Raw genomic sequence first — 63,215 nt, 5'->3', positions numbered from 1 at the left:
ACAACAAACTGTTAACATCCCAATCATCACCTGTTCTGCGAGTTATATGGCTTGCTTATTGCCATTTCAACTTCCATAAGGTACTTACTTGGGCATACAATTGATACGATTTTGAAGGTGTCTTTTTATACTCATATACAGTTCCACGAGATATCTTGGACCTTCTGTATCTTGGTTTTAAAATCATATAATCATATAGCATTAAAGAGTTTTACATTAACTGTTAAGTTTCTTGCCGGCTCTCAGAAGATCAGCATTTAGATCCAATGGTTTCACACTATAAAGATATCTGAATCAATAAAACCATTTGAACAATTTTGGTCGACAGTGGTTGATCGATTGCGTTCTAAAATTAAAATCAGTTCTGAAGTCTTTAATAGACGGAGATATATAAAAAAAGTAGATGGTGTTACATAAACTCGATAAGAAAGGAAAGTAGGTCTGCAAGCGAAGCCGCGTGGTGTTGCTAGTCGAAAATAAAAACAATCGCCAAAGGTTCATGTCAATTCGATTTCATAACTCCCGAGAACGTGAGTTCGTAAGGCTCCAAATCTCTCTTAGCGGAACAACCGAAGCCTCCGCTTCCGTTACATAACGCCCTAACTCTATATCCAACTAACTCAAAAACTATCTTTGCTCCCCACACTTAAGTTTTAAATTCCTTTACATTATACTTAGAAGTTATTTCATTTTAAATAACAAACGCTTAATGCGACACAGTTTCAACTACCAAAAGCAGTTCAAATGAAACTAGACCTTAAAACATGGGATTAAAACAGTTTATGCTATGATAGCGAAGTAGTTTTAGATACCGTATCGAAAAGAACAGTTTGCCCTACAATGAAAAGTGAAAGTACAGGCAACTCGTCGTACAGTGGGGGGGCTAACCTGCGCGCAGGCAGTGTAGAATGTAAATGCGGATTTGGGCGTTTTGATGACCCACCGCACGTAAATACAACGTACCTTATAACTGGATGGAAGATTTTTTTTTTCAAATGTCGCATGCGATATTTTCGAAACAACGGAATAGGGTTCCATCATGACATTTGTAAACGAAAAGGTGCATAGATCTTTCTGGATTTATGTAAAAATGATAATTTCTATAAGAACAATAATAAAAGGTTATAAATAGACAAACTTATTATGTTATATAGCTAGTCAGAAACATTTATTTAGCTAGTAGGTAATAAAATCAATAAATCTAATATATAAAATTCTCGTGTCACGGTGTTCGAACTTGAACTCCTCCGAAACGGCTTGACTGATTTTTACCAAATTTTATATTCGGTAAAAATCAGTCAAGCAGTATTCAGTAGGTCTGAGAATCGGCTACTATCTATTTTCCATACCCCTAAGTGTTGTTCACCCGAAAAAATTTTTTTTTAATTTTTTGACAAAATTTTTTGTTTTTATTTTTTTATGATATGGCATACAAAAATACATACAAATCTAAATTTTCACCTCTCTACAATCAACCCTTATTTTTTATTTGTATATTAAAATTTTTTTTTGCAAACTATGTTTGCGGGATCAGCTAGTGTAAATATAGAATCCAAGAAGGGAGAAGATAAAAGTGAAGTATATGTATGGAAAAGAATGAGAAGGAATGAATGATGAACGAACAAATAAATGAAGTGAAGAAAGGAGAATGAATGGTAGATTTTTAAAAGGATGTAAGATGAGAATAAAAATAAATCTTGAATCAACTTTGAATTGTAAACTTGTGATCTCCGACTTCTGTAATAAAACTCTTAGCCTGATATTCAAAGACTGTCAAGATATCACTGCAAATAATCACTATAATTTTCAAATATATACGATAATATATATAAATCTAGCCCATTCAACTCTGGCTTTTAAAACGATCGTGAGAATCCGCTATTTGCATCTAAACGCGTGCTTATATGATATCAATGCGTGTTATAACTATGTTCAAATATTTGTGTATATATCAAACTAGTATATAGGGTGAAGATGTATTAACAAATTATCATATATCTGTTTATTCTTGGTAATCAGGAAGATGAAAGCTTCTTTATTATTAATTCTAATTTATACAGCTAGTGCTTTTTTTACTAAACTTTTTTTTCGCTTTTACTAAACAGTTGGGAGAGGGTTGCCGCTATTTGATACGTATCTTTCTTCTCCCAGCTGCATGGCACGACAGTGTTTTATCATTATTTACAATATTTCTTATATAATTTTATCTTATCGGTAAATACAGTTAAAATTTATAAATATTAACAATACAATTTGAAAGTGTTACTCAATTACAGATTATTCGGTACATTATTATATTTCAAGTCGCTGCCCAAGCGCTATAGACCGTTAAATGCCTTGAGTATCTAATACATTCAGGCATTACTTTGCGGAAGTCCATCCTGAGTAAGAAAAGGACTAATATATAGCTACTTCTGCTATGTAGCAGTAGTCGTGCAATAAAGTGCACCGCCCGCCAGCCAGCTTATAAATGCGCATGCGGCAAACAGTGCGAATTACACAAATTATATTATAATTGCGTTATTTATTATTTCTGAAGCCATTGATTTTTAAACGGTTGTATTTAGTTCGACCCGTACGGACTTTGTTTATTTATTTGGGTCAAAATTATAAATTGAAATTTAAGAACCTTCCCGTTGTCAGATTGATCTGAAATTTGGTACACACATTTAATTTAGATTACAATACAATATCAATAACATTATAAATCTAAGATGGCCGCCGATACAAAATGGCTGATTACATGTTTTTCCTTAACCCCCTCAATATGGGTATCAAATGAAAGGGCTACACTAGTAAAACATGATGATTATGCCAAAATTTAAAATTCAAGATGGACGCCGTTCCAATATGGCGGACTAGGTACATATTTTTCCTCAACCACCACAATTTGGTTATCAAAAAACCGTTTAACTCAAAAGTTTTTTTAAATGTATTTATTGTATAAGATGTAGGAAACATTATTAAAAGCAAGTTAACTATACTAGGCTATCAAAACTTGAAAGCTTTTAGACCTGTTACCAGTCACCCTGTGTATAAAAATGAATACCTTTTTTCCTTTGACCACGTCATAACTTGAAATCGACATTACCCACTCTATTTATGTTTTTTAAAGATTTCTAACATTTTGTAGAAGGTTCTTAAGGAAAAATAAATTGCAAGGGATCTTGAAAAGTTTCTTAAATAGTATGAATATTGAAACTTAAAAGATGGTAGACTTACCTTGACGTCAATAAGTAGACTTATCTGGACATTAATAGGTAGACTCATTTTGACATCAATAGGTAGATGTATCTTGACGTCATCAGGTAGACTCATCTTGACGCCAATAGATAGACGCATTTTAACGTGAATAGGTAGACTCATCTTGACGTTAATAGGTAAACTCATCTTAACATCAATTGATAGACATATTTGGACATTAATAGTAACTCGGCTTAACGTCAATAGGTAAACTCAAGTTGAAGTCAATAGGTAGAATCATCTTGACGTCAATAGGTATACTAATCTTTACGTAAATAGGTCGACGTATCTTGACGTCATTAGGTAGACTTATCTTAACGTCAATTTTTATAAAACAGAAATGCAATCTGTTCTACAATTAATAAAATATTTTTGTTTTATAGACTATGTATTGCCATCATATTTCATATTATATTAAAGCGAATATAAAATCCAATAATAATTGATTGATTACAATTTAATTCTCTATGCAAATACATTTAAATGAACCGTATTCGATTCGATGAAAGTGAAACCGTCTTACCGCTCCGTCATTTCCCTAAGGATTAAACAACCCGTGCATAATATATCAACACACCCAATTAATCACAGTAAAATGTTTTAAACAAGGAGTAGTAAACATAGAGAAAGAAAACTGGGAAATATATATTCTGTTCTAATTTCATCACCATGACACACACTTGAAATACCAAATATAATAATACGGAACGCTATACCACCCTTCAGATATGTTTACAGCGAGAAGGAAGTGGAGGTATCGGCCACTCCGTTCTGTTAGTCCAGAGGATTCTCAACATGGGAAGAGGGAGAGTATTGTCTCCTCCGATACGGAACTGGTGGTAGAGTCCTCAAGGTTCTGGTAAGCAGTGATGACGGAGGAACATCGCAGGAGTTTTATTTGATACAAATCTGATGTGAGACATTTTTGGTGTTAACAACTTTAGGATTTATATATAGATATATCTATATATCTCTCGGCTTTTATAGAGTCTAGAAACTATGTCAATAATTCACTGTATATATAAGCAGATTTTAATTTTAATTGTGTATTTTGACCTCCTTTGGTGTTTAAAGTAAACCAGATTTTAACATGCGATCACTTTTCATTTAATTTTTTTTTATGTTTGATTTAGTCTGATCTTTCTGGAGAGTCGCGAGACCTTTGTAGAGTTCTATAGAAGGGTCATAATAGAGAATTTTAAAAGGAACAAGCAGTCACTAAAAAGTGTATAAGCTAGTCAAAACAAATACTTTAATTTGTGACAAATTTGAAAAAATAGTAGAGTAATGATTAAATTACAAAGGAATGTAAATGTAAGAAAAATAAATAATGAAATGTAAATAAAACAAAATGTAAATTTATAGTGTTTTGGATGAAAGGAATGAAAGAATTTGTGAAGAATGAAGGATGAATGAATGAATGACATTGAAAAGGAAGGAAGATGCGAACTCGAATGATAAAATAGAACCTGTGTACCCAAGAAAGGGAAGAACAAGAGATCTCCAAGAATGGGTACCATATAAAAAATGTATATAGTATTTGTTTAATATTGTATCACCTATAAAGGAACACATAACAAAACCATTATTCATATGTTAACTTTTAACACAATTTTAAGTTAAATGAACTGCTGGTTTACCTAAATAAATAAATAAAAATGTTTAAAGATTGGTTCCAACAGATTCTTTTGGATATCTAGGGTAATGTCTAATCTAAGAAGGTCTAATTACTTAATAGTAAGGTAAAAGTAACTTAGTTTATTAAGTTTCAGTTTTTTAAAATCAAATGTAACTCTTAGATATTTTAGTAATATGCAAAGGTTATTTATTTATCCGTCTCTATCAACAGCTTCACCTGATTTAAAGTGATAGAGTGCTGAAGGCTTTGCGTACATTTATTTCAAGAACCTTTGCTCTAGGCTAGCTCTTGTGTGCTCCCTCAGAAGCCTTCTTACATTACGTATTTAACTAAATTGGGAGGTCGTACAGTTATTATATTGATTTAGATTCCATTTAAGATCATTTATACACGTATCGAGAAGAATGAAAAAAGTATATATTTTTACATGAGTCAAATTCAAATTGATTCTCCCTATGGATATATATACGAGTATATATGTCACAGCAAAAGACGCTGTATGCAAGCCTCTTTGAAATGGTGCTATTGAAACATAGTGGTAGAGATATGTCCACTAGTGGACATCGGCTGAAACGATGGTTACGTGCTTCAATATAAATATAATCTGAAATGGGCCCACAACAAAGTGAACGTTTTTTTTATGTTAATTTACTCTGAAGGTTTATACGTAGAGATTTACAAATTGATACAAATTTTATTTATAACGCCTCAAAGATGATGTTTTGAAAATTATTGTTGTTTTATGTGAAACCAATTGGACAATAGAAGTCCAGTGGTAGAAGATTGAGACTTGCGTTCATAGGTCGCGGGTTCAATTTTACAATCTTAAATAATTATTAATACTTTGTGCATTAAATATATAGGATTATCACTGTACACAATAAGGTTCCAGAGGATGTTCCAACGCGCCTGCTAAGTGTGACGAGTATATGTGTGTGTATATATATATATAGATATATATATATATATATATATATATACACACACAATATATAAATATATATATATATATATATTAGTAATAGGACGTCAACAAATATGAATCAATTTTTTTTAAAATACCAGGCGAGCAGAAATGCAAAGGAGTTCTTGTTAATCGTTGGGAATTGTCTCACGAGACCACCCGTTCACGAGATAATTGCAGGCGATATATATCAATTTAAAATGAACTTTAACAGTCAACGTTTAAAGTTGCTTTTTGAATAACGAACATAGTTAATAAGTTCTTAAGTAATAAGTTACATAAGCTAGGTCAAAACTGTGTTGAAATTTACGATTATTGTTAAATATATGGCATTGGTGCAGGTCAAATAAGTCGTATTGAATTCTGAAGTCCTAGTACTTTTTATATTGTATATGTAACAATTGTTCTTTTGGTGGGAGTAATAAAAATAAATAATATTTATTATACATTTGCGACTGTACCACACAAGTTCGATTCCCGACATACAACCTTATTTAATTCACACTTTGTGCATAATTATATAAGAATGCTATTGCAAATAAAAAAGCTTCCAGAGGATGGGTAGCATTCTCTGGGTACTATAACATCATACTGCAATCACTAACCTTCCAAGCTTAGCTATTATGGTATATATCTTTTGGAACAGACCTATGCCTTGAAGTAGGCATCTATTGTAACAAAATTCGCTACTTCAACCTCTTACGAATATAAATTCATAAAACCCATTCTTAGCTGATCTAAACTTGGTTGAAACAATATGTATATCAATTTTAAAGTCCCCATACCTTATGGTTGCAGAGATATCTTGATGAGTATATATATAAGTGTTAAAGAAAATTTTTAAAAAATATCTAAACATTATTAAAACTAAAAAAAGTGTAATAATTTGAAAATATGTTTTAGTAGTTTTACGAAAATTTTAAATATTTATTTAACAAACCTTAAAATTATCTAATATAGATAAATCTTAAATATAGAAAACAATCAGTTATGATTTACTTCAAATTTTTATATACACACAGTGGTAAGAGATAGAAGGAGGTAAAAATAAACTTGCAACTTAAAAGAATTGACGTATATCTAAAAATAGGTGACATATGAGGCCTAAGTTATTGGTTATAGATGAAAAGGCTTTATATATAGCTTATTTGTACACCTATTTCCGATCAATATAAAGTGATTACCTTGAAATATCTCACATATTTTTTTATTTTAGAATTCAACATGACTTTTACTTCTGGCAGTACATTTGTAAAGTATATAACTTTTAAATATATACCATACTTGAGGTATTAATACGTAGGTTTCACGTATGTTTAATCATCCTGTATGTTCAAAAAACTTTCGATAGCCCGGTCCTTGACACCGGTGTGCGCTCCAAAATTCGGCTGCAGATAAGTGCATTAGCCTCCGGAGCAGGGCCAAGGGCCTCCAACAGCAAGGGCCTTAACCCCGGGGAAAGTATTACTCGAAAACCATCTCGCCTATTTTGTTCATTCACTCCTATCCAGAACACAGTCATCTATGGAATCGCTATTCTATAACAATTAAATAAAAAATGGTTTCAGATGTAAAAGCTTTAAAACGAACTTTAAACTGTCAATTAATGTATAGTACGACCAATTCAAAAATCGAATATTTCATAAATAATAAATAACAATGATTATATAGTAAAAAAAACTTTTTCTAAATTTTTCATTTGTTTTGTTTTATAACTGGCCTGTAACATTCAGATAATATAAAATAATATATATCACACATTTCAGAATGATCACCTAATACAGGGTGATTGAAAATAGGTGTAGAAGCTTATAGCTGACAAATGCGCTGTGTATATATTGGATAGCAATATGCCAGTCATCGTTTCATTCCATAGACACCCACTGCAAGGCATATGGCTCCCCAATATATCTATGACAGGAGATACCATAATCGCCACGCTTGGCAGGGGGATTGGCGATCGCAGTGTCATATTATAGAACTCAAAGAACGCTGCTACCCATCCTCTGGAAACTTGATTGTGAGCAGTGGTAATCCTATATAATTAATGCACAAAGTGTGAATTATATATAAGAAGAGAACCCGCGACCTTCAATCGCAAGTCACAGTCCTAACCACTGAGCTACCACAGCTCAAATAAGCTAAACTTTCCAGCAGTAAAAATTCTGCAAGAACAAACTGCAAACAATAACTCATTTTAATTTGTATTCGAATAATAAATGTTTTTTTTTTCTATTAAATTATCATTACGTTATCTATTACTTCTGAAATCATTGAATTTTGGATAACGCGTACCATATATACCTTTAAAGTATTTACGTTTATAATCTATTACCTTGTATTGTTATTATAGGATATGATATTTGTTGAATAAAAAAAAATAGTTGTATACCTACTCCTTGCATCCCCTGTGCCAAAACTACAAGACAGCTAGAGGCGGAAGAAAGCTCGAAAAGCGATAGTGGAATTCAACGTCTCTTACGCATCCCCCCGCACCCCGCCGCCTCTCCCATCCCCTCCAGCCCAGTGCAATGCCTTCGGGGCATTTCTTTTAGGAAAATAAAACAGTGCAGTGAACTTACAGATAAACTAAATTTTCACGTCACGTTCCAAATTCAAAAAGAAACAAGACATTTGTCGAATCTGTGCAAATGAATCGATTTTTAAAACCAACTTTTTAAAAATAAACGCACTTTGGATATAAAGGGTATTCCCCGGATATCTAGATTTCTGGGATTCCCCGTTAAAGCATTAAATCACAGAGTGCTTGGTTATATGTGTAAAAGGGGCGAAGATATAGCCCATTTTATCAATTAATATATGGTACAACCTTTCCAAATTTCAAAGCCTTCACAAATAATAAATAACGTAATGTTAAATATGTTTTATCTGGTTCCTGCAGACATTGTACCGCCACAAGTTATTGACTTAACCCAATGTCATAGATGTTTCATATTACAGAGTAATCAATACAGGATGTTTAGAAATGAGTATAAATGCTTTTTAATATCAAATAGGTTTCTCATTCCCCCTTTTATCTTTTACACATGTTACTAATCATCCTGTATAAGTTAGTTTTTAATAGTTAGATAATAACAACACTGTAATATTTCTTTTATTCACATTGTACACCCTCGAACTGTAATGCGTGTTGAATGAAAGCCTTAATATAGGTTACCTTTTAGGAGGTCCTTGCTATTCTTCAAATTATTTTTTGCTAATTCTGCTTTACTTTGGCTACTTCCTAATCCTTCTATATATGTATCTCATGTGTTATTCTACGAGCTATGAAGGATAGTAGAAGTAGGAATGAGGAGATTCGTGGAAGAATGAAACTGATACAGTGGACTGACAGCGTAGAACACTTGTGGTTGAACACAAGCCGGTCTTCGTTCGTCGGAAGACACTGGATCCAGGACGCTTCAAGCCGCTCCTGATGGAAGTATATAGAAGAGGCTTGTGCCCAGCTCTGGGCATCCTGGGCAGAAATGGTGATGATCCTAGGTCTAAATCTTCGAACGCAGGTAATCTAAAAATGTCTTGATTAACACTAATCATACCAACAATTACCAGGTACCTATTTCTACCATAGCGTGTCAAATGGCCCGACTTTGTTTACTGCTTGAATGTATAAAATATGGTTATTAAGAAAGAAATGAAAATTAAATTTATTATAATTAAACAAAATAGTATATTTCCAGATTAGACCATTTCGTTTACAAACGCAAAAACTAATAATTTTTGATCCATGGGTCATTTGACCCCTTGTGGTATGTTTAGTGTTAAACATACATAACGTCTCATTGTCAAACACAAAGCTCATGTCAATGGAACAATGTTAGTCAATTAAAAACAGAAAATTATTCTTGTTTACTTTTTCTTTCGTTTAGTATTAAATTATTATAAATATATCAATGCGTATCTTCCGTGTAAGCATTATTAATGTGTTTATTTGTGTTCAAAATAAAGAAGTTTTAATAATATTTTTTGTTCACTATAAATAGCACAATGTAATATATAATACCCGTCAACGTAGGGCATCTGATTACCGAAAACTGCATAGGCGAGTGACAAGCTATAGGTCGATGTACGGGCGGGTACAGGCAGACGAAATATTGGATTCCAGTGCAGCGGATTATATTTATATTATAAAATTACTGTATCAAATTGATCATTAGATAATGTAATGTCGTTTCTGTCGATATATTTTTACAGAAAAACCGATTGATTTTGACCGCTCCGGCATTGATTTGTATTCTAGATGGCAAAAGGTTGTTGATAACGAAGGTGAATATATCGTTGATTAGAAATAAAAACTTGTTAAAAATATAGTCTTGTGAATTTAACTTAAGTAAGCAACATTACTTTCCAGTCCCCCTAATATGTAATTATATAAGTGAAAAATTAAAAAATATTTAAGTCAAAAATTTTCATAGACTTTAGATGGAATTTCGATCAGCTTTGATCATCAAAAGAATCACCAGGTCAAATTTCTAATTAAATACATTATTTATCTTTCCAATAAAATATAATTTACTCAATAAAGAGTATAAGAGATAAAACAATTTCTGTTTTTACCATTTCATATTTTAATTCTTCCGTTAAATGGGGGATAAAGGGGTTCCGGGATTCTAAATACCGGAATCCCGGACGATATTTGTCCGGTATTAAAAACCGGTATTGATGTAATAATACCGGTATTTCGGTATTACATTAGTCGATGAAAATTGAATTTATGCACAATATAAATCTAATTTAAAATAATATTAGTACAAGATTTTTTTTTTGGAGACATACAAACAATTTATCCTAAGACCACCAGGTTTATCAAATATTTCTAGTAAAGAATTCCGAGCTCCCATGCAATATATGGCCAACACTGTTTTTTGTATTACAGATAGTTCATACAATCCATTACTTGAAAATAATTATTAAAGCGTTGATATACATCTGCATGCAGGTATTCCTCCATTGCTGCTCTATTAGAAGTATCTAGAAGTGGCTTATATCCAGCAGTATGCGTCTTACTGTTGAAATAACTTAAATAAAACGAGTTATGAAGTAAAAACTTACATATATTACATTAATAGATAGTTTTAAGGTTAGTGTCAATATGTCGTCTGCCTGTACAGTCGCACGTGCAAGGACGGCAGGTCGGCGACCGACGCCTGCGCAGCCTCCACGCTCGGGAAGCTCGCTCTAACATCCCCGCCACTCTACGGTTACCTTTACGTACTCTACCTTATTAACGTGAGTATATACTGACTCTATGACTAGGAAACTTCTGAAAGTCGCTGCATCAGAAAGAGGTCCGGTTCTTTGACTTGAATGGTGAACATTAAGATATGAGAACAAGAAATATCCTGACATTTCTCTTTTAATATGTACATCTAGATTGCAGGCAAAGAATTAAAAAGGCAGGTACAGAGAAAAAATATTGATGTACACAACTACATAAATATGAAATCATATTCCACATAAAGCGATAAACTGTGAAAGCAATAAAATAACTTATAACAATCATTATTATATCAGACGATAGGTGCCCACTGCAAGGAATACGACTCCCCATAACTGAAAAAAAACTCGACTAATCTCTTAACAATACTGACCTCTAAAATGTATTTCTAGCAACGATTAACAAAAACTCCTTTGCATTTCTGCTCGCCTGGTATTAAAAAAAAATTGAGACATATTTGTTGACGTCCTATTACTGATATAAAGTTGAAGATCATATAACTAAGAAGGTTTTGGAAATCTCCGCACCAGTAAAAGGTTCGATCCAAGGATCTGAACAGCGACTTTCACAGAAGACTTAGAATTAGATAGACCCTAATGTAGACCCCAAAATATGCTCAGGATTTCTCTAAGAGATCAGCCGTTGGAAGTCCAATAATGGACATAGCAAATAAATCGTGATACTGTAGTAATCTGTAATCGAGGAAATAAATGAAAACAAGAGAAGGAAGGAGATGCGCGAAAGAAGATATAGATGAAAAGATACAGAAAAGAGATTGTGAAGGAAGAAAAGAGTATGATATCTAAAATTAAAATACTGAAAATAATATTTCTCCGATAATGTAAAGTGCAGGGACTACAATCAAGGGTCCAGACAATTTCAGCATTTGTTTTAATGGCGCCCAAAAAACGGAGGTCATGAAAATAAGGCTTTAGCCATAGATTTTCATTAGGATCGGATTTAACATCATTGCATACAAAACCTTCCGATCTTAAGTCGTATGTTCATTTTGAAAGTGGACGTACCATGCTACATACATTTTTAATAATATATCATCTATTCGCCATCATATAACATCTAATATCAACAACAGTGACAACAACAGTGAGTATAAATATACACATGTAAATAAAATTTGATTGTCTCTTTGTAGTATAAAAATAACCGGTTTTACATGCATATAATATATACATTGAACATACCAAAATGTTTTCTTTTCTTAATTTTTCTCTGTCTGTTTGTTCCAACTAAATTTAGAAATGACTAGACCGATTTTGACGGGATTTACACTGGTAGGTAGCTGAAGTAATAAGGAGTAACTAAGGCTACATCTATTTAAGAAAATTCTAAAAAGGAATTTAAAAACTTAATATTTTTTGGTTAAATTCCACTCGATCGAAGAATATATATATATATATATTCGTTGATCGATGATGAAAATTCCTTAAAAGATATCTTAGACATTTCGTTTCTTAGTCATAAAATCTAAAATTAAAAGTATATTATAAATAAATCTAATTATAGCATTCAAGAGTTTAACTTAGTTATTAGAGAAATTTAGTTCGTTGTCACATTTACATGATAATATAATGTGCATATTAAAAAAGTTAAATTTCATTTTAAAGAGCAAGTGTTGATTGCCAAAACCACAGATCAGTATTACTCGGTGGTAGGTCACTGCTTATGTTAAAATAATCGACAATTCAAAAGCACATGTGATTTCCTACTTGAATAAAGATATTTTGAGTTCGTTTTTTAACCAACTTCTGAAAATTAAGGTTTTTTGTTGTTTGCTATGTGGTCACCAATGTGACTTCATTTCACCAATCTACTAGACATCTATATGTTACATTAGTTCGTCAATGTATCACCTCATTTTCGATACATTTATATTAATATAAAATATTTTAATTGTAGGCACTTTGTCAAGTTGTACGTACGTCATTGTTTTATATTGATTAGTTAGCGAAATTCCATTATATGTCCGTCGACAATGCGACGGCTTCACGGAACTCTTCGCTTACGAAATAAACACAATTGGAAGTCATTACACTTTTTTTTTTTCTTCGTAAATTAGTCACAGACCACCAGCTGCTAAAGAAATTCTAAAATAAAATTCTCAGGTGCTACATATTCATATATCTGTACGTTTTATATGTAGAAGATATATAATATTTGCCTACATGTAATAATATTTTTAATCAGGATACATATTTCTAAGACATATTTTTTGCACATGGGTTTACTAAGTTATTCTAGCCAAAGGTTATAGACCAAGGTTTAATGGAATCAGGCGTTACTTTGCGGAAGTCTAAGTAAGAAAAGGATCAATTTATAGTCACTTCCGCACATGCAGTGGTAGTCGTGCAACAAAGTGCACCGCCCGCCAGCCCGCTGATAAATGCGTATGCGGCAAACAATGCGAATTACACTACTGCCACCGTCAAATCACTCAACACGTGTTTCACCTCTCCACGGGGCATCTTCAGGAGTTATGTTACACCGATTAGTGCCAAACACAGAGACTCCGTGTTTGGCACTAAGACTGCATATACGGAAGTGGCTGTATATTGGTCCTTTTCTCACTTACAGACCAAGGATCCAAACGCACCAAGATTCTATTAATTCCTAAGGTTTTTACAAATTTTCGGTTTCAGGTATAAACTCTCTTAAATAACGTACTCTTCATTTCAGTCAACAGACGCTTACAGCCATACGCCTCCTTAAATATATCTATGGATGAGATATACCATAATCGCCTGGCGAACGGGTAGGCGATTGCAGTGTGGTATGCAGTGTATGCAGATGACACTGCTGCTATTCCTCTGGAAACTTGTTTTGTGTATACTGTTGTGATCAAAAAGTAAGATGTAATTATCATTTGAAACTCCTTACCATTAGGAAGGTAATTATTTTTTTACTAAGTTGGTAAGACTGTCTATAACATTTATCAAGCTTCTGTTTTAAAGTTGGAATATCATTTGGCTTAGCCCAAACTATTTTAAAAGATGTTTTGTATCTCAAACGCGTCATCGCGATTGGTCGATGGCATACCGCATTGTTTCTTTACGATATTCGCCTGATATAGCTTCATGCGATTCAGCAAACTCAAAAGGATAATGCGGTGACACTTTAACACGATTGAGGATATAAAAACCGATAGAAGATCTTTTATTTATTATTTTTTTTAATGGCCCCCGCTATTGGGGGCCTCTCGTACCCCCTATCTTTTGTGGGACAGGAACTTTACGGGCAAATTTAATTATTCACATAATTTTTTATTATTTAATTTCTTTTCTTTCATACCTCACATTGTCTTTCGGTCTATTCTTTCATGCCACAATTCTACTGTCTTTCCCTTTTGCTCTGTATCACCTTTCATTCATTCCTCTTTTCTTTTTACATTTTCATAATTACATTGTTATTTTATATCACATTTTTATTACTTAAATTCTATAATTATTTTATATCACAGTACAGTATATTATTTTGCTGTTATTTTGTCTTCATTATCTATTTATTATGATTTTTCTGCAGAGGGTGATGAATGACTGTTTGGTGTTTTTTTCGCTTATCAGGGAGGCTATTGACTCCTCCCCGATTTTAACGACAGACCGGCACTCGAAGTCGAGCCGGAGAAGAATGTCTAGAAGGCTATACCAAAAAAAAGACTATTCGGACTATTTCGAGGACTAAAAAGGAATGGCAAAAGTGTATTTTATCAGACCGGGATAACAAAGAAGGGGATGACAATGATTTGTAAGAGTAAATGAAATATTTACATTTTACCAACAAATTCACCTTACCTTTTTTTAAATTGTAAATTATATAAGACTGTATCCCGGGAATCGAATCTGCAACGAAGTCTCAATCCTATACCACTGTACAAACACTACCTAAATTTATTAAATTTATTATTAGATAATTGCACTAGACAGAGACATTACCTGATAGTATGTTTCAATACCGTACACTGTTAATAATTGACATTATAATCATGGCTCACAATTTTCATAATCATCATCTTTATATCAGCCTATATATTTTTTTTATTTATTTACGTACCCCTTATCTAGTTTGGAACAGGGACTTTATTTACACATAATTTTTTCAGAGTTTTATATTTATTCGACACTCACTTACATACTTCACAATTTCTTTCATTCTTTTCTTTTATCCTTCATAGTTACTTGCAATTTTTGTTCTTTCATTCCTTCTTGCTTTCATCGCCTTCCTTTCCTCATCTTTTTTACTCTTAGGTGGCTAGGTACATTTTTATTTTCCAATCTTTATCTTTATTTTTTGATATCACAGATTTGTTTCGATTTGAACTTTTTAATACATTGTTAGACTTGTCTTATATTCTATTATTATTTTATAAGTTCAGTTACATGTGCATTTATTTAATTTTTGGTTCAAGTTTTTCTATAGATTATCACTACAAGGATTAGGTCTCTCCCAAAAATGGCCACGATGACCTGTCTTGTCCAGATTTACTACGATCCAGTAGGGCGACGCCAAGAGGTGTCAATCGTCTCTGGGCGCCATTCAAGAACCTTTCAGCCCTTCTCATTTTAAGATACATGAGCTCCTTTATTGTCTTTTTTAACTCAGTTATAGTTGTGAAGTATTAGCCCAGCTAGTAGGCAGAGGATTGATTTTCGATCGTACATCGCGGATTCGATTTCAGAGATTATCTTATATAATTCACACTTTGTGCATTAATTATATGGAACTACCACTGCTCACAGACAAGTTTCCTGATGATGGGCAGCATTCTCTGCGTATCAAAATACACTGCCATCGCCAGCCCACCTATCAAGTGTGGCGATTATAGTAAATCCCCCATAGATATCTTACTACACCTATGTCTCCTAGTGGCTCTATTGCATGAGAAACTAAACATAACTAATATCTAGACAGTTGAGCGATAACAATCAACTACATAAAGTAGACGACAGTAAGTAAAACACCTTACATAACTAACTTATATAAACTTAACACGTTCACTGCGGGTCCAATTTTGAAGAACTTTCAGCTGGTGCGGCTGAGGTCGAATCAGCCTCAAGCTGAACCTCCTAGTAGTGCGGTTGAGGCCTTTTCTGCCTCATGTTCATCAATATTTTTTTACAATATTGAGTCAATGTTTCGCAGACATAAAGAAAGCTATATTTGTCTTTGTCATACCTCATACGGTTGAGTGTAAACAGCCGCCGCACTAGAGAGAAAACACGAGTTTTACGCGCCGCACCAGTGCAAAGTCTACCATGAGGCTGAATCGACCTCAAGCCGCAGTGAACGTGTTAAATAACTTATAGATACATTTAAACAGAGTGCCATTCAAAATGGCCGTGACAAAGAAATCGACTTGTACAATACTGGGGGAGGGGAGGCGCAAGGAAGTCGACACGTAATACGGTAATCGATGGAGATTGAATAGAAACAGTTGCTACAGGGTGTTACATAAGTGACCACAATTGTCGAGCAACTACAACAACTAGACCGGAACGTTACTTATACAGGCTGTTCGGATAACGCGCATTATTAATATTATATAGATATATGTATATATATATATATATATATAAATGTTTATATATATATATATATATATATATATGTCTGAAGATACCCTACAAGGTCTTAGATTCCCTGAAAGGAGACAGCTAAAGATTAAGTCGGAGAACGTGGCGATCTTTGATATTTACGTATATAAATATTTATTATATATATATGTACAGTCCTATGATATATATGATATAGATATATAAATATATTTTATTGCTTATTAGCAACTAATTCTCAAAAGCACAGTGAGTTATGGCGCCATTTGTAAAAATTTAGGCGCTTTCACATTATGACATTACTTATGCGCCACATAATTTGTACAAAGTGTCTATAATAAGTAAACAACAGAGAATGTAAAATTTGGAGTTTCATAAAAATTACATTTTAATATATTCTTAAAGAAATATAGTTATTTAACATGTTACACCTTCACCTTCCTAATTTTAAATAAATATATATTATAATACATAAATAAATTTTGAGCTTAAAAATATTAGTTAATAAGATTTTTATTCAAATTGAAACACGCTGTAGATGCGATCGCAAGACCGCTGCTTTACGCAAGCCGTGCAAAATGAGAAGAATCAAGCTCCCATCTACATCTCGCCGCGATACAGTTTTGGTTTCTTTTGCACGATTTATAATTATTTTCGGCACACTCTATATAACATTATTAACAATCACTGACATGTTAATTACATATTCTACAGGATGATTGTTTATAAGTACAAAAGCTTTATAGAGGTGAATATATATAGTTTTTTTATCATCAATAAACTTAAATGCCGTGACGTATATTTCAGATCATCCTGTATAAAATGATCACTCTGAAATTTGATTTATCTGATTTACATTAAAAAGATAATAAAAGATATAATATTAATTTATTCAACATTGAAACTTTTAACAGAACCGTTATCGATCGTCAACTTATTATTTATTTTTTAATGTATTTCATTTTTGACTCTGCTATTCTTCGCAAGGTGTTATAGTTGTGCAGAAGAAGCAAGAAGAAACTTCACAACAACAAATCTTTTAATAAAGTATAACAATACAGATTTATATATACATTTTATCTTATATAGCCTAAATGAAATCAAATTGATCAAGCGACATCACTGACAAGGATTCTTGTCATTTAAATATTAATATAACAAGCCTTTTCCTTCGATTCACTTTTAAGATGCCATGATAAACTTTGGTACATTCAGTATTTCACAGTGCCTTGTATATTCACTATGGACGTCAACTATTTTTTAAAATGTATTATAATTATTGTAAACATACACAACGTTGTAATTAAAATCAGTTTAAAAACTAGTAAATTTATTATGATATATATATATATATATATATATATATATATATGTTTATAATTAAACATTAATTAATAAATAAAGAAAATACATTGAATAATGTTACATCAATTTATTGTTTCCTAGTGTATAGACGAAGAAATATAAGCAGGTAAAGCAAATCGTGTATTCAGCCAGCTATATTTGACTTTGGCTTTGTAAAAAGTCCCTACTTCTTTGTGACATATTGCAACATGTTATATCACAGATGATTAATAAGAATTATATACAAAAAGCAATCACAGTCAATGGCATATGAGTTTCTGATAATAGAGCATCGCACGGTGAACAACGTGAGTGGTTGGCCGCATATCAGTCATCAAGAAAATCTGGTATCCTCGTAATAAAATGGCCGAAGAAGATCAAAAGAAGATAGGCTAGTTAATGCCAAGGGATCATAGCTCTGAAAAACTGTATATATATAAATAAAATAGCCTCATTATTTCGTATATTTAAAAAACACAGAGTTGACATACACCAGGCCTGTTTATACCATCTTCAAGTGGACCTCAAAACAAAAAAGTTATTGAGGAAGACCCAGGAAGTAGTGGCTGGAATTTGTAAAGGAAGATCTCGGGTGTATTGGAAAAGTAAGTAAGGTACAGAGTGAGTGAGCCAAAATCCATAAAGAGTTTAGAGCCAGAGGAAGAAAGAGAAGAATAAGTTAGCTCACTTCTTTATATAAAGATAAATAAAGATATATGGAAATAGTGGATGTATATCTTTATATACATAATATCCTGAAAACCAGAGGACTTCACTACTGGATGATATAAGAGAATAAGAGTACTAAGAAAAAAGGCGAAAAGAGTTACGACAAGACTCTTACCTCAATATATATATATATATATATATATATATATATATATATATATATATATATATATATATATATATTACCATGAGAACCTGATGTCCTTAGTAAAAGGTCTTAACAGAGAGGATATTCAATACCAGATAAGGCTGTCTCCACCACAGGAGACAAAGGAGGAACAAAATACAATACAGCTTGCTCCAGGATGTAACGTGAGAATAGTATCTCTTTGTCTTTCTTTACGTTCAGAAACAAGAGAATAATTACTCCTTTAACCTGTATATGTTACTCCATACGACGCAATAAAGCCGGAGGTTAGTTAAATTTTAATATGTTGCGTCTCTCAACAGTTCAGTCCAGGGGCGGATCTAGCTCGTGTAGCGCCCGTGTGCAATGAAACCCTGACGCCACCTAGGCCTGACCCCTCCCCCCGCGCGGCAATAACTATTAACTTTGTCGTAGTAACAAGAAAGTTTTTTCATATTCCAACAAGCTATTTTATAAGTAGGTATAGCTTACAGTATGATATTAGTTACGACCATGATGGTCCAAAACGATGCTTTTAGATGTCTCAGGAAATGCCGCGGCGCCCGTGTGAATTGCACGCCCTGCACTATAGATTTTATGGCCCCCGCTATTGAGAGCCTCTCGTACCCCCTATCTAGTTTGGGACAGGGACTTTATTTACACATAATTTTTTCAGAGTTTTTTCTTTATTCGACACTGACTTTGATACTTCTCAATTTTTTTTTGTTCGGTGGGGGAAATCTTCCGGTATTCAAGATGCCCTGCCTCTGGGGGGAGGACAGGGGTATGTGGGATTCCTACCCACTAAAACCCCCCTCCCCCGATGGTCGCCCTCTGCGCTAAACGGGGGACCGCGGTATCTCCCGGTCAGGGATCGACTTCTCAATTTCTTTTATTCTTTCCTTTTATCCTTCACATTATCTTACAATGTTTGTTCTTTCATTTCTTCTTACTTTCATCGCCTTCCTTTCCTGATCTTTTTACTCTTAGGTGGCTAGGCATTATAGGTTAAGCCGCCCCTGGTTCAGTCATCTCAACAGAGTCAGCCGAGCTTTTGGTTGTTTAGGTAGAAGCTTCATGAGATTACCAGGAACCAGAACTTCGAATCTTGACTACAATTGTAACTTTGTAACCATTTAGTATCCTTACACGAAGCTTTCTGGATCTTTCGTTTCTTTTCAGCCGATAGACGCCCAATGCTAGGTATAGGCCTCCCTCAAATATCGCCATGATCACCGGTCCTGCGCTGCTTGCATCCAGTGACTTTTCGCAACTTTAACTATGTCACCGGTCTACCGAGTAAAGTGCCACTTACTGCCACTTACTACCACTTACTGCCACTTACTGCCACGTACTGCCACTTACTGCCACTTACTGCCACTTACTGCCACTTACTGCCACTTCAGACTAACAATTCTTCAAACTACGTCAGTGATCTTGATTCTTCTCCGGATCTACACATAGAGCATAGCTCTCTCCATTCCTATGCGACCCGGCATGAGTCAACCACCTGAACCTATGGACTAATCATTCCTTCACTTTCAATTGTTGTGAAATTGTCCGTCTTTTTGCTAATTAGTTTGTTCGTGAGGGAAGCCCTCACTTCCTTCTATGATTGATAGCAATATATTATATCACAAATGAATGGTTATCTTTAAAAGAAATGGCGCAGTTAATGGCACATGATTGCCTGATAAGGGAGGGTCCCCACGTGCGAGTGGACGACCTCGTATCGGTCACGACGAGGTCTAGGACCTTCGCGATATCGATGTCGTGAACCTATACTGAATATAATATATCAGAGTTCCCCAAACTTTTTTGTGTCGTAGACCCCTTGCCATGTTTTTCCGTGTTGGGTAAACACCCTACTTACCTGATTGATTACCTGTAAATTCCTAACTGTATTTATAGAGTAACGAATTGAACAAGTCAGTGCAAGGTAGCGAAGCTCTGAGACTGCGACTCAGGTTTTACTAGTTTAAAATGTATTGCGAACACAAAGCGAATACCAACATCCTATAAATTACACAATTTTATAAACATATATACTCGTAATAATTTTTTACTTCATAGGTACTTTTATAAATAATGTAAATGTTTTGATATTATAAGATAGTATGATGTAAGTAAATAGGTACTATCAGTGTATGTGTTGAGATACACTATCGTGGACCCCCATTTTCATTTCATGGACCCTCAAATTTTTTTTCGCTGACGTTGACCCCGTGCAGGTTGTAATAGACCCCAAGGGGTCGATATAGACCACTTTGGGAATCACTGTAATAGAATAAAATAATTAACTTGAACTACCTGTGGTAAATATCTGCATTTTTTGTCTACAAAACAGGAAAATCTGACAATACATTTCATAATCATGATCATTTAAGTCATTGAACGTCCACGGCTGGACAAAGACTGAAACACTGCATCTAACGCCTTACAATGCCGTGAACTTTTACTGAATATAATAGAATAAAATAATTAACTTGAACTACCGGTGGTGAATGTCTGAAATTCTTGTCTACGAAACCGGAAAATCTGACAATACGTTTCATAATCATGATCGTTTAAGTCATTGAACGTCCACGGCTGGACAAAGACTGAAACATTGCATCCAACGCCTTACAATGCCGTGCTTGTTGGTCTATCTCCATTACAGAACCGTAACTCATTTCTTCAACAGATATCTATTCTGAATACTTGGGTGAGGGTTTTCCGATGGCAGTGTTGTATTATGGTATCCAGAAGACTCTGCTTTCCATTCTCTGGAAACTTATGCAGAGTGGCAATCCTATATAATTAACAAATACAGTGTGAATTATATGGGAGAGATTATTCTGGAAATCGCGACCTACGATCGCAAGTTTCAGACCTCTAATATAAATAAAATAATTGTAGATTTGAAGGCGACATTACCGACTTTCCCTTTACTATTGTGTTTGTGAAGGGAAGGTATTACAAATAAGTATGCATTTAAAGTATCTAATATACAACCTTCAATCAAAATTTTCCTATTCTTATCCTAGATAGGACCTCTACTAGCAAATTCCTCTTTAATTAATCTAATAACTGTAAACAATTACCAGATGTGATGATCCAGCGGTTCAGGATGAAGACTTGCTAATGTAAGTCACAGATTCGATTCTCAGAACACAGCCTTATATATATAATTCAGTCTTCAGATGATGGGCAGCAGCGCTGGCCAATTGTGATGATTATAGATACCTTAAAGAGTGATCTAGGCTTTGCAGTGGAGTTTTTTTTGGTAACCTTCAATTTAAGACTGAGGTTTCACAGGGCGTTAAAATGCGGGAATAGTCCGCGTTAGTTGGTGTTTTTGTGGCAACTTTTTCGAATGTTTTTAATACACAAAGAAAGTAGCAATAGAAGAATGATAGATTTATGTAATAAGATCTACCAATGCTCGCTATAAATGATCTTATATTACTATAAAAATATATAATATACATTACTTTAAAAACAGTTTAAAAATATATTTTTTTATTGTCATTTAACGTACCGCGTATTTTGGTAAATAGTATAAATACTTATTTCATTGGACGAAAGGTTAAATGCCTTTGATACTATTTAAAAAAAAAAACGAATGCATATTGTCGGCTGCGTTGCATTTTTATCAGTCGTTGCATTGCGCTATCGTGCGCTGATCTCGTCGTGTTATTTTTTTTTCCTGGACTTGCATTGATAACGGCTGTTTGCACTGCGAACGAGATAAAAACACGATTAAATATTTGCCGAAAGGATTGGTTATATTTGACGGGATTATATTGTCGCAGATGCAACGCTCTGTTCAAGAAAAACTTCGAGAACTCTAAGACGATATACAAATTTTGGCATAAAATTCACACGTCTAATACACACCCACTAAACTTGTAATTGTTTTTAAGTGGATCGGAAGAGATAAAAGGAAGTAAAGCAAATCGTGTATTCAACCAGCTATATTTGTCTCTGGCTTTGTAAAAATCTCCTACTTCTTTGTGACATATTGCAACATGTTATATCACAGATGATTAATAAGAATTATATACAAAAAACAATCACAGTCAATGGCATATGAGTTTCTGATAATAGAGCATTGCACGGTAAACAACGTGAGTGGTTGGCCGCATATCAGTCATCAAGAAAATCTGGTATCCTCGTAATAAAAAGGCCGAAGAAGATCAAAAGAAGATAGGCTAGTTAATGCCAAGGGATCATAGCTCTGAAGGGAATATAGGTTGAAGGGATCATATATACATATATAAAACACACACCAGGCCTGTTAATACCATCTCCAAGTGGACCTCAAAACAAAAAAGACATTGAGTCAATGCCGAGGAATCACAGCTCTTTAAACCCGAGGACCACGTGTATTTATATATATCTTCTGCTTCTTCTTTTCACTCGATAAATTCCCGCTGCAAGCTATAGGCTCCTCCCAAATATCGTTATGATGACCGGACCTGCGTTGCCTGAATCCAGCGCCGCTACCTTAACTATGTTGACGGTCTACCCAGTGAAAAGCCTACCCACGCCGTGTCATCACATACATATATGTATATATATTTATGTATGTACATATATGTATCCTATAACATCACATTGAATTTAGACAGCCAAATTTAATTTATTATGGTTAAGTGTGTGGGTGTGTGTATATATATATCACCTTTAAACATCATTGTTTGACAATAAATCATTAAATGTTCTCAGTGAGATAGTTATAAGGTAACAATTGTAACTAATTTAATATTTCTAAGTTCCTAATTTTGTACTTTCTTACTGCCTTTTGTTACTGTTTATCTCCAATAAAGTAAATAAAATAAAATTAACTCTATTGGAATGGAACAGAAAAATAGTTTCTCGCAATAGCAGACAATAAATAATAAAATTTGATAGAGTAATTATACTTAGTCTGGTCATAAATACTATTATAATTAAAAACAAACTATTACTTTTGAATTTGGAATCTGTCATTTTAATATGACTGTTCATTGTGTTCACATATTTTCGCGCAAATATATTGCAAAATATTTTGCGATATTAAAACGTAATGGGGTGATAAAGAAAACCGAATCGCTGCGATTGCATTACATAAAGTAGGTATGGCGCCAAATACAATGTTTAATATCCTCCATACGCTTGGTATTAGTCCTATGTTTGTATGTCGCACTATTGATAGATACAATGAAACCTCCTCTGTTTGTGACAGAAAAATATCTGGTCGTCTCATCGAAGCAGAATGGATAAGAATTCAAAGAAATTCTGATCAAAATTGAAATATTTTATATCGGAATAAGGTAGCACCACGAACTAAAAGACACACTGGTCATTTCTTAACCAATTATTTAAAAAACTGTATGATGGTAAAATCAAAACAAATACTGAAGCGATACGCAAAGAGAAGTCACAGAAAATTTTTTGTTGACGAATCTGAAACTTTTTTACTATTGAACATTATTTTAATAAACAATATCACCGTATTTATGGTGAAAGCTCTAAAAAAGGCTTCCCAATTAGTCAACAGAGTACAACGTGAGCAGTTTCCGACTTATGTCATGGTTTGGTAAGGTGTCAGCTATGAAGGAAACACTAAGACTTTTGTGAAAAAGTTATCTAAACATTGGCACAAGTGTATTAAGATACCTTTATTGAGAAGGTAGTAAAACCACCTAACGACACCATGTTCAATAACCAAGCATAGTTCTTTAAGCAAGACGGCGCCGGGTCATAAAACTCGATCCACCTAATCTTGAGTATAAATGAACATTTCAGACTTCATCAGAGATGAATACTGGCCATCATCTTGTCCCAATTTTAATCCTTCTTGCTTTAGACCAGTGATTCCAAAAGTGGTCTATATCGACCCCTAGGGGTCTATGACAACCTGCAAGGGGTCTACGTAAGCGAAAAAAAATTTAGGGGTCCATGAAATGAAAATGGAGGTCCACGATAGTGGATCTCATCGCATACACTGATAGTACCTATTTACTTACATCATATTATCTTAATATCAAAACATTTACATTATTTATAAAAGTACCTATAAAGTAAAAAAATATTAATATGTTACGTATATTTTACATAACAGATACAAAATTTTATTTAAATTAAATTAATAAATGTATAAATTAACATGTGTATTTACTTTAAGTTTTTAACACTAAACTTCACTACAGTTAGAAATTTTCAGGAAATCAATATCAGGTAAGTAGGGGGTCTACCCAACACGGAAAAACATGGCAAGGGGTCTACGACACAAAAAAGTTTGGGGAACTCTGCTTTAGACACCATAATAATTTGGTGCTCCTAACACAATCCATACGATTGCCAGTCAAGAATTTTCTCATAGGAGTGCATGCTGCTATAGATAACTGGCTTTGACGTTTAAAGTTCTGTATTGCAGCCAATGGAGGCACTTGAATAAACTTTATATGTTTTTAATGGTTTTATATTAATGTATTAAACTAATACACTGTAATATTAATAAATGATACGTATAAAAAAGGTTCTTTACACCAATATTTATGGTAAGATTAATTCAGAAAATGCTTTAAAAATTAGTAAGGTAAGAAAGAAAACAAATGAACACACACTAGGTGTTCATACCTGTAGTAATAGTTAAAAAAATATATATTAAAATTTATAAAACGCTTTTTCTTAAGTAATTTATTATTTCTAAAACCATTGATTATTAGGTAGTGTTTACCATGCATTTATTCCTTTAAAATTTATATTACACATAATTATATATGCCCTGTATAATACGTAAATAGACAGATGCAATTCAAGCATGAATTATATACTGATGTCAAAAATAGGTTCCGATTCGAACCCAAGATCCCAGCGGGCGGGTGCTCCGCGCGGCGGCTAAGCCAACAGTGGCAGTGACTAATTATTACGTAAACATTCACCGCACTCGCTCTGATCGTATTTAAATAAATGTAAATAGCGCATGTTTTCACTTCCACGCAGTTAAATGCAAGCAAGATCTAATTTCGCTAATTTATGTTTACGTGAAATGAAGACGCTATGGACATAATGTTTATTAATTATTTTTTGCAAATGCGTACATTCCACAATGTCACGTCGAATAAGGCATATTTATTTTAAACGTAGCGCTATCTAGTGTACAATAGCTAAACCACAATAGCATTTACATGTTTCTATAAATTTTGTTATAGCGCCCTCTAGCGTGCAATAGCTAAACTAACAACTGTCTGACACTTTTTAGTGACACGAAATTGCTCTTATAGGAAATTTTTAATATTTATTTGTATGTAGATATAAATAAATATTGGAAATTTCCTATTTATTTTATTTATATAAATAGCGTTAACATTTTTACAAATATAGCTTTTTGAAACAACTCTTTTTCATTTTTTCCGATTCTTGTAATAGATGTCACTTCAGCAATAATTAAGTTAAGAATGAAGAAAACTATGTTTTAGATTTTTTTTAAAAAAAGTTAATGCACTGAAATGAAAATATAATTCTTTTGACTTATATTTTTAAGTAAATAAATAAAATGTGTGTATATGTTTGATCAACCATTAGGATAATAAGAATTTATAATTGAGAAATTTACAACCTCTAATGTACTGTTATAAATCGTAATTAGAATTGATTATTTATCAGCCATTAAGAAGGGCACTATTTATTTTAAAAAAGTAACATAATTTACGCCCACAGACGCAATCATAATAAGATTAGCTCCGTGCATAAAGAAACTATACTAGCATAGTGTCAGATAATGACAGTTACTCAGTGCAGTTAGTAAGGGATTAAAAAAATCTTGTGCAACATCTCGATAGATGGCGCAAGAAAACTGATTTGAATGGTTAAATATCACTCGTTATGCTGAAATTATAATTACAAGGTGAACTTTTATGTCTAAATGCATATACTTCTTGTAAAAGAAGTGAAAAAAATATTTCATTTCCTAAAATGGGGTAAGTAGTGCAATCTGTCGCAATTCATACGTCGTTAAAAATAGAATGTATGAAGCTAACTCGGCATGGTTCCGCGTTTTAAGACAAAAATGTTCATATTTTTATTTTTCAAGAAGATTGAATGGAATATTAAGAAAACGTTGATATGAACGAAGTATGTTTTATTATAATCAAATATACATAATTATAAAAACTGGTAATTTAAATAAATTACATATATCGATGAACAGTTTTATTTCATATTTAATCTCTGAAAAGAAGTCTACGCTTTGTTAAAATAATGTTTTTTTTATTTATAATCATACTATATAAACTGCATTGAATTACATATATAATTATATGATATTTACGTACATTCAAACCTGTTTTTGTGCGATGGGTAATACAAAACGCATATAAATAGATAAAAAAAACTTTCGTAGTAAATAATAATTATGTGATAATTGCTATCATAGCACCTGTGACTTCTCTAAGTGTTACGTTCTTGTATAAAGCCTCGTTTTCTTTCTTCTCTGCCATGATTTCTTGCAACGCCATCATCCGTAGGAGAGCTTCCGCTTCATTATCTTCTCCGTCACCGAGGATCTTCTCGTTGATCTGGTTGGCCAGGTTCACGTCATCGATGGTGCGGTCGTCCATCGCGTGGTGACCTTCCAACATCCGACGGTACTGCCGTCGTAGGTTGAAGCCGGCCTCCTTGAGTTTCCTCTTCGCTAGCTCCAGGAACGTAGGCGAGCTGAGGGTCTCCCGTAGCCAGGTCTTGATTTTATTCTTCTTGTCCTCCACTTGGCTTTTGAATCTGATGATGATATTTGAAATTATTTACTAATCATCATTTATGGCAGCGGTAGGATGGGCAACGGCATCCTCTGCATACCATAAAACAACAATACTATTGCCAACCCGACTGCCAAGCGTGGCAATATTCTCTAATGATCATAAGTTTATTTAGGCATACACAGTAGGCAGGATACAATAAATCAATGAATATGATTTATCCCTATCAAATAGTATTAGGGAAAGTGAAATAAATATATATATATATATATATATATATATATATATATATATTAGCGAAGCATTTCACCTCTTTCTCGCCTGATGACGAGGTCTACGATACTACCAGGTTGCCTAGAAGAAACCTATTCACTCTTGACTTGAAGACTCCCAAGTTATAAATTAAGTTGGATACAATGATATATATTTGTTGTTCCACTCCTTGTCTGTTTGCACTATAAATGTATTAGCAAAACGATTTCCGAACAAAATTGTGTCCGTGTATATGTGTTGTGGTGTATCTCAATCTCTTACTTCTGTAATTCCCTCTCCCTCTGTCTCGCCTTGATGATGTTGGGCCTCAGTTCCGGAACGTTGCTAGCCTCGTTGGCGTTGATAGTGAGTGTGACCCAGGCCGTGACCTCGGAGACCCGGCTGTAGACGCCTGGTGACTGAGGGTCCCCACACTTCTTCCCTCCGAAGGAAACGATGCCGAGGAGTATGCCATCTCTTACCGCTGGACCTCCGGAGTCGTGCTATTATAAACCGTAGTATTTTAATATTAAAGTTAGTTTTTGATTGATACTACTGTTTAATACACTCTATAGGAAATATGTATGTATATATCTTTTTATTAAAGATAATTTTCTTATATAGCAAAACAACACAATTCGCGAGAAATTGTACATAGACCACGTTGACCGTGAACGTAGACCATGGATGCACAGACCGCGGCCCTCCGGTCGAATACTGGTGGCCCGCCGACAGCAAAAAAAATACTCTCGTACATTCGAAAAATATTGAATTGTATTCCAGAATAAAACCAAAAAAAAAATAATTACCTATACTTCTGGCGGCCGACCCGCCATCAGTTCATGATTCGCCCGAGTGGCCCCTAGTCTTAATAAGTCTGCAACCATGACGTAGACCAATACATGTATTTATTGCGACGGTTGTATAAGTCATTATTTCTTTACTAAATAGCTTGACTTAAGCAAGGAAAAGCTCCCCCCCCACCAAAGCTCCCCACTTAGTCCGGTCATGCGCTGCTCGCATCAAGTGACTTTTCGTGACATATATGTCGTCCGTACATCTAGAGGGAACGTATCGAGTCGTGTTCGAAACTTGAAAACAATTCGACACCAACGGAGGTTGAACAAGCAATGTGTATCTATTATATATATGTATAAAAATTAATATTTGTCTGTATGTCCTTCATAGAATCGTAAACTATGCATTTGATCATGTGATCATCTTTGCCAAAGTTATTGTGAATAAACTCACAAAGGTTTCTAAGTCAGTATGACCAACTTTCGATAGATGGCACCACTATCGTTCCAACGAATATCATATAATGCCGTGACAGTTCACGATGATTTGAATTAAAACGAAAATAGTGAACGAACATTGACGTTTCGTGTTGAGGGTGACAATTGTTAATTCCTTGTAGATGATGAAGGAACATTTGATTAATTATTAGAAAATAAAAATAAACAAAAAAGAGTTGAGTTTTGGAATTAAAACCGCAATCGAGTTCACATCATAATCGCCACTCTTGGCAGATGGGTTGGCGATTAAAATGTGGTATTACTGTACGCAGAAGTTGCTGCTGCCCATCCTCTGGAACCACATTTGTGAGCAGTGGCAATCCTATATAATAAATTCACGAAATGTGAATTAAATAAAATCGAATCTACGACCTACGAATGGAATACGTATATTAGAACAAATATATAGTTTACTTACATTGCATGCATCTTTTCCTCCAGTTGCATAACCAGCGCACATCATCCTCGGGGTGATGTAGAACCGGTACGCGTTCTGACAGTCCTCAGCCGTCATCACAGGAACGGGTACGAAGCGAAGCCTATCTGGGATGTTTCCGAAACCGGATTGCTAAAAAAATATTGTTGATATACACCTTTATGTTACGTAGATTTTCTAGTCACATACCCTCGATGATCTTTAGTACAGTAGGAGATTATTTCGATCTCCTATAGGACCAGCAGATGAGAAATAAAGAGCTGTGCGTGCCATGCATGGATTCTCTGCGAGAAATTTTTAATAAAGCTGGTATTCATATGGATGCGTCATAATATATCTTAAATAATGTTATGTTTGTCATACATTCAAATGTATACTCCTAGATTTTGTCTTCAAAAATTAAATAAATCATTTATGGCACAAAATGTATGTATGTGCAAAAAAATGCCACAAACAATTTCAGATCTGCCACTGGAGATATTTAAAACTAAAATTAAAAAAAAATGTTATTGAACAAAGTAAATTATTATGTACTATGTTTGTCGACTCTTACTCAGGAAGCTAATTAATGTCGCACACTCTTTATAAAACTATATTTATTTATATTATTTGTAAAGAGCAACTATTGAGTTTCTCGTCGGCTTTCGGCAGCACTGCCATCCGAGTCGATGGTGTTTTTTTAATGTTTATGTTTCATGTTTATTAGTTATATTCCGCATTTCTTCTACCTTCACAGTTTCTTTTGAATCATCATTTTGTACTTCACAAAATCTACTTTTCCTTACTTACATATCTTCTTAAAAGCTTCGCCTTTCTTCCTCCATCTACATTCCCAGATCACAGTTTTTATTGGCCATCAAAATTACATTATCACAGCTATAAACTCATTTGTTTAAATTATTCACATTCACATATTTAACTTATAATGTAATAGAAATACCTTATACAGTTTTTATTGCTTACAATTTATTTTGTTTCTAGAGGCTTCTTAACTTACTTATTTTTTATTTTATTTTTACTCGTTCAGGAAACTTAAAAATTAGTTATATTTTAACAGGCGACTTATAAATCAAGGGATCTTTACATGTTGTCGCCTTTAGCATTATTTACATTGTGAGGACGTGCAAAAGGATCACAATTCTGCATAGAAGAAAGTTACTCAATAAACTATATACTACATACATATAAGCCTATACTCATATACACTACTACTACCAATTTCTTGGGAGTCTGAACCGACTATCCCATTTTTATTTACTTTATCCTAATCCTAAATCCTATTACTGTTTATTATAGACTGCAGCACTAAGTAAGAAAAGGACCAATATTTAGCCACTTCCGCACATGCAGTGGTAGTCGTGCAACAAAGTGCACCGCCCGCTGATAAATGCGTATGCGCCAAACAATGCGAATCACACATCCGTCACCGCCAAATTACTCAACACCTGTTTCACCCCTCCACGGGGCATCTTCAGGAGTTATGTTACACCGATTAGTGCCAAACACAGAGTCCTCGACTTCGAGTGCCGGTCTGGCGTTAAAATCAGGGAGGAGTCAATAGCCTCCCTGATAAGCGGAAAAGACACCAAAAAAGACTTCCTCGCATATTGCAAAAAAATCATTATAAGAGTAATAGACAAAAGTAAAAGTTAAGGAAAATTTAGAAATGTAGATAGATAATAAGAAATAAATGTGATAAAATGTAATATACAAAAAGTGATACAAAATGTGATAATAATGTAAACAAATAGAAATAAAGATAAAATGTAATGTGTAACAAGGAAGGAATGAAAGGTCACAGAGCGAAAGGGAATGAAAGGAGAAATATGTAAGAAAACTGAACGAAAGAACTTAAGAAGTATACATGAAGGGAAAGAAAATAAAATAATATGTGAAAAACTAAATAAATTATAACAAAAGTCCCTGTCCCACACCTGATAGGGGTACGAGAGGCCCCCAATAGCGGGGCCCATATAAAAAAAAAACAGAGTCCATAGTGGTCCTTTTCTTTCTTAGGATGGACTTCCGCAAGGTAACGCCTGATTCCATTAATTAGACTGCAGCACTTTATTGCAGAACTAACGAAGTAAGAACTTCAAGGTATTGTAACAGGTATACCTACATCAGTACTTCCCCAGCCGGTGACAATGAGGATGTCATCGGGTTTGATGCCGTAGTCTCTGGAAGGAAGGTTTAGGACAGCGATGTTGCGTCCTATTGGCAACGGACGATCCAGGCGCGCGAGAGAGAAGTCGTAGTCAGCATTCCCAGGAGTGTAAAGAGGCGGGAAGAATACCTGGTAAGAATAGACCGAAAAAACTTAACTGAGATTGTTTTGAACTGTTCTCAGATGAGTTTGTACCTCTCCTAACTACATATATTTAATTGAGTACGCAATTATAGGTGAAATATATTTTTTTCCAGTTTATATTAGTACGCGTTAGGAAGCAGTCGTTTTGTTTTGAGTGATGTAATTAGAATAACTTAATTTATTTCTAACTTGACATAAAGTAACATATTAAGTAAGTAGATGAGTATTATAAGTATATTAACTCTACCTTATTGATTCGTGCTTGATATCCGCCTTTGTTGTGAAAGGAACTGCCCGCCCTGACGATGTAAGGCAGTAACTTCTGCTCATCTCCGTCGTATGCCCTGACAAAACAATACTATTTTACAAACCCAATGTTAAAAATGAATGAACATACAATCTAACCTTTTTTTATGGCCGCCGCTATGGGGATCCCTATCTATATTCTTTAGCAATTGTGGACATAATATTCCATGGTACATATATTAAATGGTACCTTTGATCACACTATTTTCTTTTCATCATAATCATTATCATATCAGCCCAGACTAGACTAGATTATACTTAGATTAGACTAGAGTTGACTCTGTGTTTGGCACTAATCTGTGTAACATAACTCCTGAAGATGACCCGTGGAGGGGTGAAACACGTGTTGAGTGATTTAACGGTGGCAGTTGTGTAATTCGCATTGTTTACCGCATACGCATTTATCAGCGGGCTGCACTTTGTTGCACGACTACCACTGCATGTGCGGAAGTGGCTAAATATTGGCCCTTTTTCTTACTTAGAGTAGACTAGACTAGACTTCCATTGTAAGACATAGATCTCCCCTAATAATCACGAGAGTGATCGTTTTTGAACTGCTCGCTTTCAGTAGCCTCATATATCTAAAAAAGTATTACATTCTTCTTTATGTATGATGTTACTCACGACTCCAAACAATGTCCAGCAGTGAAGACCCACTGCTCGTCGATGACGGAGCCGCCGCACCAATGCTTGCCGCTCCTGGATATAGCCACGTTGTACGGATACATGCTGATGCTGGTTTCCATGCCGCCTACTATACGACGCGCTGCGTACGACCGAAACACCCAGGCGAGCTTCTTCTCGTCATGCGACCCTGGTAGAATTTTTATTTTGGTTTAGACCAGTGATTCCCAAAGTGGTCCATATCGACCCCTAGTAGTCTATGACAACCTGCAAGGGGTCTACGTCAGCGAAAAAAGATTTGGGGGTCCATGAAATGAAAATGGGAGTCCACGATAGTGGATCTCAACACATACACCGATAGTACCTATTTACTTACATCATACTATCTTATAATATCAAAACATTTACATTATAATTATTAATATGTTACTGTTGTTGTTATATTTTACATAACAGATACAAAATTATATTTTGAGTAGTTTTAATTTAAATTCAATTAATAAATGTATAAATTAACATGTGTTTTTACTTTAAGTTTTTAACACTAAACTTCACTACAGTTAGAAATTTACAGGATATCAATATCAGGTAAGTACGGGGTCTACTCAACACGGAAAAACATGGCAAGGGGTCTACGACACAAAAAAGTTTGGGGAACTCTGGTTTAGACTTACTTTTTCATCTCCTGAGAAATTCGTAAATGGAATACGACATGACAAGCCCGATTTAAAGTATATTAAACAATTTCCCAAAAGATATTGATACGTACTGTGGGTTCTGACTCGAAATGAAACACCACTAGTTGACAAGGTGTCCTTTATTCACAAATCAGATGGTCACCCTACTTTAACATAAGCTATACTTTCGCTTAGTCCAAACTTAGCTTCCAAATCGCTCAAGAAATCACTGTCTTACTTACCAAATCGTCACTTTATATCACTGAACGTAGATCTTAATCTTATAACTCGAAAAACAACACTGAACTGTCGTCATAGGGAATACACCTATTTATACTACGGAGAAGGTTCTAGTAAGTTCTAGATAGTACTCGGTTAGAATTTCCGAGAACCGTACACAAAAATTTATAAATAACTTGAAGGTAACGCGTGTTCTTGATCCTAGGGTTCCGTGTTTAATTTTTAGAGAGTTCTGAGGTACATAAAAGACGTAACTCGTGCTTTGTGACAATATATTAAACCTTACTTTTCATAGTTTTAAATTTAAAAGTTTTTTCTTAAATGAATCATGGTATTTAAAAAGTTTTTAATAGATGAAGAAAAATCTGGAAAATTGACTCATTTATCATTTCTCGATCCACAATGTGTAATTATTTATTTTTTAAAATACTTAGAATAACATATATGCATAACGGCGAATTTAATGCTGAAGGTATTCTCTACCAGTTAATAGTTAGATGATCATTTATCACCATATGAAGATAGGTAAAGCAACTAAATATCATAAGAGACAAAACATAAAATCACTAAGATTAAAAACATCTTATATATATATACTAATGACTACTGCATATTATGATTATATAAATATACCGTAATATATGTTTAAATATCTACATATAATATTCATATAATTATAGTAAATAATAAAATCCAGTTATCGTGATGATTCCGTCTGCTTGTCAAGCGACAGCTGTCGAGTCTTCGATTTGAAAGTGCAACGATTCCTGATCATACTAACATCGAGGGGGAGAGAAGAAAAGAGCGAAAAGAGAGAGAAAAGAGCGTTCCCGAGAAGAATATATTGTATTGTGGAGGAGTGAGTAAAGTCGGTACTTTACAGGAGACAAATAGATGATTGTGTAACTATAATTGAAATGTAGGCAGATGAAGTGGGAGAAAAGTGTAGATAGGCAGTCATTTTAGCAGAGAACGGTAGAATGATGTATGGTTGTGGAGATTGAAAATATATAGAATGCACTCTGTGTTTGGCACTAATCGGTGTAACATAACTCTTGAAGATGCCCTATAGAGGGGTGAAACACGTGTTGAGTGATTTGACGGTGGCAGTTGTGTAATTCGCATTGTTTGCCGCATACGCATTTATCAGCGGGCTGGCGGGCGGTGCACTTTGTTGCACAACTACCACTGAATGGGCGGAAGTGGCTATATATTGGTCTTTTTCTTACTTAAGATGGACTTCCGCAAGGTAACGCCTGATTTCATTAAATATAGAATGCAGTCATTTTGTAACATCTTTTTGTTAAGGTTTTGTAAGACTTTATAGTAGAGTTATATTGGAAATAAATTTGATAATTGGTCTGGAAATGTCAGTATTTCACGTGGTTGACGGGTCGTTTTGAACTTATCGACTTTAACCTTGTTCAACAGCTGCATCGGTCAGTATTTATGCATCAAAAATTATTGAATTTATTTCACATATATAGGTATCACGATAATAACAGGTGGACACAAAGTGTTTCAAAATGGACGGGACCACGAGGTACCATCTATTGTTTCTGAAGATGTTAATGCTATTAGCCCTAAGGCTTTTACAGCTTCATCGGTACTGAGTTCACGGAGCGAAAGGGTCCGTGAACTAGATTTAAACTAGAAACTAAAAGCTGGGGAGGCGACTACCAGTTGCACGGGGACTCACACGTTGTTACGGCTCTTCGCGGTAGAGCTTTGACAGGGTGTGTTGCTGGAGTGTGCTTGCGGGTTGGGACGGCAGCGTGGACCACAGGCGAACCGAAGAGGGATCCGGATCCAACCACGGTTTGTCCACGCTGTTCGCGGTTAGGAAGCGGACGGCCGCTCACTAAAAACGGGAGTTGTGGCGTAGTGGGTGATGTTTCGTTTTGTTATTTAGAACGCGACGACCTGTGTAAAGTGTTGCAGGTGCAGTGATTGCTGAAGATGCTGAGTGGTTTGCGCTTGCAGTGTTGCGAGTGTCTGCAGGGGGTGCGGTGTGGCGAGTGTTCTGTGGGAACCCTCTGATGGGCGTGAGGAGAACGTCTTTAGGACGTCTCTTGGTCTTCACTGAGGTGCGGGGGGACGAGGTACCAAAACGAGAAGCAGAACTAATGCCAGATGGGTTGACGAGATGTTGGATACGTCAGCTCACGGGGGGTTCCAAGTTGCCAGATAGAGTAAAATTGAAAGCTTTGGAGGAGGCTTTTACCCTGAGGGGGTCCATACAAATTTAATACAAAATTATCAAACTACTATTTAAAATTACTAATGCTTAAGTCATTTGTATGGAATGAAATAAAGCTTTATTATATAGTAAGGTAATAGTATATAGTTATAATTATATTTTACATTGGAATACGGTAGGCAACTAAATTCTGGCAGTGCAATATCTGTCGCGACAGCCATGCTGTAAATTAAAATTTTACTAACAAAAACTAGTGAACAGTTTTAAACTGACGTCATAGTTTGGGAATAAATTGCATTATTTACTGGAGAACATTTAGTCGCACCCACTGAATAAACTCATAATTGCGAAAATAAAATTTTATATGAGAAACAAAAACCTTATTTATCTAATAACTGCTATTATATAAATCATACCTACAATTGTTATTTACATACCAAAATAAGGTCATTTTTTTCTGCATTTTTGTATTAAGGTTACCGGAAAGTAATATTGCTTTCTTAAGTTAAATTCACACGACAACATTTTTAACAAGTTTTTATTTCTAATCAACAATATACTCACCTTCGTTATCGATCTTTTGCCATCTAGTATACAAATCAAAAAGCGGTAAAAATCAATAGGTTTTTCTGTAAAATATGTGGACAGAAACGATATTACTTTCTGGTCTAACTAATATTTAATTTATGTTCATATATTCTGGAAATTATCAGAGTTATTACTGAAAATATTTTTTACAGGAATTACATTTAAACCTTTTTGAGAGTAATGCGTTCACTATATTATTTATATAAATATTTCTGCCAACTTCGTCGCAATAGTTTTTTTATATTTTTTTTCGAGTCACATTGTCTTAGTTTGTGATCGATTCTTTAGAACAGATTATATGAATAAGACGTTACATTAAATATATTCTTAAAAAAGTACAAAAGTCGCCAACAATATCCAGTATTGGAAACTTCTAGAACATTTTTTCCGCGAATAATCTCGTATTCGCTCTTACGATTTTACTTGAGAGAATTTCGTTCCCGAAATATATCGTGATAGTCGTTTATCGTTTGGACTTCATTAAACTATTTTAGTGAACGACTATTACTGCTTTTTTTTTATGGAAAACATAACGGAATAAAAAAACCTCCTTCATTTTACATTAGAAAAAACATAAGGTACTATACTACCTGTAGATGTCGAATTTGACAGAAAGGAAATAACTATGCAATAGCATAATACAAGTTTTTTCGGTACGGCGACGATTTGAGATAATGATAATGAAAATAAAAAAAACGATTAAGTTTGTTGCAAGCTTCCAAGGCATTTATGATCTGAATATATATGCATATAATATTTCAGCTGTAAGAGGTGCTGTTCGATTTATAGATGATAATGAGTTAGCATCTAAGAAACTTCTCAAACTTGAACACCGTCAAAGAGTAGCGATTCTGTCAATTTTAGACCTTGTCCTTCAATCTCCGATTCTCTGTAGGACTAGTAGGACATCGTCCCACAGATTTAGAGGAAAAATGATACCATTTCGAAGAATCATTCCGTGGCTTTTCCCCGGAGCCAATACCTCAAGCTGAATTGTTGTGAGGGTACCTCAAGAGCCGCCTTAACGCCAATGAAAGACTTGTGACAACGTGTTTTTACGAATCGGTCTATACACGTTAGCGGTGTTATTTTAAAAAAAAATGTAGTTCCAGGTGTTCACTACATTATAAATGTAAATTTAAATCCGCTAAACTTAATTAAGAAAAGGACCAATATTTACCCACTTCCGCACATGCAGTGGTAGTCATGCGATGAAAAAAAATGCACCGCCCGCCAGCCCGCTGATAAATGCGTATGCGGCAAACAATGTGAATCACACAACCGCCACCGCCAAATTACTCAACACGTGTTTCACCCCTCCACGGGGCATCTTCAGGAGTTATGTTACACCGATTAGTGCCAAACACAGAATGACTCTGTGTTTGGCACTAATCGGTGTGTGCGGAAGTGGCTAAATATTGGTCCTTTTCTTACTTAGGATAGACTTCCGCGAGGTAACGCCTGATTCCATTAAATATCCGCTAAACTTAATAACACACCCTGTATGTAACCTTCCCTTACCTTCATATTCTCTATCATCTCTTGTTATACGATATCTAGTTGATGTTTCATCATTTCTAAACTTGTATTTAGCTTCGAGCAACGCTTTAATTTCTTCTCCACTGTCAACTTCTTCTCTATTTGTGTCAGAGTACACTTCTACTTCTCCATTCCTGAGCGCCGGTTTGTGATGAGCGAACACAACATTACTATCCAGTTCCAAAACCTCATAGCACACTATGTTATTGAATAGTAAAATGAGATAATATATATGTTTACATTGGATTTCTATCCGTTTTTTAGTTTTCATTTTAATCTCGGTTCGTTCATTTTAGAGAACAGTCGCACGCGTCTGTTTTCTAGATAAACTTCGATATCAAATGTTTACGATGTTTTTTAACGACCAAAAGGATCATAAACCGGAATGGGTTTTTGTTGTACTATATTACACTCACTCGGACTTCAGATTATGGTTATGTATTCCTAAAAAAATATTACGGTAAAATGTTAAAACCGTGTTGCTATATAAATGCGAGACGTGGAAGGTCACCACAGATATCTCGCGTCGGCTCTAAGTCTTCGTTAACAACTGTCTTCGACGTATTCTCGGTATATACTGGCCCGAGAAAGTCTCTAACGAAGATCTCTGGAAACGCTGCGGTAAGATGCCGATCGACCAGCAAATCAAACGCTGCAAGTGCAACTGGGTAGGCTACACATTCAGAATGGACCCTGATCACATACAGAAGCAAGCTCTAGAATGGAATCCTCAAGGAAAGCGAAGACGTGGCCGCCCAAAGCAAACATGGCGGCGGACGATCACTGCAGAAGTGAAGGCAGTTGGAATGACGTGGAGCGAAGTAAAGCGCGAGGCTCAAGACCGCTCGGGATGGCGACGTACTGTGGACGCCCTCTGCGCCAACTTGGAGACATAGGAATAAATGATGATTATATTATAAATTTTGAATGTAATTTATTACTGCATATATTTGAGATTATAAAAACCTATACAAGGTAGATATATATCCTTATTAAGGTCGTCGAAAGCGCTGGGTACTTGCATTCGGTCTTATTGGTAATCTGTGTGGTCTACCTCAGTTTATATATGTTGAAGATAAAGACGAGAGGTCATCACCAATTCACCTTAGACCAATTCCATAGCTTTTAAGTAGAATTTGTTGGAAGCGGTCCTATTTTGTGCCTACTCTTCGCCTACCAGTTCATGGTCTCTGCTCCAGAACATCAAGTTCCAAGAAAGCCTTTTAAATGGAAAAATCGATATTTCTTTATTTACCTTTAACGTATCATTGGAAGAATCATTTCTTAACCTCTAAACGTAAATTCTAACACAAGAACGTTTTCCTTTCATGACGTCCAAACAACGTAATGAGTAAGTGGATCAGTTCGCCAAGAACGTGGTACTGAAGATAGCACAGGGTGAACAGAATACCCGAGATGCCGTTTCCATGACAACTTAGGATGGACACGCTTGACAAATGGTATAGAATGTACACGGAAGGTACAATGGCATCTAAGGAAGAAATTCTTCTCTGATGCCTTATCAGCCTTACACATACATCTGAAAGTCCAACTGGGTTAATGTTTGGTTCAGATGCTCATGGGCAATCCCCCATCTGAGTACCTGTAAAGGTTCAAGCTCGCGAAGAGTTCCTTGTGCATGTGTAATTCGGAGGTGGACTAGACCCTGATGCACGTAATTACCTGCCGTACCTTATTCAATATATATACGAACAGAGATTGAGATCAAGCTAGGAGGGTAGAGAGTAGCAGCGTGGACCTGAATGTGCGGTTCTTACAATACTGCAAGGTCCTAAAGAAAGTTAAAACTATAAATAAAACTAAATTCGGGTAAGATTGATAACTGGCTGTGATACATATAAGCCTGTTTTGTATAAAAAAATTCAGCAATGGAAAATGAATAACGAATATTATAAAAAGCGAAAAATAAAATCTAAATGTAAAATTGCAGCACGTGTGAAGGATGAAAAATAAAGCATGAATGCAATGTGAAAATATGCGAGAGTGAGACATATTGTAAAGAAAAAAAGAGAAAATAATTAAAAAAAATTGTGAAGGATGAGAGAGAGAAAAAAGTTAATGAAAAATATTATCGAAAAACAGATACCTGTCCAAAAAATAAGAAAGGGAAACGAGAGGTCACCAATAACAGGGATCAGGTAAAAGAAGACTTTCTTTGATTTGGTTTTTATCTCCTAAATCGTATCAAAACGGCGTCGTAGAGCCAAAACAGGCGAATACGAGTGTAAATACAGTTGCGGATTTATAGGTCGAGTTTTCGGTAAAAAAAAATCGCGAAGAACCAATGCAGTATGACATCGATCAACGTAGACGCATTTTAGACACAAAACATCCTTCAAAATTGTTTTGGGCTGAGACAAATGATATTCCAACTTTTGAAAAACAGTCGCTTGGCATTTGTTTTTTTTTTTAAATAGTCTTACAAAATTTCCTCTAACATAGTCAGAACCTATATATTTCTGTTTACAATTTCTAGACATAGGGGGGAAATCCTACATAGGACGCCTGGGAATGGAGGGCCTAGACAGTGTCAGACACTTTGCTTGCCATATGTTATAGACAGTACTACCGACTTAGGAAAACAAATTTACCTGCCTTCCTTATGCTTGGGAGTTTCAAGTCTTTATATGTCCATTGCTAAACAAAAACCTTCTCCAAATATTTCCTAGAGGTCTTACGCTTAGTTTACTAGTTCGGGGTCTTCAATTCGGAATCATAAGGTCCCAGTTACCATCTTCAAACACAAAAGCATTTACGATAATTACGTCAATTATTTCTGACTTAATTCTGACTCTCTGTTTGGCACTAATTGGTGTAACATAACTCCTGAAGCTGCCCCGTGGAGGGGTGAAACACGTGTTGAGTGATTTGACAGTGGCGGTTGTGTAATTCGTATTGCTTACCGCATACGCATTTATCAGCGGGCTGGCGGGTGGTGCACTTTGTTGCACGACTACCACTGCATGTGCGGAAGTGGATAAATATTGGTCCTTTTCTTACTTCGGATGGACTTCCGTAAGGTAACGCCTGATTCCATTAAATAGTCAATTATTTCGCCAATCAGTCTCGAACCTTCTATTTTTAATGGCTTCGTCGTTTCCGACCGTAAACACCCTCTGAAAGGCATAGGTCTCCCTCAAAGATATCTATGGGAGATATACCATAATCGCCACACTTAACAGGCGGTTTGGCTATCGCAGTGTATTATGGTACGCAGAGGATGCTGTTTCCCATCCTCTGGAGTCTTATTTGTGAGCAGTGACAATCCTATATAATTAAAACACAAAGTGTGAATTATATAAGACTGTATAATCGAACCCGCGATCTATGAACGCAAGTCTGTCTTCTACCGCCGGGCTACCACAGCTCAATACAAAACACAACAAATACATCATCCTGAAAGTTTCAATTAAAATATAATAGTAATAATGTATCTGAATTGGTTCTATCAGGCAAAATAATAGCTACATTTTATTTCATTCATTTAAAAGTATTGTTGACATAGTGGCCAGAAATAAGGAACGTGACCATTACATATTCTATCTGATAAAGTCAATAAAGCTGTTTTTAAAAATAATTAATTATCGTTTTGACATTACTGGCAGAATAATCAGAACCTTTGTCCAAACAGAATCATCCTCTGTCAAACGTCAGCCATGTTTATTTCATATTTTAATAGTTTCGATTGAAATGTTTATTTTTATATATTCAAACGTATCAAAACGGTAAATTGACATATACAAAATGGCTACCACACCAGCTATATTTCTGGCACTATCATTATTAATCAATAACATAACATTTCTATATAAATGTAAGTTTGAATTAGTTCATCTATTTTCTTATTGTATATTTCTATTATTTGTACGATGTTATAGGAATTAAAATAGTCTATTAGTATCTAAAGATGAAAGTTTACAATCAGTAATGACTTATGGTGCTGAAAGATGGTCTCTCTGGACCTCATTGCCAAACTCCTAGATACTTAACAAGACATGGAGAGATCTATAAGGATTTTTCGAGATTGAAACAGGAATGAGTTTCGTAGAGTAAAGAAATCAACACAACTCAGCTAATTAGCAAATTGTAGTGATAGCGAGCAGGATACATAGCGTCCAGGACTTGCCGCTGGGGTCTCAAAATTCTGGAGTCCTGACCATGGAAAAGCACGGCTTATATCGTCCACCTACAACTCTTGATGACCTTGTCAGGTCAACATATAGGCTCCATACTAGTGATATTAGAAGTCTGTGGTAGAAGCCCTGTCCACCAGTGGGTATATCAGCTGAAATGATGATAAAAGGAATCTAAATATAACATACCATACATATATTGAAAAAGCAATGTGACTTATTGTTAAAGATATACAGTAAAATCTACTATGCCATGTGAAAAGGGTCGATACCTGTACTAATATGTATGATGACCATATTCTTTGTATTGAAATGTTTCATACATGTGTCTATTACACCGTCAATAACAGACTATAGAATTTATATCCTAGGAATCGTAAAAAAAATTGAGCAATTTTTTTTCGACATCGACATTTTCAATGAAGGATTACTCCTTTTCTCCAATTAAATTAATTTTTGAGAAGTAAACAATGGACTTTAAAATCTACAGTTTTTTTGACATAGCAACACATATGATATACTTGTCGACCTTGTTTCCATCGAGGCGGGACAGCTGTGAGATGTAACTGTTGCATATGTAATAGATTTTACCAAGAAAATATCTGATATTATATATTAATATTTTAATATCTCTATTGTTACAGCATCAGTACTGGACGACGGGCATTTCGTGACAAAAATCGTTTACGTTCTCAGCATCTGTTTGTTAGTACGAGAGATGCCCACATTCCCTAAGATCTTCTGGAGAAAATACGCACCAGTCTGCTTCTTTACAGAGGTATTATTAGCTCTTACTTCTAGCAAAATTTCAAAAGGATCCATAACACTGGCAAGATATAAAAAATGTTGTGATAAAAAAAATCAAGCGAAATTAAAAAAAATTCCGACGATATAGGGTCGAAGGAAGAGTAGATGCAGACAGGGCAAGAATGGTCATCGTAGCTATCTTTATGGGAGGCTTTTGGGAGGCTTTTCGGGGGCTTTGCCTTGCAGTAGCATTTATCGGCTGAAAAGAAGAATTATGAAAACTTTTAAAAATTAACGGTTTTTAAATAAAATTGTAAAACTAGAAATCAAATGTATTACATAAAAATAAGTGATAAAAATATGTGATATGTAATGCAAAATTGTGATCAGAGAATATAGATGAAGGAAGAAAGATAGAACACGTGAAAGACAAAAGGAAGGTATAAAAGATATTGCGAAGGAAGGAAGGAGAATGTAAAAAAAAAATCTGAAAATTCAATCACCAGAAATATATAGTCGCTGCCTAACACGTGGCAGGAGGAACGAAGCATCCCAAAAAACAAGGAACGCTATGAAGAAAAAAACCTCAATTTGATTTTCCAATTTTCGTAGTCACCTTGGTGTTTTATGATTTTATTTTTATACATATTTCTACTTCATTGTACACAGAAATAACTATAGACATACATCTCAAAGAAAATTCAACCATAAAAACTAGATAATATCTAGAATTAAACAATTTGTATAGAGGTACAAGAGGCGGTCTTATCGCTCAAGGCGATCTCTACCAGACAACCTTCGGATGGAGATAAGGGACTTGAAGGAGAGGGCAGTTTATGGTTTACACAAAAAAATTTAAAACTTTGACACATACTACACATTTCAGAGTATATTATGCACATATATATACATTATACGCATATGTATATATATGAATATGTGCAAGTGTATATATAAGAGTACATATAAATATATATATATATATATATATATATATATATACAAACATTCGTTACATTCGTACATTTTAAAATGATATGATCATGAAAAATTAAGTATCCTGTTCACAGATGGCGATAACCCTAGCAATTCTGGAATGTTCCTTGTTACACGGTTGGACTTATTTGGAGGAATATGTCCGCGTGAACTCCGACGACCTCCTGGTACAGTTGACCTCCGTACCCAACCTGGAATGGCTGGTCTGTCACATTTGTTGCGGCAAGAGCGAATGCACGGAGATATTCGCGCAGTTGCTTCTTAAAATGTTGAGTTTCATATTCCTATTGTGCACGTGTTTATTTACTGTTAAATAAATACATGATTATTGTAACGCAGTAAGTTTTTATACAATATAATTTCAACAATAAAACGCGTAAATGAAACAATTGTTTTACTAGTTCTATTCACTTGTTCTTTCCAGCTGATGAACGCCTTTTGCAAGGCATATGTCTTCCCCAAAAATCGACATGATGTCAGGTCCTGCGCTGCCCGAATCCAGCTACTTCTCACGGCGTTAATTATGCAGTCAGTCCAGTGGGGGCACCCACGCCGAATCTACGGGTTTGTGATCGCCACTTGGAAACCTTACGGCACCAACAGCTATAGGTTGTGTCTGGCCTACTGCCATTTCAAACGAGCAATTCTTGGAGCTACTTCGGTGACTTAGGTTCTTCTGCATATCTCCTCTTGAAGGCCAGTCATAAGTGGCCACGTCTCGAATCCATATGTCATCACCGGCAACACACATTGGTTAAAGACGTTCGTGTTCAAATAGTGCGAGAGCAATAAAGAGGTCCGTTACTCTCTGGGCGACCATTAGCCTTCTCGTGAGGCCCGTCGTAAGTGACCACGTCTCGGATCCGTATGTCATCACCGGCAACACACACTGGTTAAAGAAGTTCGTATTCAAATAATGCGAGAGCAATGAAGAGGTCAGTTGCTCTCTAGGTGACCATTAGCCTCCTCATGAGGCCCGTCGTAAGTGACCACGTTTCGCATCCGTATGTCATCACCGGCAACACACATTGGTTAAAGACGTTCGTATTCAAATAATGCGAGAGCAATGAAGAGGTCCATTGCTCTCTGGGCGACCATTAGCCTTCTTATGAGGCCCGTCATAAATGACCACAACTTGGTTCCGTACGTCATCACAAAAAGAAGTTTTATATTAAATACAACTAATAACGAACAAGCAAATTTGTTGTAATTTAATAAAAATATTAAATATAATTATCTAATTACGGGTGATTTCTTATATTATTCAAGCTATATGTTTAGCTCATTTGCTGTCAATTAAACCAAGGTACACACTTTTCAAAATCGTTTCAGAAATAAATAACTATTTTTATCGACAAAGCGTTTGACCTTTATCAGTAAGAATAGGACCAATATTTAGCCACTTCCGCACATGCAGTGGTAGTCGTGCAACAAAGTGCACCGCCCGCCAGCCCGCTGATAAATACGTATGCGGCAAGCAATGCGAATCACACAACTGCCACCGTCAAATCACTCAACATGTGTTTCACCCCTCCACGGGGCATCTTCAAGAGTTATGTTACAGCGATTAGTGCCTGTGTGATTAGGACTCTGTGTTTGGCACTGCTTGCAAAAATCTATTGTTATTTACCATCTGTTTTTGCAGAAATTATACCGCCAGAAGCAATTTGCTTGTCGCATTCCAAACGAAAAAAAGGATTCATTTGACATATTTTAATTTGATCACTTTATAAAGGATGATCAGAAAATAAAATAATATTTTTATTATTCATCACCATTATTTCTTTGTTGTTCTACGAAGCAGGGGGGGGGGTTTACCCTCGATGCGTTCACTGTCTAGTACATAATAAGACATTGGGGATGTTCTATCCCTTGAAGGGGGTGTCAATCAACTTAAAATTAATAAATTATCATTTTAGACGTACCACACCCACAGCTGAACATAGGACTCCATAGATTTCTATTAAATCGTTTGCAAGCGTTATATAGTATTTTCTGATGATCTTAACAAAGTCGTCTGTCTACCTTACGTGGGCGTACCCACGCTGAGTCTACCTTCTAGTGGTCGCCGCTCACGAACCTTTCTACCCTTATGACCATCGGTTGATATTGCTAATTCAGACAAGCTGATTGGTTCCTCTGCAGATCTCTTCATTAATGTTTCGATCTCACAGCGAAACTCCAAGCATAGCTCTCTCCGTTGCTCTCTAACTTTGAGCCTTTTTGCGAATGTTCAAATAATTTATTTACATACAAATAAATAAATTGTACACTGTGATATATTTTTTACAGGAATACGACAGATAACAAACGGTACAAAATCTGACATTACAAGTATGTGGTATACTAGTAAAGATATAAGATATAGTAGATATAAATTGTAGATATAATCAATTGTTAATAAAGCATCTAAAACACTAGGCTTCATTATAAGAAATTGTTCCAACTTCCACTCACTGAAACCCATAAGTGCTCTACTGTTCCTTCGCGCGCAACCTTGACTTCGCTTCTCAGGTATGGAATCCTCAGTGCGAGGTTAACAAATCTCGTATTGAGTCTGTACAGAGTAAATTCATACGGTACTTGAATTTTAAAGCAAAACAATTTTCAATTCATTACGATTAACGTTGTAAACGATACCATCATTTGCTATTGGAAACAAGACGTAACATTAGTGATATTTGTTTTCTAGTGAACATCGCAAATGGTTCAATTGACTGTCCCAATTTAATTTCAAAAATATTTATTGCGAACTAATCAAAATAACCTAAGTAAACGACCACTAATACACGCACCAACTGCATCTACAAACTACAGGCGCAACGCTTTCTGCGTATGCGCAGTAAAAGCTTGTAACGATTTACCGTTACACTTGGATATTGATCTATTTAACACCAGCGTATATCAAATTAGAAATACCCTAAGTAGGGAATATTTTGGTGACGATGGGAGACAGGCAATAAGTGCAACAATATAGCATGGCTTGGCATGGTTCATTCGTTTTGCTGTCTTTTTTTGTATATCTAACATCAATCAATATACACGCTTATGATACCATATAAGAGGAAGCTTGTAATTACTAATTGTCACAAGCAATTGTCGTATTTTAAAATTAGTTTTTAGTCTGTAAGCTTTCTATAAAATAAAGTAAATAAATGAAGTATATCTTATGATAGAGTGGAATGCAAGGAGAAGATATATAAGGTAGATTATCATAAATACTAATAAGAAATTAAAATTAGGCCAAAAAAGCTAAGATAAAATAATAAAGTACAGCTTAAAAGCTGGTCAGACTAGAAAAATTAAAAATAAAATGAGAGAAAATATAAAAAAGCAGAAAGCAGAAAGAAATAAAAAGTAAATATTGCAAATAAATAGATAATAAAGACAAAATAAAAGCAAAATAATATATAATACTGTGATATAAAATAACAATGTAATTTAAGAAAATGTAAAAAGGAATGAGGAATGAATGAAAGGTGATACAGAGCAAAAGGGAAAGACAGTAGAATTGTGGAATGAAAGAATAGACCGAAAGACAATGTGAAGTATGAAAGAAGAGAAAGAAATAAAAAAAAAATCAGTGAAAAATTAAATAAATTTGCCCAAAAAGTCCCTGACCCACAAAAGATAGGGGGTACGGGAGGCCCCCAATAGCGGGGGCCAAAAAAAAAATATAAAAAAGTATACAAAAAAAATATTGCCTCACATATAAAAAGTCGTCTATCGCATCACGGTATGAAGGCTTAAAAGAATGACATTAGTTGTCTTAATTACACTATTTATACATACACATACCCAAAAAAAATCGTAAATTATCGTGTCAATAAAATAGAACATACGCCTAAAAGCCAATTTGGCGTAATTTCCCTTTCTCACGTACGCCATCCCCGGGGGTTTCCCGCTGTGTTACTACGCTAATAAACAATTACAGCTAAGTGGCTGCGTCGGCCATTTCAAATGAATTAGTCAAAGGATATTACACATGATAACTTTCAAGGCGGAAATATGTTTGTTGCACATAGAAAGCAATGCTATATCGTTAGGCGTTGTGTTCCGAGCTGTGACACAAGGTTTAAATGATTCACCTATGTCCATCTAATATAAGTAACAATGAAACAAATACAGTTTTTTTATTAAGATATGTCATCCTACCAGACATGTTATTGTGAAAAGATGTATTATCTGTGGCAATAAAAAAAACAATAAGGAGTTTGTGTTTAATCGGCGGAAGTCATTTATACACCACATTGAGAAGAAAAATGATAGCCAAGATTGATCAAGATATCTTACAGAATATATACAATTTACACGACTCCAAAGCGGCAGCGTCTTTGTCACTGATGGCGTCCAAATTCAAATTTCGACAATTCGAAAAATCGACGTTCGAATTTGCATTAGAACTCACAAGAATGTTTTACATGTTAGGGCCATAGGGGCCAGTTTTATGGAACGTGAACGCTATATCACCGTCTTACGTTGAGAGATTGCATTTAGGAAAAAGAAACAGAAAAATATTAAAAAAAAAAAACATTAAAAATGACTACAAAAAATAAACAAAACTCGGTTTATAATAATAATAATGGTAACAGTAATTAAAACTAAAATTGCCGATTTTCAATTGTTTACATTGTCAGTCACAAGATGGCGCCGCACGAGGGACGCCGTAAATATTTTGACATTTGAATGAATGATGCCGCTAATATGTCGTCATTAATATGACATTAATTACATTAAACAATTTTAAACTGTTTACACAAGAACTATATACAGTAGTACCCCGCTTTACGCGACCCCGTTATACGCGGTTTCACTATAACGCGAATTGCAAATTTCGCGCTCAAATGCCTCGAATTACGCGAAAGAGTGCGTATAAATATAATATAGTCATCAACTTCTCTATGGTGTCTTGACCATCTATTAAACAATTAAAAACAGTGTTGGGTGTTATGAAACTATTTACAAGAACGTAAACAAAACGTTACCCAAAAGACAATAGATATATTTTTCCGTAAAAAACAAAGAGTATGTATTGCATAAAGTGTTCCTAGAATTAAAGTAACTGATTAAAATGATTTGTATTTTTTTATAATAATTTTTGACTATGTTTAATCATGAACCTCGTTATACGCGAATTTCAGTTAACGCGATTTTTTTTGGAACGTATCCCTCGCGTAAAGCGGGGTATTACTGTACATTAAATGAATGATACAATATGATTACGTCGTGTCTTTGAGAATCAAAATGATCCAGCGGCTGAATGTCAGGACTGATGGATGCACTAAGACAAAGTCGATCATTGCTGGTTGCGTGTTGTATAAAGTGGTTCGAAGACCTCAGATCATGTGGGGACACCATTATAAGTGATTAGTGGTTGGAAATTATTTACCATACGAGCAGGTTAAAAAAGAAGATGACAGCAAAGATCTAGAAGCTTAATTCACATATGGTAGAATTTTTAAACGCCACCTGAAGGGTAAGTACTGAACATACTGGAGTTGGACAATTTTACTCCAAGGAAACATTTCTTTATTTTTAAAAAACCGAACTGCATTTACAGATTTTCGAAACGCGTACAATCCGAAAAAATCACACCCTTTTACGACATCGATCGATAGGGTAAATCATAAGGATCATCTCTCTAACAAACGTGGTAAATTAAACATAAGGAAAACCATTAAATCTAAAGATAAGATAAAACACTTTTACCCAATGGTTCATCAGATGTTAATAATTATTAATTATCGTTGACGTTCTTTACGCATTAAAATGACGAATAACACTGCATGGTACGGTGCACTTTATCGCACGACTACTGCTGCATGGCGGAAGTAGCTATATATCGGTCCTTTTCTTACTAAGGATGGTCTTCCGCAAAATAACGCCTGAATCCATTAGATGGGAAGAAGTCTCTAATAGGCGGATCGAAGATGTAGTTAAAATGTCGCTAAATGCGTGCAACGTAAAACCGATCATCGTGTAGATAAGAGTTCCGCAAACTTTTTTGTGTCGTAGACCCCTTGCCATGTTTTTCCGTGTTGGGTAGACCGCCTACTTACCTGATATTGATTTCCTGTAAATTTCTAACTGTAGTGAAGTTTAGTGTATGTTCAAAATGTATTGCGACCACAAAGCGAATACCAACATCCTACAACTTATACAACTTTATAAACATATATAATATTTTTTTTTACTTCATAGGTACTTTTATAAATAATGTAAATGTTTTGATATTGTAAGATAGTATGATGTAAATAGGTACTATCAGTGTATGTGTTGAGATTCACTATCGTGGACCCTCATTTTCATTTCATGGACCCCCAAATTTGTTTTCGCTGACGTAGACCCCTTGCAGGTTGTCATAGACCCCTAGGGGTCGATATAGACCACTTTGGGAATCACTGGTGTAGATGTATGCCGCGAGTGGCGAGGCCGTCAGTGTCTATCGGTTGATATGATGCTTATCAAAGTGTCCACAGTTTGATCTCGACTGAGTAAACAATCGGCTTCAGTCGTAGCCGTTTCCAGTTGTTTGGACTAAACTATTACAGGGACAAGTATCCCGTCTGCTACGTGAGAGGTAGGCACTGGTCATTAGTGTCGAATTGTGACTATGTAATCACTATCAAAATTATCTTAATACGAGTATACATAATTATTGATATTTTTGTATCGTCCCAAATACTCCAATGACCAACGATCATGAAACCCGGTTTGGTTACACGACATCTCTATACGAACTCAAATGTATATTGACCAGTGATTTCAACTCTCAACTTAGCAGAGAAGAATTCAGAAAGAAACTCTGTAAGCCTTTTTTAAGGTTGTACAACAGAAGGTATAACTATAGATGGCGTTCATAAATATATATCACTTTGAACAATTCAATTCGCACATTTTTATCACTATAATAAAGCTTGGAAATAAATTTTACTTTGATAATATATAGTTAACTTCATACGTCAGATATATTTGTTGAGACTCTGTGTTTGGCACTAATCGGTGTAACATAACTCCTGAAGATGCCCCGTGGAGGGGTGAAACACGTGTTGAGTGATTTGGTGGTGGCGGTTGTGTGATTCGCATTGTTTGCCGCATACGCATTTATCAGCGGGCTAGCGGGCGGTGCATTTCATTGCACGACTACCACTGCATGTGCGGTAGTGGCTAAATATTGGTCCTTTTCTTACTTAGGATGGACTTCCGCGAGGTACCGCCTGATTCCATTAAAATTCCATTAATAAAGTGGTCATGTCACCTGTTTTGCGAACATGACGCATGGTGGGTGATCGCGCGGTTAGAGGTGACCATTAGCGGTAGCCAGCTGGCTGGTAACTAGCGAGGTATCGCAGCTCGGATACTTTCCTGCTTAAGTTATATGCTGGATAATACCTACCGCAGCCAGATCTAGTTTAAGCTAGATCCTGGGATGGGAATCAAGAAGGATGTGTGCCCACAACTCTGGTACCATATCTGGATGATTTGAAAGCCAGGCTTCCTGACGTCCCGAGCGAGGGTTGAATCTTTAGTGCGTTCTTGGTGACGTACAGGAAGAATGAGCCTCATAATTCCATCACCTGCTTGGAAACAGGTAGTGAATGAGCTTTACAACTCTATCACCAGCTTGAAGAGTCAGGTAGTGCGTTCACACACGGGGAATTACCTTAAAGAGTATATATGTCAAAAACAGTGAAGGCAGGACCTAAATAGATCCCCACCCGAGTAGGTGTTTTGTTTCCATCCGTGTAACTTAACAGTAGAGAACTGGAGATACTTAAAACTTAATCAGGAAAAGGTTAGAGAGGGTTATATCCACAGTTTTTTAATTAACTTGTGCAGTTGTTACGATGTAAGAGCACTTGATGTGTAAAGGCCTACGTTGGAAAGCTTCACTAGCCCTCGCATTATATCAGCCATTTTTTCCAGATGACCCAACACAGGGACAAGGTCAGCGGTGACCACTCAAAATGCACTCGTGTTGCCTCTATAACTTTCAAGTTCACTCTCAACTTTATTGCCTTTGTAGCACCGGCCTCGGTAAGCTTTGTCTACGTGCTACGTACCATCTACGGGCTACGAAGTGTCTACGAAGTGTCTACGAAATGATATATGCATATTTTTTTTCACTCACGTGAGAAAATTATTGGATTTTTATCTTTCATTTTCAAGTGACTTCTTTTATAAAATAAAAGAAGAGACCAATTTAACACTAATTATACCAACACTTATTGGGTCCTACTAGAACGTATGGAATATGGTAGTTACGAAGGAAAAACAAATATTTTTTTACTAACGCAAAATTGATCATTTCTTTTACAAACGCAAAATACAAAAATTTTTGATCCATAGCTCATCATATTGTTTAAATTTGCAATGCAAAATATCAAAATGGGTCATTTGACCCGTAATGGTATATTTAGTGTTAATGTAATGAGGTTTTTTTTGGTAACAATAACCTTAATACAGTAGTAGAGAATTTAAAAGATACTGGCGTACAACTAGAGGATGCTAATATGGAGTAGGAATAAGGAAGTGGTCGCAAGTGAGAGTGGTCGAAGACTCTTTTCGAACTGATTGAGCCATCTCCATTCCTTTATCGGACTACTAAGCGCAGGCAAAAGTTTCATACGTTGTTGACATACCCAAAAGTCTAACTAAACGGTTTGACAGCTTGTTTTTGGTGAGAGTCGCCAAGATTTGGAACGACCTGCCTGGGTCTATTTTTCCTGATGAGTTGAACTCTGGATCCTTTGAGAGTAGAGTGAACAGGTTTCTTTTGGATGGGCGTGTACCACCTTCGTCTTTATCTACACGTACCGTCAGGTGAGATGGAAGACAAACGCTTATTCCATTACAAATAAGAAGAGTAAAAAAAGTACAGTAATGTTAAAAACTGGACAGTGTTAGAGCGTGGATAAAAACAAACGAAACACCAATGGTTTTAGAACTTAAGTTTAAGTTAGGAAATAGTTTAGGAGACTTAGTAAATATATGAAATAACGCATGCCAAAAATAATTGAAAATATTACATGTAATTATTAAAATGATACAATGTATATATATATATATATATATATATATACATATTATAATTGGTAAACGTAGTGTAAAATGATTTCTGAACGAAGCCTGTATGAAAGAGATGAATGTATGTGGAAGTATATCTATCTCTCTCACGCCGACGCCGCCATTAAGACGTATTAAGATTTTCTCTCGATTAAAATTAGTTGTAATACTAAATTATCGCAATCCATTTAGACCCCCCATATACATATATAAATATATACGTGGGCATACATCATCAAAATTGTCACTAATAAGTCAATAAACGAACGTTTCCACACATAGCGACAACAGCAGGGTTTTCAGAACTGACCAGGGCATGACCACGACCACTCGACGAGAGTGCATGAATGAGAAGGTTAAACCGCCTATCCAACATCCTCCATCTTTCTACGAACTTGGTAATTTGATCTTTACTTTGTGGCCTCAGGTCCATTTTAAAATATTAAGGTCTCAGCGGCTGCCTTATCTGCACATTACATAGCCACTATTCCTGAAATGTTTTTAATACAAATATTACAGGAATTCATTTCAAAGTTATATTATTATTTTTGTAAATACAACAAAACAAAAATATACTCAATCGATCAATTAAAACCGACACAAACACTTTAAAACTTTAAATATAGCCATATTAATCTTTATTCCAAAGGCATAAAGTTCAGATATCCTTGTTGAAACTGCAAACGCGGTGGTCAATATATAATACGATTATATATATAGGTCGGTAGCGCGAGATGTTACACATTGTCAGCTACGCAGTTTCTTCGGGCGATAACTACCATTCGAAATTGGTCGCTTATTAAGCACTTTTATTTTAAACGGATTACGTTGCCATGTGCAATAAGGGTGAAAAAGTAGGTTGCCATAATTATGTATTTTTCCCGAAAATAATGGTGTCTTATCTAGAATATTAAATATAAGAAATACACACGCTTTGATATACATTTATAAAGCATATTTTTCTGTAAAAAAACGTAAAAGGCTTTCACATAATAATAAGTTTCAGGAATTGCCAACAGCTGACAATTACTCAGGATACTATCATTCAATGCTCGGGAATGAATGAGGCGTACTATGATCCAAAGACGAACGATGGTGGTAGTTGTAGGGTCGTATAGCGCACAGAACGTCAGCCACTAGGACCTTAGGGTTTTACATTTGAGACCAGACCATGGAAAAGCAACTGCAGCGTAGGACATCCAGGACAAGGTGATGTGTAGACGAACACATGAAAACGGCATAACGTAGTGGATTGAAGATCTGGAAGTGGGCATAGAATGGATGGTTACTAGCGTCTTGAGGTTTTACTAGAATGGAGACCACTGAATGGCAATCGCTGACTAGGATCTCCCACCTGAAAGACAGACTTTGTTAAGGATGCAAGCTTCTTTCATTTACTTTCAAACTTACATAATTTCTTACTATAGCTAAGTTTATATGAAGATTCTTCGAAGTAACTAAACTTATTTGAATAATGTAATACGCAAAATAATGTTTGCAATTAAGTCTGTAACAATCCTCGACACACAAGATGTTTCCTATCATAGACTTATAATTTTGTTAGCTAGAACAAAACAATTCTAGTTGGAGGGAAAAGTAAATAATCTAATATTTAAAATTCTCGTGTCACGGTGTTCGAACTTGAACTCCTCCGAAACGGCTTGACCGATTTTTACCAAATTTTACATGCGTATTCAGTATGTCTGAAAATCGGCTACTATCTATTTTCCATACCTCTAAGTGATAAGGGTGGTCCACTCCTAAATTTTATTTTTAATTTTTTAGACATTTTTTTTTGGTTTTTATTTTATTATGATACAGCATACAAAAAAACATACAAACCTAAATTTTCACCCCTCTACGATCAACCCTTATCTTACATTTGTTAATTAAAAACTTTAATTTTTTTTGCAAAACAACTTTTGCGGGATCAGCTAGTAACCTATAATTTTGATATACTGTAGAAAATTATTAATTAATCAATGCAATTTATAAATATCATACTAATTTAAGAGATATATCTAGTTTAATATGATATATGTTACCCGGCTATAAATATTGCACATCGACCTTTGGAAAGAGACAATCGGCTAAATTAATCTTCGTAGAGCGTTATCTCTATTGCACGAAATACTACTGACAAAACGTCACATAAGTAGTGTGGGACAGAGATAGTGCTCTAGGAAGCTCAAATTAGCTGATTGTCTCTTTCCAAAGGTCGTAATCGTAATATTTACAGCCGAGTACTGTAATTAATAACTTTATGACACAACTAATCTTGTAGAATACATTCCTTTAAACTTATAAATAAAACCTTATTAATATGAAAGAACATCATAATAACAGCACAAAATTTATTGCAATTTTTCACAAATTAATTCCAATCGATTAAAAATTTACACAAGCATAAAATTAAAAATTTAAAAATAGTAATATTAACTTGGCAACACTACGGGCAAACTGTTGCTGAGCGGGAAGGGGTCGCGAGGGGGGGGGGAGATAGACGCTACTATTTCCAACATTAATTTAAGAGGACTCCTATAGAGCTGCTCTGTCATTTACAACCGAAATCTGTATAAATTACAACCAGTATAAATATACAAAAGAAATTCCATTATTAACGTATCCTCTGTAATAATACAGAGTAAATAATCTATTTAAATAAATGTAAATTTATTCTGTTATTTTCTAATGAGGCATTAGAATGGTATCATGAATGGAATTTGCATTTACATTCAACAACTACGGTTGCGGTTAAAAATATTACAATTATTTTAAAATGTGGATCCATAAAAGATGTCATATTTAAAGTATGTTCTTTATTGCCAACTAGATATAAAAGTTAATGTATGAAATTTAGTAAACCTTGTAGGATGACCATGGTATGAACAAAATGTCGTCATATTTTCCTGCACAGTAGAATTGGGTTGAAAAATAAAAATTGCTAAAGACAGTAAAATTAATAAGCGATAATGCTACCGCTACAGCTGTACCGCTGTACTCGGCGAGAAGGGGATTCCCCTCGCGCACACCAAGACATGGTATAGTGGTCTCGGTAGCACTATCTCATGATGGATTGACCAAGATAGTGAAGTAGTACATTTAGAGCTTTTATTTCAAGGCGCATGTAATTTGCCTCTTCACCTCAAAGCTAGGTGGATTAAGCACATAGTCAAGGTCGCTGAAAGCCGTTGGATATGGGAACCGCAAGACTGGTCTTCGTAGCGATATTTACAGCAGAACTATGCCCCGCAATTGACATTTAACAGTTGACGTGAAGTAGATGAAAATGTAATAAAAATTAGGTGATGGCAGTTATTTTTACGTGGCATTGTTATTGCCACCTAATTTTATGAACAAAAATAAATACTGTACCCGGCGGTAAACATTCTACATCGACCTTTGGAAAGAAAAAATCGACTAGTTTCGGCTCCGTAGAGCTTATCTCTGTCGCACAAAATACAACGACTGACAAAACGTCACATAGGTAGTGTAGAACAGAGATAGTGCTCTACAAAGTCTAAATTAGCCGATTGTCTCTTTCTAAATATCGATGCGCAATATTTATCGCCGGGTATTGTATCCCTTCTTATTTATTTAAATAATCGGTATATATATATATATACATATATTTATATATATATATACTATGTATATATATTTTAAACGAATGTAATTAAGAAATTATTATATACAGTAAGGATTATTCCATTCTATTTCATTTAATAAAAGTTGTATGTATGAATAAACATAAAACTTTTTGGACCAAAACATCAAATTAAAATAAATATTTAATTTAATAATAACATATTATTTTCAGCTCTATAAATGTCTTATAACACCCATGTCAATCGAATGGCGCCTTCAGTTCGCGTCCGACGCTCGCGGTGTACGGTTGTTAAAAGGCAGGAAATGAGACCGCACGTTTTGGCAACGGTTGCGAAAAGTTCGTCAAATTTAAATAATATATAGATATATAAATCTATAGAAAAATTAGTGCTCAAATCAGTTAAATATAAATGTGATAAATGGAGTCTAGTGTTATCAATATGGAAAACATACAAAGGTAAGATATATCTATAGGATCAATGTATAACACTTTTAGTGTATTTTATTTTGTATCATTACATGTTTTGTATTTAAAATTTAGTTTTACATATATTATTTAGAATAATTTGTCTTTCTATTTTATTTTTGATCAATTGTACATCATTTTTACATCCATTGGATTATCAATTAATAATTATAATACCTTCGTAATTTACTATAATATTTTTTACAATAATTATTATATGATATATCAATCAAGGGAATTATAATTCGATTTACCTTTTAAAATGTTTCTCTAATAAGATCATATATCAACTGTAACAGTGTACAAGTGTTTAGAAAGGATCTTCCTAGATTTATATATAAATTTAATGTGTATATATCATCAGAGAAAATTATTTTAGATTTTGTTTAGTGTTAAAAGACCACGAGGGTTGCATCTGTACCTCTCCACGTGTGATGATGTTTCTCTTGACATCATCAGCTCGTAATAGATTAGATTTTTAATTGGATCGGCTGGAATAGGGCTTCAATAGCCAATCTGTTCTGATTGCTATGGATACTACCATTTAAACTTGCTAATTCACTGGGATATAGGTTATTTTTGGGTTCATCTACGAAATACCTGATTGGAACTCCTAGAGGAGAGAAGGAAAGTTCTCTCAGTGGCCAAATGAAAGATCGCGTTAAATTATTAGGTATTCCAGAACGAAATACGGGCTTTTAACTACATTTGTCCTGTGACTTCGGTCGAAATACGTCTCTGTTCCAAAATATATAAAGTTTTTCATCTTCCTGTTAGTTTTTGAAATAATAAATTACGTAATGATAATAATATTAAGAAAAAATGTTTCGAAATTAGAATTATGACGTATTAAATTATTTTTTTAATGTGAAAAAGTGAATGAAAGACGTGTAAGAAAAAAAAATGGAAGATATTAAAGAAGAAATAGAGAAAAAAATTATTAATTATATAAATATGCCCCTTAAAACGGGTGCCATAAAAAGAGGGGTGAATGTATAGATCGTTAGCTGTCAACAATAATACATAACTTAAATGATTTACTAAGAAAAATATTTTTAAAATTTGAATCACTAAATATTAAAATTAATTATTGTTTATTATCTGTCTTTATATACTTTGTACTGGCACACGTTACTGACCAGTTATGTTGAAATAGAAAAAAATTATGTAACATATTTCAGAGTGATCACTTTATAAAAGGTGATTGAAAGTTATTGTAAAAACTTTAAAGCTGAAGATTTAGGATATACCCCTTGGAAGATTTTATAGCTGCAGGCAATCATCCTGTATACGGGAATAGGATTGAGAAACAGATTGGACTTCATAATTCAAAGCCTTATTAGTGGTTTAAACACACAGATACAGAAGGACTTATACAGTTATATTACATGAAAGATTCTGAAGATAATATATTTTATTCAATAACTAGCTGATCCCGCAAACGTTGTTTTGAAAAAAAAAAAATTAATTTTCAATATAAAAATAAGGGTTGATCGAAGAGGGGTGAAAATTTAGGGTTGTATGTATTTTTGTATGTTGTATCATAAAAAAATAAAAACAAAAAATTTCGTCAAAAAAAAAATTAAGGGAGAACAACCCTTATCACTTAGGGGTATGAAAAATAGATAGTAGCCGATTCTCAGACCTACTGAATACGCATATAAAATTTGGTAAAAATCGGTCAAGCAGTTTCAGAGGAGTTCAAGTTCGAACACCGTGACACGAGAATTTTATATATTAGATATGTTTTTGATATTAGTTACAAATTTCTCCAGATGCAGATCTGTAATTGTTTTTAAAGACTTGTATGTAGAGATATGTGTGCATTCTTCTTTTTTCTTTTGAGCTGATGGACGCCCACTGCAAGATATAGGTCTACCTAAAAGATCGCCACGATGACAGATCCTGTGCTGCCAAAATTCAGCGACTACTCGCGATCTTGGCTATGTCGCCAGTTCATCTAATGGTGGGCATGCCCACGACCCGTCTACCACCTCGCGGTCACCACAGGAGCATTTGCCTCGCAACTGCCACTTTATCACTAATCATACCAACAATTACCAGGTACCTATTTCTACCATAGCGTGTCAAATGGTCCGACTTTGTTTACTGCTTGAATGTATAAAGTATGGTTATTAAGAACAAAATGAAAATTAAATTTATTATAATTAAACATAATAGTATATTGACCATTTCGTTTACAAACGCAAAAACTAATAATTTTTGATCCATGGGTCATTTGACCACATGTGGTATGTTTAGTGTTAAACGTGCAATTATTCGAGCTATGTCTATGATCTTGGTTCTTCACCAGATCATTTCTGATCTCGCAGCGAAACTCCAAGCATTCATATGACACGAGTAAGTGAATCCGTATGTCATCACCGGCAACACAATGGTCAAAGAACTTCATCATCAAACATTGAGGTATTTTAGACGAGAAGACGTTTCGGAGCTTTGTGAAAGCTGTTATTCCGAGTTGGAATCGGCGAGTGATATCTTTTTCAAAGTTGTACTTACAAAGCTGGAAGGTTTTTCAGATATATACAGTCGTCTACAACTTCGAGCGTAGCACCAGCGACATCTACTTGAAAAGGCACTACTTGGAGGTTAGACGTCGCTTTCTTATCCATGTTTATTTTGAAGCCTACTTAAGAGGCTCTATTGAGATCATAGAGCATCGTACTCTGGTCTTCCATGGTCTTAGCCATAAAGACTATGTGTTTGTTAGTATTATGGGGACAGGAAAGTAATGTCGCTTTCTTAAGTTAAATTCACACGACTACATTTTTAACAAGGTTGTATTTTTAATTAACAATATATATAATACCTTCGTTATCAATCTTTTGCCATCTAGTATACAAATCAATGCCGTAGCGGTAAAAATCAATCGGTTTTACCGCTACGGCATAATAACACACAACGTAATTAAAATTGAATTTTAAAATTAGTAAAACAAAGTCAAAATAAAACTGTATTCATACTGCGTTGATTTTTATTTAGGAAATCCCTGAGTTTTGATAGTATGGCGAAATTAAAAAAGTGTTGCCATATTTTAGAAAAAAAGGAAATTTATGAAGCGACGCAATTATCCTAAAAAAATTTAAAAAGAAACATTTATTGTTAGTGTCTGGCGATAAATATAGCACATCGACCTTTGGAAAGAGACAATCGGCTCATTTCTGCTTCGTAGAGCACTATCTCTGTCTCACACTACCTATGTGACGTTTTGTCTGTAGTATTTAGTGCGACAGAGATAACGCTCTATGAAGTCGAAATCAGCCGATTGTCTCTTTCCAAAGGTCGATGTGCAATATTTATTGCCGACTACTGTATTAATGTAATCATTAATTACGTCATTAATAAAATAGATAAATATTAATGTAATCTGTTTGTCACATTTATATTTTAGAAAATATGTACCAGGCGAACATAAGTCGAAAGGACCTTCAGTTTGTAAGATTCTCAAGGTAATTGCAAGTCACGATGAGAACGAGATAGAATGAAATCGCTTGCAAAGATTTTCTCCTTGAAAATGAGGTCTTTTGAATTATCCTTGGTGGGCGTTTACCATTGAAGGACGCTTTGCAAAGCGACGGAAAATTATAATTGAATAATATGTTTATCTATTTACATATATTATATATTCTATCTTACTTGTACAATATTTTAAAATACATCAATTATGTTTGAAATAATATGCTACGTAAATTAAGATAAAAATGCATATATATATATATATTTTTTTTTTAAAAACGCAAAATAATCCACGTACTTAACTATATGTATATGTGATTTTTAGAGCTCGCATATAAGTGATATTAAAGCCAATTTGATATAAATTTATATATCTTAAAACATAACCTAAAATCAATGCTTTAAGAAATAATAATTGTCGTAATTATAATATGATAATAAGAAAAAGTGTTTTTTTAAAATTCGTATTACTGTACAGTACTCGGCGATAAATGGACCGTTTATTTTAAAGGGGTTTAAGTCCATTTAAAGCACATAAATATGTGTTATCGCAGTCTAATCAACCAAAAACAAATCTTTATAAACAAATTAAATGTTGATAAAACAATAGAAACAATGCCAGACTTCATATAAATTGCCTGTATTTTTAAATCAACAAATATAGTAAGTAACCTTTAATTTACTCGAAACAAAAGAAAATGGACACCACTTTCATACTAAACGGTCCAAATATTACACATCGGTCTTTGGAAAGAGACAATCGGCTAATTTCGGCTTTTTAGAGCATTATGTCTGTCCCACACTATGTGACGTTTTGTAAGACGTAATTTGCGCGACAGAGATATGCTCTAAGAAGTTTGTCTCTTTCCAAACGCCGATGTGTATTATTTGTCGTCGGGTACTGTAACAACAAATGACTTCGTATTCGTCACAACTTAAAACGATTATTATTATTAATTTTCGTATATCATAGACAATAAATAGATAAAAATAAATAAATTTAAAAAACTTTTAAGTTAAACGGGTTTTTGATACTCATATTGTGGTGGTTGTGGAAAAATATGTACCTAGTCCGCCATATTGAAACGGCGTCCATCTTGTATTTTAAATTTTCACATAATTATCGTGTTTTACTAGTGTAGCCCTTTCATTTGATACCCATATTGAGGGGGTTAAGGAAGAATACGTAATCCGCCACTTTGTATCGGCGGCCATCTTAGATTTATAATGTTATTGATTTTATTATATTGTATTGTTATCTAAATTAAATGTGTGTACCAAATTTCAGATCAATCTGACGACGGGAAGGTGCTTAAATTTCAATTTCTAATTTTGACCCAAATAAATAAACAAATAAATTCCGTACGGGTCGAACTAAATAAAACCGTTTAAAAAGGAACAATTCATATAGTACTGGAGGCGGTCTTATCGCTTGAGGCGATCTCTACCGAACAACCTTTGAATGGATATGAGAGACATAAAGGAGAGGGCAGTTTATGGTCTACATACAAATACAGACATATATACAAACATACAAATAAATATATATATAAATATATAACAATGTATTCGACTCCAGGCTATTCGTATATTAAATTATGTAATTTCATATTATTTAATAAAAATCACATTGTTCCAGTGACTTTCGTTCGTCTGCTTATCTCGCGTCTTAGGCATTTCGTTCTAGAAGGCGGTAGATTCATCTTGACTTGAACAAGAATTGAAATATATCGTATTGAATAAAGAATTTACAAAATTGAATTTAATTATTATTTAGATCATCCTCTCCGCGTCCTAGTCATTCATCCAGTCACTCATTCAGAGCATAAGTGTTCTTCCCTCGTGTTATATTATCTTTGATCTTGTCTGTAGCGATAAAATTATTAGATTTCTTTCTGAGTTAAGGCCGAAATTCTCAAGGTGTTATCTTTGTTACTTCTAGAGTTTCTTGTGTATGGATACATTTCAAGCACTCTATAATTTCGAACGATTATTTAAATAAATAAGAAGAGATAAAATACCCGGCGATTAATGCACATCGACTTTTGGAAAGAGAAAATCGGCTAATTTCGGCTTCGTAGAGCGTTATCTCTGTCGCACGAAATATAACGACTAACAAAACGTTACATAGGTAGTGCGAGACAAGGATAGTGCTCTACGAAGTCTAAATTAGCCGACTGTCTTTTTCCAAATATTGATGTGCAATATTTATCGCCGGGTAATGTATAATGTTTCATCATAATTTAAATATTTATTTATACATTTACCTCGAGAATCTGGTACATATTTTCTAAAATATAAATGTGTCAAACAGATTATTACATTAATATTTATCTATTTTATTAATGACGAAATTAATGACTACATTAATACAGCAGCCGGCGATAAATATTGCACATCGACCTTTGGAAAGAGACAATCGGCTAATTTCGGCTTCGTAGAGCGTTATCTCTGTCGCACGAAGTCCGACTGTCAAAACGTAACATAGGTAGTGCAAGACAGGGATAGTACTCTACAAAGTCTAAATTAGCCGATTGTCTCTTTCCAAATATCGATGTGCAATATTTATCGCCGGGTAATTGTATGTTTCATCGTAATTTAAATATTTATGTATATATTTACAAAATATTAACATTCGACAATCCACAGATAAGTTG

The 63,215-nt window shown here is 34.6% G+C and overlaps 2 protein-coding genes across 2 annotated transcripts; one reads left to right on the top strand and one right to left on the bottom strand.

Moving 5' to 3' along the window:
* Positions 1–27,022: 27,022 nt before the first annotated feature.
* On the bottom strand, positions 27,023–38,359 carry LOC137925541 (trypsin-5-like). The gene is made up of 7 exons (XM_068769000.1): positions 38,026–38,359; positions 32,800–32,989; positions 32,117–32,213; positions 31,681–31,854; positions 29,541–29,690; positions 28,110–28,330; positions 27,023–27,597 (listed from the first exon to the last, which is right to left on the bottom strand). Exons 1-7 carry the CDS (start codon positions 38,312–38,314, stop codon positions 27,231–27,233), a joined length of 1,488 nt encoding a protein of 495 aa, XP_068625101.1. The 5' UTR covers positions 38,315–38,359; the 3' UTR covers positions 27,023–27,230.
* Positions 38,360–38,849: 490 nt separating this feature from the next.
* LOC137925770 (uncharacterized) lies at positions 38,850–44,271 on the top strand. Its single transcript, XM_068769238.1, has 3 exons — positions 38,850–38,901; positions 42,842–42,975; positions 44,015–44,271. Exons 1-3 carry the CDS (start codon positions 38,850–38,852, stop codon positions 44,255–44,257), a joined length of 429 nt encoding a protein of 142 aa, XP_068625339.1. The 3' UTR covers positions 44,258–44,271.
* Positions 44,272–63,215: the final 18,944 nt, after the last annotated feature.

Source organism: Battus philenor, unplaced genomic scaffold, assembly GCF_028537555.1.
Source record: "Battus philenor isolate CCGP_79_NKW_IND1 unplaced genomic scaffold, ilBatPhil1.0.hap1 SCAF_27, whole genome shotgun sequence".
NCBI classification, from domain to species: domain Eukaryota; kingdom Metazoa; phylum Arthropoda; class Insecta; order Lepidoptera; family Papilionidae; genus Battus; species Battus philenor.
This window is presented reverse-complemented; position numbering and strand designations above follow the sequence as displayed.

Excerpts from the sequence above, each read along its gene's own strand:
- LOC137925541 (XM_068769000.1), bottom strand. The coding sequence starts at position 38,314 with ATGAAAACTAAAAAACGGATAGAAATCCAATGTAAACATATATATTAT. Across the intron at positions 32,990-38,025 it reads AGATGATAGAGAATATGAAG|GGTCGCATGACGAGAAGAAG; the intron begins GTAAGGGAAGGT and ends AAATTCTACCAG. Across the intron at positions 28,331-29,540 it reads GAGGAAAAGATGCATGCAAT|CACGACTCCGGAGGTCCAGC; the intron begins GTAAGTAAACTA and ends GGTTTATAATAG.
- LOC137925770 (XM_068769238.1), top strand. The coding sequence starts at position 38,850 with ATGACGTGGAGCGAAGTAAAGCGCGAGGCTCAAGACCGCTCGGGATGG. Across the intron at positions 38,902-42,841 it reads AGACCGCTCGGGATGGCGAC|CATCAGTACTGGACGACGGG; the intron begins GTACTGTGGACG and ends CTATTGTTACAG. Across the intron at positions 42,976-44,014 it reads CAGTCTGCTTCTTTACAGAG|ATGGCGATAACCCTAGCAAT; the intron begins GTATTATTAGCT and ends TCCTGTTCACAG.